Below are 68,944 nucleotides of genomic sequence, written 5' to 3'. Positions count from 1 at the left end.
CTTCTGAGCTGACCTTGACCACCTCCCAGGCAGTGTGGGAGGTTCTAAGATTGCTTCAGGGAGCAGAGGGCAGCAAAGGGAGAGTCTCAGCAGATGCCATGGAGGACACCAGTTCCCCCATAACCTGGCTCACTTTCCCACTGGCAGAGCTCTTCCCACAAACCATGCTGAAATTCCACAGACCTCCTCTCCATGGATGATAGTAATGCTAACCCTGTGGAGGAGCCCCAGTGCTGCTGCTGTGCCTTTGCAGAATCTTCAGCCTGGATCAAAGTTTGCTCCAAAGCCTAGGATGTTTTTGAGTCTAACACATTGAAGCCCATTTTACCTTGCTGTATCTGAAGCTCCCAGAGGGTTTTTTCTTCTGAAGTTGAATCCTTGTTGGGATCAAAGATAAGAAAATCTGTCTCAGTGCCACCAAACCTCAGGAAACCTGGGGACAGGGCCGTTGCCAGGGCACGCAGTTTGGAATTGCTGAGGAAGGAATGTCAAGAAACAGAAAGCCACTATATTTATGCAGACTATAACTTCAGTGTAGAGGGTAAACATGGCAAGCACTTTGAGGAATGCACCACAGTAGGTGACCTGGGACTGCCCTGTAGCCTCAGGGCACAGCTGATGCCTTGCTGGATCTGAATCCCTGCCCTCTGCACTGTGCAAGAGGGACACTGATGGACAAGTGAGCCAGGAGAATGTCTAATAGGCAACAAGGGGAGGACATGCCTGAGAGAACATGGTCATGGGCAGGGAGTCAAATCCTTGGGGGCAAAGTAAGGCAAAACTTCAAAACAGGTTTGGGATTTTTTGTCCCAAACATCATTCTCCCCTCGATTTTTTGGTTTTGTTTGTGCAACACCAACATTAAAGTCCTGTGAGAAGGTGAACACAAAACTGACTTTATATCATCAGTCCCATCTCTCACCCCCAGCAGCCAAAGTGAATCGCCTATGTACCCAAGGGAGATTAAGAGTCCTTGCTGGGAGAGGTGTTGACTTGGTCAAAGCAATAGAACTCATCTCTGCCTCTGTGACTTGCTCACACCCTGGATGTGTGGCACCGACACCCAGCCTTCCCTGGCAGAAAACACGAGGCATCGGAGGAAGCCAGGTGTGTTAGGCACTATCTGCTCCTGGTGACAAACAGCAGATTAGAAGCCACCAAGTACTTCCCGCTCCTCATGGTGGCAGGGCTGGCCTCGGGCTGAACCCCAAGGTGTGTGGTTGGAGCTGAAGGTTGAGGACCTGAGCACTTCCCAGTAAAACTGTTGATACCTTTCTCACCACCTCAGTGAGGAGGAAAACATGCAAGCGGTGGGAAGAGGAAAACCGGGAGTGGAGGATCCATATGTTTTTGAACACTTTCAGGGATGGTGATCCCACCACTTCCCTGGGCAGCCTGTTCCAGTGCGTGACCACCCTCTCAGTGAAGAAATTTTTCTTAATACCCAAACTAAACCCACTCAGTGCAACTTGAGGCCATTTCCTCTTATCCAGTCACTTGTTACCTGGAAGAGACCAACCCACGCTTCTCTACAACCTCCTTTGCGGTGGCTGCAGAGAGCGATAAGGACATCCCGAAGCCTCTATTTCTCGAGGCCAAACTACCGCAATTCCCTCAGTTTCCTTCTTTTTTTTTTTTTTTTTTTTTTTTTTTTTTTCGCAAAGCAGCTCCTCTCCCAGACTTATCCCCGAACTGACCCTTCCCTGCATCCACCCAGCCCAGCCGCTCCTTCCCCGAGTACAAACGGGCCGGCTCGGCTGGCACCTGCGGAAGGTACCGCCCGCTACCCTGGCCGGATGGAATTCGTGAATCCCGAGCCACAGGGGATCCAGCAGTCCCTCCCCGACCCCAGTTCCAGTGCTGGAGAGCTCCCCATTCCTCCCAGCTCGCCCCGCAGTGCCCTTGCAGGTTCCCCGGCGGAATGGCCCGCCTCCCCAAGACCCTTTTTCCTTTGCCCAAAGGGACGAGAGGCGGCTCACCTGAGCAAGGCGACATAGCGCGGGTCCCGAGCGAGGCTGGCGTCTAGGGTGAGGGAGAGGAAAGCCGGGCTCACCTCGCCTCGGGGGCTGCCCCGGAGCCCCAGCCGCAGCACGGCCGCCCGCTGCCCCTCTGCCAGCGCCGGCAGCAGCAGCAGGAGCGGCAGCAGGAGCGGCAGCAGGAGCGGCAGAAGCAGCGGCAGCATCCTCCGCTCCCGGCCCGCCGCTCTGCCGCCGCCGGCACCACCCCCACGGAGGGCGGGCCCGGGGCTGTAGCGCTCGGCTCCCCGCCGGGAAGAATCGGGCTGGCTTGAGCAGGACCCTCCTCACCCTTTGGAGGAGCACCAACAGCATTTTCGAGCCTCAGATCAGCACCAAACCAGCACCCGAAACTCGGGGTTACCCAAACGCTTCAACTATTGCAAAATGAACCTGTGTTTCCAGCTTGTTTCTTTCCTGCTCACACATTTGCAGCCTTGCAGCCGCCTCCTCCAGCATCCCGCCCTGCCCGAGCGGCCCTGGGCATTTCCGTGTACAGCCAGCGGGCTGGAAAATAGCTACAGGCTGAATGCTGCTGCTCCAGGGCTGAGATGTCAGCTTTGCATCCCGGCTACGGACTTCACTGCGGGAAACCGAGTCACAGCAGCGCACAGCCCGTCAGGCTGAAACCCATCTCCCCTGCTACACTGTTGGAACAGAGGTATTGCTTAATTCCAGGGCCATGACATTTGGAAATACTGTTACAAAAAATGTTCAGGCAGGCTCTGGGTCTGCCCCCCAGGGGCTCCCGACAGAGTCCAGCCTGTGAGTGCCAGAGTGCCTAAACTCCTTCTTTGGCAACGGCTGTCCTTGCCAGGAAGGCCTCTCAGGAAAGAGCCAACAGCAGCCACGGAGCAGGAATGGCTTAGTATCACAAAAGGGCTTGGGTTGTTCCAAACCCCCACCAAGAGCATGGATGCCTCCCACTAGACCAGGTTGCTCAAAGCCCCATCCAGCCTGGCCTTTGACACTTCCAGGAATGAGGTGTCCACAGCTTCTGTGGGCAATCTGTTCCAGTGCCTCACCACCCTCACAGTAAATAATTTATTCCTAACATAGAGTCTAAACCAACCCTCCTTCAGCCTAAGGCCATACCCCTCTTGTCCTATCACTCCATGCCCTTGTAAAAAGTCCCTCTCCAGCTCTCTTGTCATCCCTTCAGGTACTGGAAGGTGCTCCAAGGTCACCCTGGAGCCTTCTCTTCTCCACACTGAACAATCCCAGCTCTCTCCGCCTCTCTTAAAAGTAGAGTTGCTCCAGCCCTCTGATCACCTTTGTGGCCTCCTCTGAACTCATTCTAACAGGTTCACATCCTTTTTATTTTGGGGGGCTTAGAGCTGGACACAGTGCCACAGATGGAGTCTGGAGTAGAGGGGGACAGTTGCCTCCCTTGACCTACCGCCCACTCTCCGTTGATGTAGCCCAGAACACAGTTTGCTTTCCAGACTGCAAGAATGTTTCTATGTTTCTATACACACTACTGAAACATTTGCAGAGTTTTTAAACAATTACACTTAACATTGTCATTACATTTCCCACCTGCATCAGTTCATCCTGAAGCACCCATGTTTGTTACTAAGTTTGTTTTCAAAATAATTGTATTCTGGAACAGGCTGCAAATCTGTTACTTTATTTGGGTGCAGCTCTTCCCACTCACACCGAAGTTGGGGCATTAATCAGTGGGGCTCAAGTGCTTGCCTGCCTGGCCCTTCCTGTTCCTGCTTGCTCTACATTTTTGTACTGTTAAGTAACTCTCCACCGGAACTAGAAGAACTAGACCAAGTTAGCTCTGTTTTTGATAAACACATCCAGGACTCTGCCGAAAAGGAAACATCAGTGACACTTGTGACTGTCTCAGTATCTTAGTCAGGATAATGCTTCCCGTTTTGGAGGTGCAGCACCAATTATATGTCTACGCCCCAGGAAGGGCTGGGGTGACTGTCCTGCCAGAGGAGTAACTCATCTATCAGCAGGTGACTGGAGCGCTGAGCAAACTACCTAGCCCCATGGGTAAACTAAGGATCCGAGAATGTAGTTCAGTGTGTGAGAAATCATTGCTGCACGCCTAGCTAAGGTTGTTACTACAGCCACAGGAAAGATCAAGAACTGTCAGGCAAGATGCAGCCTGTGCACAATTATTTTCTGTTGAAATTCCATGTTACTGCCTTAATTTCATCCATGTTCTTCTTTGAGAAGAGGCACTGAGTCACTTGCCACTGTGCTGTGTTCCTCACAGCAAAGGCACAAGGTGCGTGTTTCAAATGGTCAAGGGCATGGCTTGGATTCAGTTGCTGTGTACAGCTGTGTGTATGCAAAGTCTAGTACATGTTGTGCTTTTAGCAGTCTGCAAAACCTTGGAGCTGGAAAACAATACCTCCAGCATTAGCTTAAGAGCTTGAGTTACTAAATGAGAAGTGGCAGCTTTTGGCTGAGTGTTTTTCACATGGTTTTATACCTATTTTTAAATATTGCAGAGTAGGGGAGATCAGTACAGATGTATTTGGGCTCTCATGGAAATTAGGGCAGAATTTGAGTAATACCCTGTGAGCTACAAGGGGAGCACTTAAGAGCTGGGACTAGGCTTAAGCCCATTGAGTGTTACTTGAAGCCAACTCCTAACAAGCATCCCATCCCACTTCCTCACTCCACAAAAAGCCTGTCTCCTGCCTTGTGACATTCAAATGCTTTGGTCTCGCAGTTCCTATCAGGCAGTTCTTCCTCTCCCATGCCAGTGATGCCATTAGACACACTGTGATGACTAGGTTTTTGTAACTAGAAAGGGCTAAAAATAAAACCATCCAGGAATTTCAACTGGCTAACAGCAGTGGTACCATGCTATTGCTAACAGTGGCCCACTGCTGTTCCTGGGCAAGCACCAAGAACTGAAAGATTTATATCTATATATATCTCTATATATATCTCAGTGCTTGACCTTGTGCGTATTAAGGGAATCCAGAAGGGAAGAGCTGCCTCTACAAAAGGCAAACAATTCTTGTAACACAGATGTTTGGGCAGATGAGTAGAGGTAACCTGTGTCAGAGTATTGCTGTTTCTATATAGGAAGCCTCAGAAAAATGAAACACTAAGGCTAAGGTGATGCCAAGAAAGCATGGAAACTGTAAAAACAGAGATGCCTATCATGGTGGCTTTGTAACCTACCCTTACTCCCTGTTCCCAAACCTCAGCTAGGCCCTGTCCTCACACAGCACACAGCTTTGAGCACTCCTAGCTGGTTTTGTTCTGAACCCAGCTGGTTATGAGATGGTGCACACTGTTTATTCAGAGATGGAAATGACACCTTGGGTCTAGATTTTAGCAGTTCTCTGTGAAATGCACACAGAGATGAATTGAAGCTTTAAAAGGAAGGACAAAATGAGAGCTAGGCAGGACTAACTCATGTGGAAACAGCTTTCCAGAGCACAGGAACACAATAGGCCTCATTCACACAATGAAAATTAACAGCTAAACGTTAACCTAAGCCTGACCCTCTTGCCTGTCCTTCTACAGAGACAATTTTCACTAAGTTACGTACAGGGGTTCCCAAAAGCACAGAATGATGACTCAGGGGAAGGAAGGGAATCACACAAACACAAGAACTGGTCTATGTGGGCAAGTTGGAAAATGGAGAGAATAGAAATAAAATCTAAGAAATATGCTCCGAGGTTTTGGGTCAGAACACTACTCTGCACCTGAACACGCTTGCACACACAATAGCTCTAATCCAATTTACAGTTGGTTATGAAGACATTGGCAGGGACATCCCACAGAGGGTATTTTTATTACCTACCTTAGCTTTGAAGTATCTACCTTTACTTCACATGGAAATAAGAAACATTCATCAGTGTTGCTTCTTTCCCCTTAACATAAGTCTTAGGATACAAACATATCTTTGAAGCAAGTGAGAAATGTTTACTTTTCAAAATATCTTGAACTCATCCTTAGCATAAGCACATCCATAGCACATCCACCCATAACAGACATTTACCAAACCAATGTGTACCTGTTAGAACACTTGCATATTATATATGTATATTTTATGAGCCCAGCACTGTACTTGAAACTGAAGTACCTCAGCATCATCTGGCAGCACAAAAATACCATAAGCAGCATCTGTTGTATTCCCTTTTTTCCCCCCTGCCATCTCCACCCAGGGAAAAGTGCAGGTAAGAAAGCTTTTTATAAAAAGCATTTAATGACACATTAATACATACTGCAGAAAGAAAATGCAGTATGGAATGCATGTACAGCCTTGCCTGATAAGCTTGATTTCAGGAAAATAAGACAAGCTACATATAGCAAAGTTTCAGTGCAAATTAGTGCAGCTTCATTTCACTTCTGATGTTCTCAAAGGTCACAGAGAAAGCCTTGGGGGAGTTGTACTAATCCATCTGGCAGAGCACAGCCTGTGTAAACAGAACAGAAGAGACAACAAATGCCAACCTCTTTTTCTTTCCAGACTAGCTTCATGCAGATCTAAAACCACTCTCTTGTTTTAGACCAGCTTTTCCTACCATTTTCACCCGAGCTCTGGCATTTGTAGGGAATACTTGACTTTATTCCTAAATGTGTATGTCATCAAAACTGATCTTGCAACCATGCTGGGTGTTACAGTCGTGTACAGTGTCAGGGTACATTTAGCAACTGTCAGGAATTATATGTTCCTGATGTTCCCCTCTGCTATATAAAAAGAAATATATAAAAATGTACACTTTAATTAGCATGTAACTACAAATATAATACAAAGTATTGTGACAGAGGTTACTGACTCATTAACTTCTCTGTTGTAAATGTAGCAATTAATGGATTTTTTCTATAACATCTGTTACTGCAATAACTCAGTACTCAGAGTGAATAATTTTATGGTAACTTGCTCTTTTGTGATTTTTCCCCCCAAAATCCAAGCAAGACAGTATCAAACTTCGGAAAAGCACCATTAAGCACCAATAAAGTTTTAGGGCAACTGAGATTTCTTACATGGGTACTACATCAACTGCTTAGATACATATTCACAGTTATGCTGGAGTAACCTTCATCTGCCTTTTGAATGTAACACAAATAAACCAATATAGAATTTAATATTAAATATACTTTGGTCAAAAAATATATTTTAATTAAAGGGGCAAGGCACTAAGAGATAGACTTACATATAGCCTCAAGTCATGGCAAATACTGCTTCTGCCCTTGACGGCCAACTATTGTTAGAGCAAACATAACATTTTTTCACATTTCCAAATCCAATTGTGCCTTAGGCACTTAAATATCAGTAACAGGACACCCCTGTGGGCACTCAATGCACCAGTGGAAATGAATCACACTTCTTCTAAAAAGTGCTGGTTTAAAATTCCTGACCTAGTTTAATACTGAATGCACTCAAATATTGCACTTATCCAAACTGTGTAAGCCACTATGAAGTATCACAAGTATGGACTTAGAGGCATGTTTCTGCTAAATAAAGGCTTATGAAGAATTCAATCAATTGCTACCTATGATTGCTCTGATGCAACAACAAATTGAGCAGTAGAACACCAGCATTTTCATTGGCTTTTCACCATAACCCCTTTCAGTCAAGCATTTAACATCTAACATCCTCACTGGTTTTAAAAATATTCGTTTACTTCTAGAACCCCAACATAATTAACCTGAGTATCAAGCCCACAGTTTTACTAAGGTTTACCTTACTTTTCCTTTACTGAGATGACTCACCCAATTTTACACAGTTGTAAAGGTCTGCCATGTTTAGGTCTGCCAGTACACTGACTACCATAATTTCTACTTCAATTTCTACTTTCTACTACCATAATGAACTACTTTCGTGCCCAAGACCCCACCTGGAATATTGCATCCAGGTCTGGGGTTCTCAGTACAAGAAAGCCATGGACCTTGTTGGAACAGGTTCAGAAGAGGCCACCAAGATGCTCAGAGGGCTGGAGCACCTCTCCTACAAACACAGGCTGAGAGCTGAGGTTGTTCAGCATCGAGAAGAGAAGGCTCCAGGGTTTATAACAGATGAGGGAGATTTTTAGATGGGCAGACAGTGATAGTACAAGAGGGAATGGCTTTAAACTAAGAGAAGAGATTTAGATTGGATGTTAGGAAGAAATTCTTTACAGTGAGGGTGGTGAGGCACTGGCACAGGCTGCCCAAGGAAGTTGTGGCTGCCCCATCTCTGGAAGTGTTCAAGGCCAAGTTAGGTGGGGCTCTGACCAACCTGGTCTAGTGAATGGTGCCCCTGCCCATGGCAGAACTATCAGAACTTGAAAGGGTATTAAAAAAAAAAGTAAACTTTCTGTTTGGAAGACTGTTTCAGAAGTATCCTGGGGAATTGCCAGAGGCTGAATATGAATTTGATATTTGTATGTTTTAAAAAGGCTTAAATTAGGCATCATTTACAACTTCCTACTCAACTGTGGGACAACCTCTTTATTATGAATTGCAGCTCTATTTCTCTCCTTCCATTAGCTACACCTGGAGTACAGAGAATCCCACAAGTAGGAATTTTGGAATAGCTCATTCAAGTGCTTGTGTCTTAAAGGGAATATCCAAAGAGATTATTTAAGTCAGCTGTGAACATAAGCTCCCAGCAGATGCACACACCAGGCAGTCAGTCCAATCCCCAAAGCACTCCTAGGGCCATGTCTAAAACCAGGAATGAATTAAGATGATTCTGCTCTATTGCTGAAGAAGTTCATAATCCAAACCTTCAAATGAAGTCAACTTTCCCAGGAAACATTCAGAACTCAGAACTCAGTCAAAATTGTGGTATACAAAAGACATTAAATATTTATTAAATTACAGCAGCTTTAAACAGGAGAGTTAAAAACTTTAAAAATATCCAAATTTTGGATTCATGATTTTTCTTCATGTCAGTCAGTGGGTCCCTGGGATATCTGTTGGCACCTTTAAGAGTTCTTCAACTTCTTCCTGTAAAGCCTCAGCTTTTTCACTCAGCAGCATCTACAATAAGAAAAAACAAAGAAATAAAAATTAGAAAACAAATACAAGCATCAGCTATAACTGTTGGACAGATTAAAACACCGTTTCTTTCCAAACTTGTACCTGGGTCTGTAAAATATTTCTGCTGCTGCTCCCAGGACCACAGTATCTTTGCCTCAAAGGACTAAATTTTCACCAACATTTATTTACTGATTAGTACACACCCATATAAAAAGCAGGCACACAAAAATTCATACAGCATACATCTGGTTTTCTGGATTTTGCCATCACTTAATATGCCAAATTTACTGTTAAAGAACATTTTAAACTGTAGACATTTATTTTCCATGTTGGAATAAACATTTTTAAGTTGTGCCTGCCAAGTTGCCAACTTCTTCCTTTATTTGAAATGTCTTACTACAGCATTTTACACCAGACATACAGAACTCCTGATACTAGCAATTGTTTAATCCATTGCCCTGCACTGTTTGTTGCTAGCAGCTGGAGAAGAACAGGACCCCATGCAAGCACTCTTCTAACTTCCCAGTTAGAGAAAACTCCATGAATTTAGTATCTGAGCATGAGACTAGGCTAGATTGCTAGATTTGACATTGAGGTAGAGAAGGAATATGCATCTATCCCTTTCTTTTGGCTCCCACTGCAGCAAATTTTTAAAAAACCGGCAACAGGCCTACAGCAACATTAAATGAACATGACCTTTTAAGTGCATAACCCCCAAAATTAGTATGTTAACTTCATGAGAATGCACAAACTGACTTTCCATTTGTACAAGTCAGACTTTCTGACTGCCTCATTTTTACACCAACCAGCCATCCATTTATTCTGCACATTTTTTCACTTCATCAGCTTGCTCTTTCAGCAGCATCAAACATGAAGCCAATACCATTGCAACAACAGATGACAAACGGAGATAGAGGAGAGAGAATACCACCACTTGGTAAAGTACTTCCTGTATTTTTTTTTAGACACAACTCAGTGTTTGTTACAGAACCTGCATATTCAAAAGGGAAAAGAAAGAATAACAGGGCATGACAAAGGCAACATAAAAAGGTGAGGTTAACCCTATACCTTGTTGGTTTCTATTTCTACAACCCTGAAAATCCTATTATTTTGTCAAAACTACCACTTGAACTTCTGCGAGGCAAGTCCTGAAATATTAGGAGAATTGAGACTCAGCACAAAAACCAATGTAGTCATTTAATTCCCACATTTCATCAGATAAGCTGTCAAGCATTTTTGCCCTTTGCTTCCCCTCTGAAAAGTAGCACCACTTGGCACTATCCTGTATACAACAGATTGTTCTTAGTACAGAGCAGTATTTGGATCACAAATGTCCACTAATACCTTTACTAGTAAACTGAATCCTTCCCTTTTAATGTCATTTAAACATCCACTTTTGACATAGTAGAATTCTGAAGAGGGTTTTTACAGCTTTGTTTCTAACTCACCTTTGCAGATGAAACAATTTGTTTGGCTTGACGTCGTGACAAGTGCTCAATCGTCTTGACCAGAGTTTCTGGATTTGCATTAGCCAAGTGTGCTAAAGTTTTGTATCCTGCACTGTAAAGCTGTTTTGCTCGTGCCTGAAAGTACAAAATTCTGTTAGATTACTAGAACAGTAAGAAGAATGACTGCTAAGTGCTAATCTCTGTACCAACCTCAGACATATCCTTCTGCATATCAATCAAATTGTCTTTTTTCTCTTTCTAACATGAATACTCACTGAGAATCTTTACTTCCCAGAAGCACAGCTATACCACTAAGATTTACCTCCCCAAGCAATCCTACCCAGCTCTTAGGAGCCCATTTTCTTTATTTCATACCAACTCTGTCTCCTCTTGGTACCATGTTTTCTGCATTCACTGTCACTGACAGGAATAAATTTACAAAGAATACAGATTCTTTGCAGGTTTCTGTCTTGTTTAGCTTCTCAGATTAAAACCTTACTGTCACTAAATTTAATGGCCTTCTACATTGACACAGTGATTCTATAATAAACTGGATAGGCAAGTAAAATCATTTTGCAAAGAGTAGAACTTTGGACTGAAGCCCCAGAAGAGCTTTTATTTTAATAGGAGTCTTTGATTCAGGGACTGGTAAAATTTCTTATTTAAAATACATGCAGCTCTTCAAGTGATTGCAAAAGCTGAAGTTCCCAACAGGACTTCATATATTCCTGTAAGAATCTTCTAATTTAAATATGTAAATTCTTATTCCTCTTTACTCCCATGAACTGAAGAATCCTGACCACAAAGAAAACCTGGACTGTTTTCCAGCTGAGTATACAGCTAAATTATTGTCCAAATACAGTATTTTCATAGTTGCTGTGGCAGCAGCCAGAAGAAAAACATTGGCTCCAGCTCCCATTTCCTCAACAGACCACTTTTCCCCCAACCTCCAGACTATTGTGGCATATTTGCATTATGCTGAATTCCCAATAACAAATTAGCTTGGTCTTCCAGATACACTTGAAAGGCACAGTAACATTTAGCACACAAGTTTATATTAAAAAGTTTCATCAAGCCAGGTTTACTGACCTCTAGAACCCCTGCTACCTCCATCAGAGGGATGAGTTCTGTCTTAACACAGTATGTCAGCTGCTTGGTAAGTTGTGTCAGCAAGGCTTTATAAACCCAGAATTCTTCCAATTCCTGCAGAGACAAATATGGCTAAAAATCAGATCCAAAGTTCTGTATTTGGAGAATACGAGTGACAAAAGCTCTGCTATGGCAACAAGCATATATTTGGCTTTTAGATGGGGGAAGCACTATTATTTCTAGTTATCCTTTCAGACTGTTGCAGAGGGGTATTCAGCACCTTCAGCTGAACATCCCAAAGCTGGGGCAGTTCTGAAGGATAAGCAATGCATTATTTCATTTATTTCACCAACACCACTGACACTGATCAATGCCCTGTACAAATTGTATATTTTCCCATTTTCAGTGCATAAAGCTTACTTTTATTATTAGAAATGTCACTGTATGAGCATGCTTTTCTCAATAGGAAAAATCATTTTGAACAGGAAAGGCAAAGAAACATCTTTGCACAGGAAAGGTGAAATACAACACTGGTATTCAGTTCTAAAATAAGAGAACAAAACTTCAGATTTTGCAAAACCAAATCACAAAGAATTTATTTAAATTCTTTTAACACAGTACCTCACAGAAATGTAGAAGACAGGATGCAAAGGAAGCAGCAGAACTGAGGAGATTTTGCACATATCCTCGGGACATGTTAAATTTCTCTGAAACACTCCATACATTGGTCTCTTTCAGTAGGGTATAAAGGACAAATGTCAGGTACAGCCTGTTCACCACAGCATTGTCCACATTCTAGGAATAAAACAAGCTAGAATTCAGAGCCAGTATCACACTGCAGCTTTTTGTTAGTACTGCAAGGCAATTCTTTTCATCTCTACATACATCACAGCTCTGAAACATTTCTATGTTATACACAAAGACGTTAAAACATTAAGAAAACCAACCAATGAGGTTAAAAGAACTTTAATAATCAGAACAGTAATAAAGAACACTAGAAGAAAAATAATCTAGAATTTGTAAATAATAAAATGAAGTTACTAAATTGTGATCTCAAGTATGAGAAATGTCCAACTTACCTTTCTGATGGCTTGTCCAGAAGCCTTTTTCGTAATAAAGCTTTCAGGTACTCCCACAATATCTGCTACTTTTTGCTCTGCTGCACTTAGCTGGTTGAACTAAAATAAGATTTTATAAAGGACTTTCAGATATTTAGTTTTCTTAATATTATAGAAAACACAGGGGTATTATTTACAGTGAAACGATGTTTTTCAGTATCTCTGTAGAATCAGTAGAGTAGTACTATAGCCACTAGTCACAGATCTGCAGCTTCTTTGTCTACTTGTCTGAATTATCAGTAACTGTCATTCTCTGAATGCCTCATTTTAACAAAATTAAATAGATTTTAGTGCTTTCCCAGTAAAACATTAGCGTATTTTCCATCAAATTGTTACCCACTACATGTCCTCTGTGTACAACCCCCCTGCAAATTTAACACACAGGATTACTGTATGCCCCAATGCATGCTTGCTAGCAAATTCTCACCTGTCTCAAGTATATCATCCAATCTGGGCTACAGGTAGAAGTCATGTCATAGGGAGTTGCCAGATATAGGAGGTGAAGATTGCTCTCAAGAATCAGCCCCTCCAAACCCTTCTTCAAATCTCTGTACAGAACATTGCAGTATGCCAAGTCTATAGAGCCTGGAATAACCACACACGGTACAAATAAGCATAATTATAAACAGGCACACAGACTTAAATGTAGTACATTTTAACATAGAATCAATATTGTCTTTACCTTCCACAAAAGCTTGTTATGCCACCTGCACTGAATAGAAATATCTGTAAGCTGAGTAACTATTCTAGCCTAACATGAGCAGTGATGCAAAACTGAGGAGAGGCAGTCACCTATTTCCATGTATGTTCATTCTGTGTGGTTTTGGAGTGCTTGTGAAATGCCTTGGCTTTAATGAAATCCTGCAATAATGTTGTGGATTGAAGGAATCCTTCAGATTTATCCTATTTCAATTGCATCCCATACTCCAATATCTTTATGCTATGACAGGAAAACAGAATTCCTGATATATTATTGTTTTATTACAATTGGTCTACATGTCATATGCTCTTTTTCCCTTTTAAGTTTAGCAAGAAATCCTTCTGTTTACAAGAAATGGTTCATAACAATTTTAAAAGAAAGTCTTGAGCCACTCTGATTACAACCACTAGATCAAGTCTTTAAATAATTTTCAGGGGTACAGTTCTCATTTTGTTCCCACTGGGATCAATATTATTATGCTTCATCCCCATTACATTCAGTCATGTCCTACTTCATTCCTATTTTCAGTCCAGTACATCATTTAGTAAAACTGTTTCTCTACAACTTATTTTTCATTGCAGTTTCATCAGAAGAATAAAAAATAATAAGAATAAAAAAAGCCTTACCCTTATATGTAGCTTTACCCAGGGGTGTGATTGTCAGTGTACATTTGGAATCGTGGTCCTTCTCAGCTATTCTTCCTTTTAGGAGTCCTCTTTCTATTAGATTTTCTAGCCCATCTTTAACTATCTCCGAGAGGCTCTTCTCTTTAGACAGCAGCTGCTGCTGAACACCCAGCAATGTACAGCACATAAAATTGTCCACTTCCTCATAGGTAACTGCTATCTGCATCAGTGTGGGAAGTGATTAGTGTATTTAAACTTACCATTTCACACATTTAATAAGATATAGGAAAAAAACTACCGAATAAAGGAGGAGTTTGTGTTTCTATCGAACACAACAAATAGAATGATAGATACACTGTGGTGGATCTGATGGAACTGCTCTCCATTTGTTCTATTATTCTAGCTACTGCATTATGTTAATTTGTTTCCACTGTTTCCATCTGTATTTTGAATCAAGTATCAGAAATAGAAATATTAATACCGTATTGGATAATATGACAGATATAGTATTTGCTTTTACACATAAGGTAATTGTTGTGTTACATGATTACTTAATAAGTGGGTTAAATGAAAAGATTAATCTAATTTTTGCTCTTATTTGTTTAGAAGCTGTTTTGAACTTGCAGTCCCAAGTATTTAAGCAGTCTGTCTTTTTCTACAGAATCAACAGGTAACTTTTTTTGGCATTTCCAAGCACTTAAGTTACTCACAGAGAAGAGTTAACTGATACCTTCAGTCCAACCAAAGATAACAACAGACTCTGCATTCCCTTGGTCAACTCCACCAGAAGATTGCTGTAGCAATTCTCCAAAGGACTGTGAACTAAATCCTGAACCTATAAAAAGCAAAAAATATATTAGTCCAGAGGAATATTCATACATTAACATTACACTTAAAACCCCAAGATATGCATGATGCATTTTATAAAGAAAACAAGTAAATATCTCAAGTTTACAGTTTACATCTGAAAATAAGCCACATGCAGGAAGTTTAAAGGTATTATTATGTAAGTCAAATACTTATAACTTTATGAGGTGAACAAAAATTAAGCTAGGCAGCTCAGCTCCTCCTGTTTATTCCACCCTCTTAACCCAGCAATTTAAATTACCAACAGCTTTGTAAAAGTTACCAAGTGTTTGTCTTTTTCTTGCACTATGAGAATACTTTCTCCAGCACTGTCAATGCCAGCTCGACCAGCTCTGCCAATCATTTGTTTGTACCGGTTCTTCCTCAGGAAGTCGTTGGCAACATAAGGAGCTCTGAGAATAACCCTGTAAAGCAGTCTTTAAAAAGTTATGCTTTATATTCTAATTACTAAAGCAGCAATAAAATGCTACAAATTCATTCTTTATACATGCCTCTTACCTAGTAACTAATAAAAATCAAATGCTCATCTTTGAACAGATGTGTAAATCAGTTGTGAAGCATTAAACTATTTAAGGTTTACTAAATGTGCACACAGAAGTGGATTCTTAGCAAACAATCTTTGTTCATGCAGAGTACAGCAGCCCTATCATCAGAATTTATAAGTGAAAAAATAACACATTTTTGTATTAAAACATATTCCAACTGTAACTCCTTAGAAAATATTTCTTTTACAATTTAAACTCTGTTCTTAGGAGAGTGTCTAAAGAAACCACTACTCTCCTAATACTAAAAATATTGAAGTATTTCTTCAATTTATTAAAATTTCCTTAATCCATTTGGATAAGTGCTCCTCAGTTATGCACTCTGAGGCATTTCCTACTGATTCACATTTTCTACATAAAAACTTCACAGTCTCATGTCCCAACTTGAACACAAAATCCCTTATACTTCCAATTTGCCGGCAAAAGCAGAAATACACTTTAAATAGCACTGAGATTTCCAATTTATTAAAACAGTTTTTTAAAACAAAGCAAAAAAAATCAATGCAAAAATTAATTGTTTTGATTACTAACCTTCTAGCTGGCAGGTTGACTCCAGCAGCTAGAGTGGCTGTACAAGCAAGCAGACACAGGACACCTGAAGAATAAGCTTCTTCTATGGTTTTCCTTTCATCATTTGTAAGGCCACTATGGTGATAGGCAATACCAAAAGGGATTGTTTGCTTCAAAACTGGACAGACAGTTCCATTTCCAATACTCTTCAGGTTCTCAATGAGATCTTGCTTCTCTTTCTCCCTGTGAGCTCTAAATTCTCTTGGAAGAGGAAAAGCATTTCTTTAGACTTTGACCAATCATTAACTAAAAAGAAAATAAAAACCAAGAGACATGCTTACTGTCTACTGTTCATCATCCATTCCTCTAACACCCAGGTTGGAGAAATAGTTACTTCCAGGAACTAAAAACCAGCAATACACAGGAGACTGATTTAGGTGCAATAGAACTCATATTGTTTGGAAGCACAAGAACAAATACTGGCTGGGTGTGGATATTGAGTGCACCAGAGAAAGGAAATAGGGTCAGTAGAGAAGATTATAGGTGCATCTAAAAATGGTTTCAATTTTGACAGGAAGGGGAGGGGTTGTTTGTTTTAATATAGTTTCTTTCTACATAAAATTTAACTTTGCTAGATCATTATTAGATGATTGAATCACATTTAAATTAATCTAATCTTATGTCTTACTTTCTTTTCTGTATTAATGAAGCCTGGTTTAGGTTTTACAACTTGGATTTCCAAAGTGGGTATGGAACAGAGATACTCAATTGACTAGTAAAATACATGACCAAACACCAGCCTATAGAGAAAAATATTTTTTTCTAAGCCTGCAGAAACCAGTGCCAAAGGGACACAAAGTTTAGTATGCTTTTAGTATTAGTTTAGTATGCTTTTCTTTTTTTTCCTTCAGTATTTGTCCTCTGACAATCATTTTTGCAACTATTTTAGTATAAAAGAAAGAATATTTAAAAACTTTTGTTTAATAAGCCTTCCACAGTTTGCTATCGCTTATGCAGTTAGCAACTTCATATGATTCCATGTTCAAAGTATTTACTTCTAATCACCAGAGACACTTGCAAACTAGATGACAATAAATCCTAAATTGTAAGCAATCATTTCACATATAATTAAAAAAAAAAAAAAAAAGACAGAGACTTACTTCTTCAGGAACTTGCATACCATTGAAGCCACATTTTCACAGTTCTTTTTTGTGGGACAAAAGATAAGACAGGAATATTTAGGAATAACTTCAGTCACCAGTGCAATGATGTGGTCAGGATCTGCTTTCTCCAGATTACTAGAATACTGTAACAAACACAGGTTGACAAATACTTAAACTTAGAAATTAAGTCATAACCTAAATATTCAACGCTTGTTCTCAACCATTGCTAGAATACTCCCATTGGATTTAACGTGACATAATTCTAAGAAATTGTAGGATAAACTTTTCTCACTTGAAAGGCATCTAACTCGAGCGATACATGGATATACAAATCAAATTCTTTGTTTTTCCCCTAAATACTTCATTTTCTTTTAGCAACACCACAGTGATATCCTTGTGATACTGGCAGTCCACCAAAAGACACATTTTTCTTTGTAAAGGTTAAAATGAATCCCTACAAGGCAGTAGTAAGCTGGCAAAACCCCCCAAAATATATTTTCTTCCAGTTTTGTCTAAGAGTGATCAACTATTGAGAAAATATATCCCAAAATATAAAGCATTAAGTATGTGGAATACTCAAACACATTACTCTTCACATGTCAAAGTACAGAACAAACCTCTACCTTGAAGGGTAAAAAAAGTGAAAATCAAGGTAAGCACTCAGTATTTGAAGGTCTTTCTCCTTCACAAAGCCTATCTTTTCTTTCTCATAGGTACTACAAAGGAATTATCATGTTCAAGTAATTTCTCTAGTAAAGGGTATGTAAACAAATCAGTGTAAAATAACACATTTTGTGTCAACAGCTCAAAGAAACCATAAGCACTTTTTTTTTACCTTGAAATTAAGGACACGTGAAAAAACAAAGCCATTTTCTGTTTTGCTGTCCACTGCATAAATGGTGTCTCGTATCTTTATGTATTCCTTTAATTCTACCTAGCAAAGGGAAAGCCACAAAGAGAAACTTTAGTTAAATTACTCAGTTTTCTCTAAAACCATTGCTGATGCACAGCTAAAGCTGTTTTCCAAGCATCACGTGCAAGTGTGTTTAACACTTGCACACAAGCACACATTTAAGAATTTTTAAAGTAAGTTAATTGTTTTAACTATTTGCCTTGATAAAGCATGGAATCATAATGCAGAATACCAAATATTTTATCCCATGAACTATTGATAAACCACTGTTCTGACAGCATGCAAGTACCAGCAGTACAGATTCTAGTAACATCAAAAGGACTCCAATGATTCATTACAGTAGCTGAAATTTAGGAATTGCTTTAGTTAAAATGAAACAAATGCTTTAGCACAGCAGTAAAAAGGTTATTGCCTTTGTGTATTTAGAAGTGCATAGTGCTGTTGATTGTATTGTTAACAATTGCAAGCAATAGCAGGCCTTATATTATATTATATTGCACAATTAAGCACAAAAGCTGTGATAGAATCCTAAAGAAATTTACTCTAATTTCAAAGGCAAATATGTTCTTTATTAGCTCCTGGTATCTTGCATACAGACCGGTCTAAAACTGTTGGTGTAGTACTCTGCTTGCAAGAACTTCTGCAGGTCTCCAACATTATTTAATGTTGCACTCATGCCAATGATTTGTGTGTTTTCTGTAAAAGAGAAGTTGAGATGAATTTATTGTCACTTTACCAATTTTTAACACTTCTTCTCAGAATTTAAAGTCATTAGGCTCCTTCATCTTTACTGTTTGAAAATGCCAAAGTAGCACCTTTGAAGGGAAAGGCTGCTACTAAAGAAATACTAACTAACTAAGAAATAATACTAAGTTACAAACTACTACTTAAGAATTAAATGTAAACTTAAACTTAAAAAGACTTAAATGTAAAAGAGCATTTAATCGGAATGGCTAAAGGAAAGAAATGGAAGACATTTGACAATACTCAGGATTTCCCAAAGGAGTATCAAAAGAGCTTCGGAAACACCCAGCCCATCATTAAGAGGTCAATTAACAGTTAAATGAGTAAACACTGTCACCTCATGGAGTCATGCTATGCTTTTGAAAAGCAACCAGAACACCATAAATCCAGAAAGTGAAAGTGTGACCTCTCTAGAGGCCATAACTACAAGATGTTAATGACATTAACTGCAGCCATGACTTACTACTGGTGTAAAGAATTTTTGCCAAAGTAATTTCCAGTATCGCTCCACGACTTCCCTCACCGAGCATATGCAGCTGCAGAGAAGAGAAAAAGAAAATGCAAGAATGTTACTGAGTTGAGAGTATTTCTAAAAAAACCTCTAAAATATATAGACCTAAACAAATACTACAGAACTGTCTTTGCTGGACCTCCTTATGATATCCCTCTTGTAAATTTGGATTGCTAAGTTCAGATGTATAACCTCACTTAAAAAGCATTTAAGAACCACAAAAAAACAGATTCAAGGGCAAATGTAGACAACAAGATTTATCTTCCATTTAACTAGACCACAACTGACACAGTTAACTCCTGACAGTAAACAGTCAGTGTAGAGATCTTTGTGTTCATCAGTCTAAGGCAATTTTAAACAAAATGTGTTTTAAGCAACACTCAGAGTAAAAACATTTCCAGCAGCCAGCTTCCAGAAAAACTAGAAATTAACGCTTCAGCTGCCCTCTGTTTAGAAGCTACAGTGCTAAAGTATGGTCAGTCAGCCGGAAGAATTCCATAAATTAAAATACCTGTTAGATGCTATACATGTTATTCAACCTCACAATCAAGCCTTGGTAGCATAACTCAGCCACACCACTGAAAAGCACAATAATGGGCAATTCTCACAGCCAAGTGTTTCTTGGTATTTTTTCTTTTTTGTCAATATTTCACTGGGTCATCATTAAGACCAGACACAAAGTTGCATGATTTCACAACTAAGAGTCAAGTTCTGGGCTTCATAAAATACATTCCATGCAATTAAAATTATTTATGCTTTTCTGTAATCCGTTAAGAGACCTCTAACTGCCAAGTAGTTATGCAGGAATTCACCATCAACCACTAACACAGCAGATCCCTTAATACAGAATCTATCACTCTGATGTAACAATAAATGCTTCATTTAAAGAAAAGTAACTTTCAGTGTTACAGAACGATGTGTCTATTTGGAACATAAAAAAGCAGTAGTAATTTCATGACGAACACTCAAGGCAAAACCAAGCAGGCAAAGAACTGCCCCTTCTTAAACAATTGCTTACTAGAAATCTAAAAAAACCTTGCATCTGATAAATTTGAGTACATCTTGTGGCCTACCTCATCTACCACAACCAGGCCGAGGTCATCGATTCTTTCTGTTTCAATTAACGAGTTCACCAGAGCATGTCCTTTTTCTATAGTAGCAATATAAAGAGATTTTTTTACTCTCCTTTTGATTGGTGGAAATCTTCCTTTACTTCCTGCATACTCTTCAATCAGGAAATCCAATTCTATCCCAAAACTCGATAAACCCCTAACCTATAAAAGAAAATCAATTAGAGAACAAATTCATGCTCATTTTGGATTTCGGAGCTCCTCAAGAACTCAATGTACATAAAACCAACCCACACCACAATCAGCTGCTTGAATTAATGAAGATGTATTAGCTAAGAATATCTACCCAAGCTACAAAATTGAAGTGTCTACACATATTATCAAGTTGGGTTTCATTTGTTCTCTAAAATTAAATTTCCCTTTCTATCTTTTATTTCAAGACCACTTCTTTAGCAAGTTGGGCAGCCCGGCTCTTAGGGTGCAGAGCTATACAAAACATCACAAACAGCCATATTAAAATTCAGCACCATTTATTTCATAACCCAACATCTTCACCTCATAATTCATGTCTGTTCCATTACCAAATTACTGACCCTCAGTAATTTAAGAGAGGTCACTCACTTCCCACCGTATATTCATAAAAATCATGGGAGCTTGCCAAGTGAGCAAGTAAAAAAGCATGTCAGAAAATATACACATCCAACAAAGCAGTACCAGAAATACTCTATCCAGACCTTTTCTTGGACAATGGCAACATATGGCAGGATCATCAGAACATCCTTCTGTCTGCAGAGCAATTCTTGGAGAATTATTATTTCAGCTACCAGAGTTTTCCCACCACTGGTTGGCAATGAGTATATCAAGTTCTTTCTTTGCTGTAGGGATTCTAACATTAAGCAATCATGCTGCCACTCTGCAAAATGAAAAAGGAACTATCAGGGGCATGTTAGTTGATACCAAAATGCTTATGTTTCATTCAGAGTACTCTGAGCCCAGTGTTTGAGAGCTTTTCCCCCATAAAGCACTAAAACTCTTCAGTGATGGTGACTTCCAAAGTATTCGATAATCCAGACAGATACCAATCACCCATTCCACCCACCTAAAACAGCAAAACAGCCACTTACTAAAACAGAACAACTACTTTCCAACATGGTTTGCATTAAGCATTACCTTAAATATTTTTACAGTATAATGGGTGAAACAGACAATACTCTACTAGCAACTCTTTTTTTCCCAACAGCCCATTAGTTACACTACCATAAAGTGTTTCAATCCCTCGAAGTTGTCTGAATAAATCTTTAACCTTGCTAGGTAATCCATAAAAAGGACCTATATCAACCGAAGAAGATTCAATAGCTTTCCTGGCCACAAAAATCTCTTTGGATAAAACAGCTTCTTTAAGCTGCTTGGTCTTAGAGACCTGCAGAGTCTGGGCTTTGGCATTTCCAGTCATAGCACTTTTCAGGTGATCTTTGAGACTCTCAGTTTTAGATAAAACACACTTGGAGTGTGAGGAAGAGTCAGCAGGTCTGTTCCTGTGTTCAGCACCAGCACAAAAAGATGATGAGCCCCTGATTTTATCCGAGGAAGAATTCACACATTCATCTCTCCCTTTTGAGACTGGAGATGTTCTAGAAGCAGAAGAAAGTTCATTCATTTTTTCAAAATACAAAAGTTGTGACGATGGCAAGTCATCTAAAATAGACTCAGTTAGTTCTTGATTGCCATCAGCTGAGTCACTGTCATGCATTTGGCAAGCACCTTCTTTGTCACTTTTAAGGACAACCACATTTTCTGAAGCAGAAAAGTTATCTTGCTCTTTCTGGTAAACTCCTGACTGAAGGTTCCCAAGTACTATCTCTCCAGCTGCTTTCACATCCATATGTTTATCCTGGAGGTATTTGTGTTCAATATCATCCACTTGAGCCAGCAGTGAATCATTTCCATAAAAGCTGTCATAGTCACCAAACATATCCTCTTCGCTATCATTACCGCACTGCAAAAAACAAATGAGGAGTTATTAATACCCCGAAGCAACACCACAGAAAGAGGAATAACTTGCACAGCACACACATCAGAGGCAAGTCACTTAAGACTCCCCAGTTTAACAATAAAGCATTTTCTCCGATGTCGTCTGTGAGGAAAACACAGCTTGGGTTCTAAAGGAACGCCTCGACTCAGTGAAACCGAACCCACAAGCAGGCAGGACACGGGCGCAGAGGGCTGACAGAGATGAGTTTTTCTTAAGGTAAAGCCAAACGCCATCATCGCCTCTCATACAAAGCACGGTCCTTGGCGACACATGGCACCGTCCCAGATGGAGCTCTCCCGCCTCGCCACCAGCTCCCGGATCCCGTCACCCCGTACCAGGGCCTCCGCCGGGGGCCCCGAGCCCCCAGAGCTCGGTCTCTTGCTGGCCACCGGCGAGCTGGCGGCGATGGGCTGCGCCGGGGCGCGGCTCCGCTTGCGCTCAGAGCTGGAGCGGCTCTTCCTCCGCACTACGAGGCTGGGCTCCGCCATGGCCGGGGCTGCGCGGCGCGGCGCGGGGCCGTCATGGCCGCGGCGGGACACGAGGAGAGGCCGCTGTGCCGCCACAGGGAGGTGCGGCCGCCATGGCGGGAGCGGGCACTTCCGGCAACAACCCGCCGGGACAGCACGTGGTCAGGTTCTGGCCACTCGCCTGCTCCGACTCTGGAAGGCCGCGCTGCTATTGGCCAGCGGGCGGCCGGCGGCAGTGACGCGCGGCGGAAGCGGCGGTGCGGGTGTGATGGCGGCGCGGGCCGTGGTGTGGCGGAGGCAGTGGCAGCGCCTGGTTCCCGGTGCGTCCCTCCCGCTTCCCCTTCCCCCTCTGGCCCGAGCGCCGTGCCCGGGAACGAGGGGTGTTCGCGTGCCCCAGCTGTCCTGCCGCTCCGCCGCTAACCCTGTCCCTCTCTCTCTCGCAGCGGCGCTGTGGGCGCGGCCCCGCCGCCTGCAACATGAGGCGCAGCCCGAGCGCTCGGACCAGGTGAGGCTCCCCCGACCTGCCCCGCTGCCGTCCTGCTGCTCCCCTTTGCAGAGCACCAGGGATGTCTGCAAACGCTTCGCTCGGGTCGCTGTGTAGCTCGGGCTCCTCAAAACCCGAGCCCATAGTGGGGAGCGCAGCGCAGAGGGAGTCACCGGGCGCTGGGAAGTTAAGGCGCTGTGGAGCTGTGTTTTAGTATCTTAGCTATAATCTGTTTAACGTGCTGTCCCAGTAACTCGGATGTGGAGCCAGCGACAGGATAAGGACCAATGGCCATAAACTAAAGAGAACCAAGAAGTTTCACCTCACCATGGGGAAGAACTTCTTTACACTGAGGGTGGCAGAGCCCTGGGACAGGCTGACCAGGGACGTCATGGAGTGTCCTTCTCTGGAGACATTCCAAACCCACCTGGACAAGTTTCTGTGTCACCTGCTCCAGTTGTCCCTGCTGTGCCAGGGGGGTTGGACTGGACAACGTCCAGAGGTCCCTTCCAACCCTAATTGTTCTGTGACTGTGAAAAGTGAAATGTCATCTTTCACATCTTGCAAGAATTTGGTGCTGGGTGTATTTTGAAGTTTGAGAAGGCTCCCAGTCCCTGGAGATATTTGTGAATCTCTTTCTTTAGAAAGTGTATGAGCACACAGGAGCTCCCTCAGGCCATTTGCTTTGAAAGTATTTTTTTAAAAAAGACTATTGTGACTTATCAGGCAGCACTACCTTACTACCAGCTTCTGTAGATATTGACTTCTAAGTAAAAGGTTCAAGCACTATCTTACTGAACTCTTTAATACACTTGTTAGTGGCTTATTACTAAACTATAAAAGGCAGTTTGTCTTGAGAAGTCTTTTCGATTGCAAGGTACCAACCGCTGTGTTAGAGAAATACAGTTATTGAAAAACTTGAGTGGTGCACTAAATATCTTTTTTGGTTTCAAGGCAAATATTGATCAATGGATTAAAAGTAAAAAATGTTCTCTATTTTCTTGTGAAACTTACACCTGTTAATAATTCTCTAATTTCAGCCCATCGAAATGGAGAACCCCTATAAAGACCCTCCAAAGAGATGTGTCTTATGTGGAATAAATGTGGACTATAAGAATGTGCAGGTGAGTGTGAAAATTGCTGTCCTTGGATGAAGGTAACTGGTTTACTGTTTTTAAATGTCTGTGTAGGAAGTCCACAGGGATTAAAAAAATAAAAAAAGAAAATCCATTCATATGTGTGCGGGTTTAAAATTTGAAGAGTAAGAATATGTGCAGATAAAGGGCCAGCTAATGTAGTTGTCATAAGATGCTTAATCTGCTGTTTAAGTGTGAGTGTGACAACTTTGTTGTTTAACAAATAGAGTCCTTGGCTACAATTCAGCTGTCACAAAGCGCTGAAGTTATTCTGTAGAAAATACTGTCTGGTTCCAAGCTGTACTTTTTCTTCAGGTAGAACTGAGTTTTGTAAAAACAGATGAAAAAAATGAAAAATAGAGTGCAATTAGTAACATAAAGCTCCAAAAAAAAAAGTCTTAAATTAACTTTGAATTTCTTTATTTTAAGTAGCTTCTTTCCCAGTTTGTTTCTCCGTATACTGGCTCCATTTATGGCAGACATATTACAGGTATGTGAAGTATTCAATTAAATAATTTACTGGTTAATAATAATGTTTTTGAGTCTACTTAACTGTGCATCAGCAGTCTTTCTGAAAGTAACTGCTCACAACTCTATAGGTTTTGTAATAGTATTCTCCTGACTTAGTAGCCTGCATCGAGGAAATAAAATATCCCTTAATTATATACATTCTATATTTAACAGTAAAAGCACACATGCATTTTTGTAGAAAGACTTAATCAAAGCTAGAGGGAATTGTCAGTAATATCCCTTTCACCCTCTAATGACTTGCTTACTGTTGAAAATAATTCATCTCTTTAGGCTTGTGCAACAAGAAGCAGAAGGAAATTACAAAAGCCATTAAAAGAGCTCATGTATTTGGTAAGTTTTATTTTGCTTTTGAGTTTTCTAACTCAAGGCTACTTTTCTATTAAGAACACCTCCATCTTTTTTTTTTTTTTACAGGGTTCATGCCAGTTATGTATAAGAACCCACAATTTCTCACAGACCCCAAGCTATGTAATATCAAGTATCCAGAGTAATCTGCTGTAAAGCAATAAACAATAAATCTGTGTTTCATGTTTATATACTTGTTTACTGGAAATGTGATTTGCTAGCATAATGTGTGGTTGACTGAGGGGTGGATGTCAGTCATTTTTTTTTTTAATGAAGTCTCTAAAATTTGTTTTGTGAATGAAGTATGAAAGATTAAAGCAATAATAGCAACTGGCAGCTATATGGACCCCTTTCTCTGCTCACAGGTCTTGCTACAGCTCAGGTGGCTGTTTTTTCCCTTGCTGGGTTGTAAAATGGAGGGAAGTAAACAAGTATGGGTTTCCTGAGGATAAATTACTGTATTTAAATTGTGGCAGTTCATGTACACAGGTAATTCTGTTACATTTTGTGTTCATTTGATGCTCCCTGCGTCAGGAGGGTAGCACTGCTTCTTCAACAGCACGTTGAGGTTGTGTCACTTAGAGGCAGTATGTGACATACTTATCTGACTGATAGCATCCTGCAATATAGTCTTTGAGTCTTGTAAGAGAGAATACAGATGGAACTCTGGAAGGCAAAATGAGGGAATGTCATCTTGGACTTGTCTTTGTGCCAAACAGGATTTGTGCACTGGGGAAAAAAACCCAGCGTGCAAAAATGCCCTGTTATATACATCCCTGCAATGCTATAGATTGATACATCACTATAAAACACTGGCAGTAGCTTTTGGTGTGAAGTCGTCTGACAGATCAAAAAGTAGGAGATTGTGGGTATTCATTTGCATCTCTGTTTTTTTCAAACACATCCTCATCTGTTTCAGTGCCACTCAGTGTAAGCTTCCTTTCCTGGTCACTGTCCTCTTGGTCTTGAAGTGATTCTTGGTGAAGCTGCAACGGTCTGGATTTCTTGAATGACTTTGAAGCTGTTGTGGTCTCTCTGCCTTTACGCTTGTTTAGATGCCTTGTTTCAGGTTCAATGAAGTCTCTTTCCTCTACCATGAGAGTCAGTTTGTCTGTGACGTTAATATGATGGTCTGTGTTACAGCAGTTCTTGGATATCTGTTGGCCTTTGAAGGAAACAATACATGTCTGAAGTCCAGAATTAGGGAAAAATGTTTGCAGTGCCTGACAAAGGAGAACATTCTCTTCTGGCTCTCCTGGGTGGTCTCTGTCTTCTCCTGGGGAAAAAAGCAAGGAGTTGTAGAATCTCTTGCACCACTACTGTTTTGACTGTCTCAAGTTCAAAGGTATTTTCTTCTTCTGCCACTTGAGTCAACTGTGGAAGAGCAAGACTCGCACTGTATTTGGTTAACTCACCTGAACAATTTTGTTGCTTTTTCCTCTTTATTTCTTCTTTTAATTGGCTCACCTCTGCTAAGAGTTTCTCTACAGATCGTTCACTCACTTCTACTGTAAAGCATATTTTCTGCCAGAAGAAGAGGAGAGTGTGATCAGATTAACAGTATTTACAGAAGCTGACTTTAAAATTGTTTCAAAAGCCTTAAAGGTACTCACTATTAAGTTGGACACAAAGTAGTAGAAAGCTTAAGTAATGAAATTGAGGTGGAGTTTACAGATAACTTAAACCTTCTGTTGAATGAGGTGTGAGATGTTTTATTTGTTCCCATCTAGGCAAAGGAGATCTAACAAAAAAATAATACTCCTTCAAAAGAATCCTCTTGTGAGAATTTATTAGTGGAAGATTTATTATTGAAGCGGAGAATTTATTATTGAAGATTTCGCAGTGTACTTTCATCAAATGGGAACTTAAGTCTTCAACTTTAAGAACAGTGTGCAGCTACGGATAGTAAATGAAACTTCCTGATTTTTCAGCATGCTCTTCCAAGACATGGCTTTGTTTTTCATGCAGTGCAAGATGTTATAGCCCTTGGTTGCCTTGGTTTTGTAGTACTGCTGAAGGTGAGGCAGGTGTGCCCAGCTTACCTTCAGTTCCTCCTGCAAGGTGGCATACATCTCATTTATCTTATGAACCTCTTGTAAGGACCCATCTTCATGAAAGAATTCTGACCTGTGGACAGAATTGCATAATTGCAAGTTAGTTATCCCAGCACTTACTTAGTAGGAGCTTTAATGAGTAAAGAAGCATTTTGAGCTTCAATGCCAGGTGCCTGTGTTGAGACAGACAGCTCCTGGCAAAGTATGGGACTGAATTAATTTCCAAGTATGATGGAATGGTAAATAATTGCAGAAGACAGGTCAACAAGTGAGTAAGGTATGGCTATAGCATTTGCAAAAGCACTTAAATGGTTTTACAGAACGGTAAGTATAGTTATGGTAACTGGAAATTGCAGCTATCCCTAAATATGGCATATATTGTACCTGTGTTGTCTCACTGCTCTCACAAAACCAGAGGATACGCAGGAACCAGACACTGTTCTGTAACCTTGTTGTTCTGCCATGCCCAAGTTGGTAACCACCAAAGGGACTTTCTGGAAAAGACTTAAAGAACAGAAGTGTCAAAACATCTATTAACATCTAAAGGTCTGTCTTTGATAGTCAAGGGTTCTTGACCATTCAGGATCCCAGAGTGAGGTTTACAGTACAGTTAGCCTTTGCTAAACATATTACATCACATATAGATGAGCTAAAGGCAAACTCCAAGAGCAACCAGATGCTGAGCAATGCCCATAGTTTTTCCCCCTTTCTGAGTACACCACACACTAATGCAACACTTGCTTGATAAGCCTAGCTTGTGGGCAGGATGTCTCTGAAGATAAAGTTAACATCAATTTAAATATTTTAATGAACACCATGTATGGATGAAGTCCTATACACAAAACAGTTTGATCAAGAGCAGTTTACATGTGTAAATAAACTGGCAGTGTCTGCCTGGTGATGCTGGTGCTACAGTTACAAAGAATACAATAGAATTCCGGGGTAAGCCTTCAACTGGCCTCTGGCAACATAAGGTGTAATCTTATTTAAAGTTTAAGTTTCAAGTGTAAAATAAACAGTGTTACTGATTCACTTGCAACAAAGTAGAGAAACTTTCAAGTTTTAGCACATGCTGTAGAAAACAAACCAATTACCCTTCCTGTGGGCGATGTAGGGCATGTTCCAGTCTGTAAGTAGAACAACTTTCTGTCATCACACTAGAGGTTAAAAGGAGGAATACAAGACCCTGATTTGACAGGTGTGACTGCAAGTTCTTATGAAGAAGTCTTTCCCGGAATGTCATTGTCTGGTCTGTGTTACGTCTGAATTTGTACCATCCTATTACACTCTGCAGGCAGAAGAAAATTCACAGTTACTGTTGAATCATGGTGTCACTGTGTGTCACACTGAAGCAAGTTTGATTCATTGCAAAGTCATGTCTGAATTGTTTGGTAATAGGTACACATTCAAGCAGTTAGTTAACCTGAAACCCTTAAAACTTCTAAGCCTAATTCCAGTGCAGCATCTTTCCTTCAAAACCATGAGTTGAATTGGCCTGTTTGTGATCTTGTCTTCAAGGTGAAACTGCAAACTTTCTTGTATTTTGTTGTTTTGTTTCTTTTCAGCTTCTACTTTCCCCCAGTGAATCTTTGTTCTGTGGAAAAGACTAAGTTTTTTTTATCAAGTGGTCCTTAACTGCTTGTGAGTTGACCTCAACAGATCTTAAGGTGGAAACTGGTGGAATTCCTTTGGGGTACTTGAAGTGTTCACTTGAGAAATTAATAATTAAAAATAATTGTGACACATATGTAGGCAAACCCTAGTCAAAGATAATCTAAACTGTTTTTTTTAAGGAGGAAGAAGAATGTAGCTGCTTTGACCAGCAGCATAAGGGACTATAAAAGGTTTAAAATGAGAAAAGAAAAAACTATGATGCAAGAGGTATCCAGAACAGCCTTCAAAATTTGCGTGAGCTCATCAGTATGGTTTAGATTTAAAAATAAAATACCTTCTTACAGCCTGATAGTATTTTCTTCAGGGCAAGTTCATTCAGTTCTCCTGCAGAATTATAAAAGCTAGAAGAAAATTAGGATAATTAGAGGGAAATAAATTGTACTGTAAAAATAACTCTAGCATGCTGGGAATCATCTCACTTCTGTTTTTTTAAGTTTTTAATTAATACTACTGAAGGTGAAGGGTTAGAATGTATGGAATGCTTTTTTGAAATGTGTTGACATTGTCTGTAGTTTATATGGTATCATAGCTCACCAGAAGGTGCAGTATGCCTTATCTCTATTTCTATATGCACACACACACACGCACACACACGAAGAACTAAAATAGGAATAATAAAAGGCATTTTGCATCTGTAATTCCAAAAGGTAGATATGGCTACTACACTTAAGTGATTTTCTCAAGCAATATAAGTTAAACTCTTGAGAGTTCAAGTTAGGGTTAATTTTAACTTTTTCATATCTATTTAATTAAGATCCTTACCTGAACAATTGGTAGCATGGAATATGCTTCTGTATATCTGGAAAGAGAAAGTCATATTACTCTGGGTTCATCAGCTCAAGATGTATATTCTTCTGCGTGCTATGATCAGCATTGAACTCACAGAAGGTCTAAGAAATAATTCTATATAATTTCCTAAAATCAACATCTAATTAAGATCTAATTAAGTAAGGTAAAGAAATGAAATATTTTTAGAATAGATTCTAATTAATTGTTTTCAAATGCAAAAGGGAATCACATAAACTGGCATCTACTTAATGGAATTAATAAACACTTTGCAGCCTTCACACAGAGTATTATATAAGCTCCAAAATAGGTAATAGATTTTAATACATTGTAGTTCACGTCACTGAAAGAGACCAAGTTTTTCCAGGGCAGCTGCAGTCCAGGATAGTTTGTGATGTAGCCAATACAAGGAGTCTAAATCCTAAATTATGTTTAATGTAACAAGATACTTGGCAAAGAGTAGCTATTCAAGGAACTAGGAACTATTAATTATTTTAAATTACTGTGTTTGCTGCAGTAAAATTGTATTTTTTAAGCAGTTAAAATGTTACAAACTAAGCCTTCCAAGTGGTTTTGTTTTGTTTGGTTTTTTTTTAACATCAGTGTGGAGTGTAGCATCTTGTTGTAGGGTTTTGACTGCTGTCCCTCAAAAGTGAAAGCTGTCATTTATTGCCTGAAACCAAGCAGGGTATGAAAAATGTGGACACACTAACCGATTGTATAAACAACTTCAACATCATCCATTTGTGAGTCAGTAATGCTGTTCTTGGCTTCACCTTTCACATCTCCAAGGAGAAACCCTTCCTTTAGAGGGGAAGAGGCAAAAAAAAAAAATCACATTAGCAGTAGCATTGAACAGACACTCCTGATCTGCTCGGTGCTGGTGCAGCCTCACCCCCAGTCCTGTGTGCAGTTTTGGGTGTTACAATGTAAGAAAAATACAAAGCTATTAGAAAGTGTCCAAAGGAAATCTGCAAAGGTGATGAAGGGTCTAGAGGGGAAGCCGTAGCAGGAATGGCTGAGGTTACTTGGTCTGTTCAGCCTGGAGGAGACTGAGGGAAGACCTCATTGCAGTCTACATCTGCCTCAAGAGAAGTGGAGTGACAGGCACTGATCTGCTGACCAGTGACAGGACCTGAGGGAACGGCATGAGGCTGAGCTGGGGGAGATTTAGGTTGGATATCAGAAGAAGGCTTTTCACCCAGAGGGTGTTTGGGCACTGGAACAGCTCCTCAGGGAAATGGTCACAGCACCAAGCCTGACAGAGTTCAAGAAGCGTTTGGCCAGCACTCTCACAGGCACATGGTGGCATTCTTGGGATGTGCTGTGTGTGGCCAGAAGTTGGACTCTGTATTCCTTGTGAGTCTCTTCCAACTGAGCACATTCTACGATTTCGTCTCTAATGTTAAGTGTGAATGCTGTCTTCAGGAGAGGAAAAATGCTGTCAAAATGAACTTTTTCTGTTAATTTTCTTTTTTTGACAGAGCAGGTCCTCGCTCATCGCTCATTTTCCAACACTAGCCCGCAGTTGGGAGGCAATCCGCAGCCCAGCCGTGCTGTGTGCTGGTCAGTTTCCCGCGGCTCAGTGCTCAGCGAGCAGCCTGGCCGTGCGGGTTCTCCCGCCGAGGCTGCGGCCAGGCGGCCCGGCCCGCCCAGCGCCGCGCTCGGGGCCGGGCGGACAGGGCTCTGCCGCCGCCGCTCGCCTCGTCTGAACGCGGAACACCCGCGCTTTGCCGCCGCTCGCACACAAAGCGACGCCGCAGCGAGACAGCCCCGAGCCCGGGCTCTCTCCCGGCGGGGCCGGGCGGGGGGAGGCCCGGCGGCGGCGCGGCCGCGGCGGGGGCGGCCCCTCCTTCCCTCCGCTCCCCCCGGCACTCCCGGCCCTCCCGCGGCACCCACCGTGTCCGAGTCCGTGCTGAGGTGCTGGAAGGCGAGGGCGCCGAACACGAAGCCCGAGAGCAGGGCCGAGGTGCTCTCGCCCTCCATGCCCGGCAATGGCGGGACGGGCGGCGGGCGGGCGGGAGCCCCCAGCGGCCGCCGGCGGCAGCGCCCCGGCCCGGCCCGCCGCTTCCCGGCCCTCAGCGAGCGCGGCCCGCCGGCGGGGCCCGGCATCCTCCTCAGCTGCTAAATGCGGAATTTGGAAACATTTGGAAACATTTTGTCAAGAAAGGACGCGCTCTGATGTTTGATCTTTGTCTGCTTTCAAGCCTAATCCGCAAGAAGGGAGATCTAATCCGTGAAACAGGTCACAGAATCGATTAGGTTGGAAAAGACCTCTGAGTTCATCAAGCCCAACTCGAGACTGAGCACCACGATGTCACCGAGTGCCACGACCACAAACACCTTCAGGGACAGTGACTCCACCACTTCCCTGGGCATCCCATGCCAGTGCCTAATAACCATTTCTGTGAAGGAATACTTCCTAATATTCAGCCAAAACCTCCTGGTGCAGCTTGAGACCATATGATAGCAGCTAACAAGCAAACTCTAAGTGATGGGGTTAGGAAGTCAAATTACTTGTTGGTAGAATTGCCTTGTTAATGTGTAAGGCTGGACATGCTTCAATGGTCTCACTTAGGGGGAGGCTTAACAAAGCTCGGGAGGAAGGATGTACCACTGATAGTGGTAAATTCTGATAGAATGCAGAATTCAGCAGCAGCTCCAGGCTTTGTCCTGAGGACAAATCCAGCTGTCGTGTCCTCAGCCACTGCTCCCAGTCCCCTGCCTGCAAGCTCTGGGCCAAAAGGCAGGATCTATGCTCATGGAAGTGCCTCGCTGAGCTGTGCTACAAGCTTTAGTTTGATGCTTTAATTAAAATATCAGCATTTAAACCAAACTGCCTGGCCCACATAATCCCACTGGGAGTGTGGGTGGAGCGAGCTGTGCTCCCATCTCCAGAGTGGGAGGATTGTGTCATGCCAGCATGCAATATGCAAAGGCATGGCACTGGCTGAGCTCCTGTCCCTAACAAAGCTGTGCCTTTTGAAACAGGACACGAGGCTGTGAGTATGTCTGGAGGTGCACTGTGGTGTTTAAGATCGTAGGGAGAATCTTCTAAGTTAATAACCTAATAAACTGTTAATAATCTAATAAAAATGATAATGATCATGCTAAACAATGATCTGACAGCAGTAAATTGTACCACATTTTCCTCAGATATAGACTGAGTTTGTGGAATGTATGTTTTGAATTTTTGAGTTGTCATATTTTACATCTTTTTAATACTTGTAGCATGTTTTTTTTTCTGTTCCAGTAGGTGTTCCTGACATATCAGTCAGAAGAAAGCTCTAGAAAACAATTTCAGGAAGGGAGACTTGAAAGAGACGACATTCTTTGAAATTTGATCAGTGATCTGATCTAAAGGCCGCACAAGTTTTACTCCTTTATTTCAGGAGAGCAAATGTTTGATTTCATCCCTCATCAGGACCATAGGTAAGCCCATTCTTAGCCTTAGACTTGAATATCCTGAGTCTTGAAATAGGACATATGGACCTGTTGTCTTTCAAGAGGTGTTTCCATGCTTTTTAGGTCTCACATATGTTTTTTGAGGTTGCATGTAAAATTAATATTTTCAGTGCAGTTTCTTTTATCTTAAATTTTTTTTGCAAGATTTAGAAGGAGAATGGTTAATTCTGGCATATTTACATTTAAATAAAATTATTTAAATATTATTTTAAATATAGATGAATGATGCCAGTATTTAGAAGGGAAGATTGTTGTGATTCTTAACTGTTGTTACGATGGAGAGAGGGACAAGCTAAGACTTTTATTCCTCAACACACTCATAAATTATCTAGATTGCTGAGTTAGGTATCTCTGAAGATAAAGTTAACACAAGTCTCTGGATGGTACAGAATGATGGACAAGGTTTATGAGAAAGAGCTAGGATGCATTCCTTGCAATGCAGACCATGTGATATTAAACAAACAGGTAGTAAGTATGACACTTCTAAAGGGTTATATTGCAACAAGTGATTCTGTTATGGACCACATTGCTGTGGTAGAGGCAACAAGAACAGATGGACATGACTAGCTTCCATAACTGTTTGTGGAGGAAATCTTGAAAGTGGACACAAGTACTGATATCTTTCAGGAATTGCCCCAAAGGACCCTGTGCTATGCTTGAAGTCACTCCTAAGCCAGAGCTGGGAGAAAATTGTATGCATTTAATCAATGCAGTAAATGTTGGACATTGACAGATTAATTTATTGCATTCGGTGTCAATAATACACAAAATGCATACAAGATTTATATGGACAATGTATGAGATATGTATTGACAGCCATGTAATGCCAATGCATCTGTGGTTATTTATACATTGCTGAGGCAAACAAATGTAATCAGAACAAGTGTTGGATTTCCCTCCTTTGAGACACAAAGACTCAAGCCTACTTTAAGCACAGGGCACAATAAATAACTTTCTGTAATTGTTAAATTTGTCTTTTGTGGAAACAATAATGCTTCTGTGGTCAGAGCTAAATGTGTTGCAGTCATCCTAATAAGTGATGCAGTAGTTAAAGATACTTCTTCAGTGTTTTCATAATTCATCTGTTGATGGCCAAAGATAAAGCGTAACTAGCACAATCTTACTGTGGTCAGATATAAACACACACATGTATAGAGGCGTAGATGGGATCTGTAGAGACCTAAAGAGCAGCAGACATAACTCAGTTAGAGTGAGAATGCAGAGGAGCACATATTTGCACTTCAGTGCATGAAGACAGTGTGGTTTCCATAAATAAATATTGCACTTGACACTGCTTGCCATGCAGTAGGTGACCTCGGAGGTTATTGTGGCCTTTTGGATGATTTTCTACAAGTAAAGCATGAACCTCGGTCTTGATAAATATCAAAACAAAATGATCAGAGATTATTTCACCCTTGAGAAGCAATCAGGTAAGGAATTTGCTGAATGTGAGGTTGAAACACTGAGAGAACATAAGCAAAACTAAAAAAGGCTTTTTGCTGTTGATGTCATAGCTGGTAAAAGTTTAATTGAAAAAGAGATGTTCTTAGTAGTTTTCATTCTGGGTACACACATCAGAATTACCGGAGTGCAGAATGCTGTGATCAGTCCTGTTTGAAGAATTTCTTGTTCTGCAAAACCTAATCCTGGTACCCATGTATGTTAAGTGATACTGAGAAATCAGCCCAGGCTTTCTGTCTGACTCTATGTCATTGACTTAAAAGGCTTTTCTAAATAGACCAGTCTGCTTTGTAGCATGGCAAAACTTACAGAGGAATACCAAGGAGCCCTACAACTGGAGTTAGAAGAAAAATTTTAGCAACAGTAACACGTCCATGTGCCTAGTGGCAGGGCTAAGGTGTACTTCTGGACTTCTAGATGTAAGCAGCTTTTGATCACATTGCAACTCCAAACAGGTGAACAACATCCCCTGTATATTTACTGTAATAAGGATCAAGTGGTAGAAGGTTGACCTTGATTGACAGTCATGGTCATTGTCATTTGCCTCAGGTAGAAATATCTCTTTGTTAAGCCTTAGGGAATGTATTACTTCAACATCTGAAGCACCATCTGGCTGAAGCTGATGTGTCAGTGCTACTTTGGAGCAGTATCTGCTGGGGACATGCAATGTTCTGGTTGTCTGATAAGAAAGGCATTACAGGAAAGGCAGGCTGCAAACTCTCCCCTGACATCCCCTCAGAGTCACTGGAATGGTTACCATTGGATAGGTAGGAAGCATACCAGGGAAGACTGGTTCCCAAAATTTCTATGACTGTGTGGTTCCTTCTTTTTGAAGACCATGTCAAGTGTTATTTCCAGGCTGTGTTCCTTCTGTGTATCAGAGGGAAGGCAAAACCATAGTGGCATTTCTTGAAAGCTGTCACATCCCAGTTTTTTATCTGTTCACAATGTATAAGAACCTGCTTGAAAGCTGACTGCTGGATAACCACTGCTGTGTAGGAAAGGCTGTTTATACCTGATTTAACCATTCCATGTGAGGCACTACAGACAGACACAGGCCAGTGCTGTGTTTGCTTCTCCTTGCACTGAAAAAATAAATGGGTCGTAATTCCGGTTCCCTCCGACAATTGGCACTTAGGCATTAGGCAATGTTTTGCAATATGAAATTAGTAGAATGACCTCAAGGGATCTAGAGCTTAGAGTAGGCAGCTGACACCCATTCCAGCTCCTTTTCATTTCCCTAGGAGACCAGGAACTGTTTCAAGTAAATTTCTTATGCTTGTGGCTGTCAATTTGAGATTCATTAAATTAAAGGGAGATTTGCCCTTGGATTCTTCTTGTGTAACCAGCATCCCTTTCTTCTAAGTTGGATTTCATTCTTCCAAATGAACAGAGATTTTTGCACATTGTCTGCTGGCTTTTCCTGACATGTAGGGTACTTCATCATAAGGAAGTGCTTGTGGTAATTTGGTATAAATTCATCAGCTGTCATTTACTGGACCTTACAAATGAGCGCTAAATTCTGTTGCTGCATGTTTATTTGAATTATTTGCAATATCTTCACACTTCTGGATAAAGTCTCTCTCTCTCACAGCTTCAAAACAGACATGATTGCAGCGGGCTGGCTGTTGGTAAGAGGGACAAAAAGAGCAGAAGAATGACGTGCAGAAGCTCTGTTTAGTTAGTGGATGGCAGAACTAATTCTGACAGACATGATTGTGCTGAGGAAATTTATGTAGCCACATCATAAACTGCAGTTATTCAGCTTAGTGTTGGATGCATATCTATTCACATTGGAATTTGACGAACATATACATTTCAAGGTTCTTTTGAAATAATGGTAATAAATAAAAATCAGTTATTGTGATGGGGGTGCCAAAAGCTGTGCCAAATTTCTGACCAAAAAATAGCAAGCTGTGGTATGAATTACAAGTTCATTACCTTCATTCAGGGCAGAGATAAAATTCAAATCTGTGTTTACTTCTAGAGCAGTCGCAGTGCTTTGGAGTTAAGACGTAGACATGCTTAGACCACCATGTGTCAGTTGTTTTTATGATCATGATCTCAATAGCAGAAAGATGCATGAGAAGTCTGGCAGTCATTTTTGGCAGAAATTTAACTAAGATTGGGCTTCTTGGTCATCATTGGAAAAGTTCCAGTACTCAAGTTCATTCCTTAGTGGGTTTTGGGGCAATTTTCCATTGAATTAGAATTTTTATTCCATACTGTTAATAGGTAGATGTACGGAATCTCTTTGATATCTGTGTCATTCCCAGATTGGGTGGTTTAGGCTGTGTTTTGTATGTTTGGCTGTTTGCTTTTCTCCCCAAACAATGTGACATTGAAGGTAACAGAATTGTAAGAACACTGAAATGTTTTTCATTATTTCAGGAGGTACAAAGTAGATAAAGCAAAGAGCAAATGTAAGAAGAACCTTGGCCATATGGATCTTGTAGTACCTTTTGGCTGGATAGTTTGACCACCTCAATAGAGAGGCTACTAGAAACTTTTCAATTCTTTCTTTGTTTGGTTTCACAAGGATGAGAAACAATTCTCCCTCATCCAGGAGAGGAAACATCTTCTTCTTCCCACCCAGCCTAGGGAAGTCTGTTTTTCCTTTTACCCTTTTAAGAAATGCTCCGGCTTTTGTGTGCCTAAACTTACTGCTGAGGCATCCCACCAAGCAAGTCACCACATCTTCCTGTTCCTTGCAATACTTCATTTTGCCCACCTTTCTTGCCTCAAATCAGATCCCAGAAATTACCTCCACCCTCCCGCCCACGAGGTTTTTAGCGCCCAGACGACATGCATACCGATCCCCTGTGCCGAGGCTGATGGCAGCTATTAAGAGGTGCTGCAGGGCGGATCAACGCCCTCTCCTCCAGCTCTCCACCACAGGCCACACTAGGGAATGTGTGTTAGCTGGGCAAGCCACTTGAGGAAGACACCAGAAATGAGAATAAGGAATGGTAGCTAAAGAGAATTGGGTGAACAAAGCTGTTTTACTATGGAGTATTGTTCCTAGGGAAACGTTTTGGTGGGATAGGTGAGAAACAGTGGTTTATGGCGTACCTGGCAGCAACAATGTGATGAGAGTGAGGGGCTTGAGGTTGCCATTGAGGAAAAGAGCATTGGGAAGGTAGAAACAACTAAAGAACAAACCAGTGAAGTTTTGTAGAAGATACAGAAGGCTTGAAGAAGGCCAGCAAGGAGAGAGAAGGTACAGAAACTAAGTAATGAAAAGATGCAAAAGAAAAGTTATATTGGTGGAAAAGATTGCACTGTAATTTGAAAGACCTGAGGGATGTCATGCAGCAGCAAATCTGAAGGTACAGAAGCTACTGGACTCACTACGTGGCACAAGAAGCATGCCATGGATTCATGTGGGCTTGTAACACGTCAGGAGTCTGCGTGCTGGTGCCTGGTGCAAGGTGTAAATTAGAGGTGGTGCAGCCCCCTCTGATAGCTGTGCTTCTCTTACTGCCTGGACAGTGTTTGGTGCACATTTTACAGAGGATCCTTGGGGTTGCATCCATTTCTAAGGAATTCAGCTGCTCCACAACACAAACCAAGCAATGGTACTTGGGGATGGCAGTATTTTAGACGGACAGTCCCGGCTTCAGAGAAACACTCATGTAAGTACTGGCAAAAGGAAGATCTTTTGTGGACTAACATATTCCTGTCTTGGAAGTTGTACCCTAAATGCTTATGCCATCAAGGCTGGTTAATTTGTTCTGTGGGAAGGTTGTAAACAAGCAGCTGGTGGGCTCCCCTGAGGTTCTAGAGTCACTCACCTCTGTGTTTTCTGTGATGCAAACAAAAAGGCAGGAAAGGAGTAATTGTAAGGGGCTGAATTGGGCCTTTCCTGAAAAATATTGCACTAAGTTATTGACATTTGATAGGCTAGAAGAAGAAACAGGATTATCTATTGCATTTCAATTCTCTAGTTGAATAGGTGCAAAGATAGATGGCTTGTTACTTCACCACAGTGTATTTTGTAACCCTGTAACACAGGCTTTTTGGCTAATTTCTGATAGAGCAGTGGAGGGAGCAGGTTTGTTGTCTTGTCAATCCTTGCCTGCCAAAACTTGCATCTTCATTTTGCATGTGTTATTAAAAAATAGAATAAAATAGAAAAATCCTGACTCGCACCTCAATCTTCAGTTTAATTCCTTTGGTCAAATACCAAACTAGGCAGTTATCTTGCCATGAAATAGAAAATCTGACTGAATAAGTCACAAATTTGTGCAAATGTCAGTTGGCGAAATGCTTCATGTGTATGAGTAAGATTTAGAGGAGAAGATTTTAGGCAGTCTGAAAAACACACCCACCTAGTTCTGTATTGTAATTTATTGGCAGGACACTTTGTGAAAACCAGCTGTCACATTGACAAGGTTCCTTATTGGCAGCATCTAATTATCTGTCATATATTATTACTTATCATGTTTTTTCTTTCTTCTCTCGTGGTGAGTAAATGCTTATCAATTACAAGGAAGTGGGTGGAGTTAGGGTGGGACAAAGGGTAGAAATTACCGTATCATTGAGAGTATCAGTAGTGTCAGTGTTCAGTGAGCAACAGCCTTCTCCTAGAGACAGCTTTGGCTCTTAGAATGTGTAATTTTTATTTGCTTCAGTCTCTTGCAGCTTGCTAGATTCTCCACTACAGATGAACATATATTTTCAGGAAGGCAGCTGGCTGGCATTTTGGGGGAGCAAACATGGAAGAAAATAGAGAGGGCCGTGACCTTGCAGAAGGCAAGATTTTGTCTATCTGGATGATTTTGTTTGTGGCATTAATTTTGTTGCCTTCGGTGTTTCGAGTGTCACTGGGGATTTCTCATTTTTATGTGAAAGTTGTAATAAAAATGTTAAAGGTAAGTTGAGAATTTGGTTCAAAAGGTATGTGTTTACTACAGGACATGTTTAATAAAAAAAATTAAAATCTGTACATTTGATAGTAATGCCATAAAAGCTGTCAGAAAAACGTCTGTTAACTTGTATGTGTTGTTTGCAGCTTTATGTGATAATCCTTTGAGAGGTGTCTTTAATGATATCTAGTTATGTACTGGCTTATAATCTGCTGGTTTGAGGTTTTGGGGGTTAAAGTAGAGATTCCATCTGGTGGTTTGAGGTTTCTTGGGGTTAAAGAAGAGATTCCATGATATTTGCTTCTAGGTCATGCTGGTTAGAATGCTTCATGCAAGTAGAATACTCATGACCATTCAAGTATAAAGAAAAAGATCTATTAGTTTATGGGAGCTGGTAAGTAACAAAAACATGTGTTTTAGATGAATATATGTTTCAGTGGGTTTATTTGGATTGTTTTAACCATATGGGATTAATATTCTAGGCAAGTATCCAGACTCTGTGTGTTTGCTTCACCCAGTTATAAATCTAGGGGATCCAGCAGTTACAAATTCTGCTGTACAAGACTTGAGAAATCTGTGCAACCTTCTGAAAGTGTAATTTTTCTAGAAATAAACAGATCATGGCTAAGATCCTGATTGTGCTTTTATCAGTAAAAGGTTTCTGGGGCTTTTAATAAGCCAGAATTCCTTTTTCAAGTTTCATTTTTGATATCCATCATTAGCCAGAAGTATGTGCTGCAAATTCATCATATTGAATAGTTTCCATTTTCCAGTAGAATAACTTAGTGCTTCTGGTATAGACCTGGTTTCTGTGAATATACTCTCTATTTGTGGCAGAAAACATGTTACTATTGTTGTTGCTATTATTAGTAAGCTGTTGGGGTTATCTGTGTTGCAGTAGAACATATCTGTAACAGTGTGATACAGTTAACAGCATTACCATCCCACCTGGCCAATTCTGTCTTTTATTCTTGTAATTCCCTTTTGTTATTGTTTGGGGGTTTTTGTTTGTTTGTTTGTTTGTGGGTTTGGGGGGGTTGCTTGTTTGTTTTGTTTGTTTTAATACTGATTAAGATCTCTTGGGCAGTATCTGTCTTCAACTGAAAGAACATCATTTAGCATAGAGCACATGATAGCAAAATTTAGGGCTTTCTTATTTTTCCAGATGCTGATGTCAGTGGGCAGTGACAGCCTACGGTGGCTGTATGTAATATTGGCCTTTATATGTGAAACTTTTTTTTAACCAGCCAGTGGTATGCTAATTAATTGGTAATCTTATTGGTACCCTAATTAAGAGCTACTCTCATATCAAACCTGTCTCTGGATGGCTTTGCTGCTGCAGTTGGTGGGCATTAAGATAATTTCTGTATTTTTTCTTCCCTTTGCATTTCCCAACTTCAATAGACATTTGACCCACTCAGTGTGTGTTTTATGTAGGAAGACATTTCTCTTTTTTAAAGTACATGAAGTATTTTTCATTCCACAGTTTTTGTAACAGGTTATGCACATGATAATTCTGTGTTCACAGTGCGGCGGATCAATGTATTGAAAAATAGATAAGTTAGTTGTTATGTGATCAGCTATAGCCTTTTGTGTCTAGTTCCCTGTTGCCAGAGCAGCTAATAACAGGAACAGCTCAGTTCTATGCACTGCTGTTCAGGCTGGCTCCTTTTGCTCTCTAATTGTCATGTGGGCAAAAAAGGAGTTTCCTCTATTTCATTTTACAATTAATTCGAACGGTTTCCTTTGAAGTATTGTCAAATGCCTCTCATTGTGCCCCAAGAGTAACTAAGAGCTATCTTGGTGGGAAATGGGAAGGAGAGAGTATGGAGAGAATGTTAGGTCCCCTTTGCATGTGTTGTGGCCCACTGGGCTCTTTGGAAGAAAGGGTAGGACTGAGACCTGCTGGGTTAAAGCTTGTGCATGGAAGTGCTGGGCCTGTTCTCAGAGTCCTGGGGCTCATCCATCGCAACATGGCCAGAATGGCATTGTGGAATACAGTCAGCTTTACAGCAGGCTTGGTTGAGATATGAGCAACTTGATATTGAAAGCCTAGAGAAGTGTTGACTGGTATCTAGCCGTGGTGTTGTCTTCCTGAGATATTGCTAATGGGATAATGCACAGAGACCATCCGTGGTTCCTGTTGTCATCCAGAATGGTGAAACCAGATGCCTTCCCGGATAGCTAAGCTGGAAATACTGTGAGCAGATGCTTAGTCATACATCAGCACACTACTGACTATGTTGCAGGAATACCACTGCTCTAGGAAGCACCAAGTGGTTGATGTTTCAGCAAAAATCCAGCCTTGACCACTATGACAGGTCTCTCCATTGTGTTGCCTTTGATTTAGTCTGTTATGCAGATCAGCAAAATTAATAGAAATCTTCTCACTTGAGAACAATTTATATCTGTTTCTTACAGCTGAGCAGAGGGAAAACATGTTTTATTTTCCTCCGTGTTTGTCAACTTGAGAAAAATAGAAGAGTGGCGACTAAAATCAAGCATCAAAGCATCAAAAATATTTTGTAAAATTGTGTTTTCAAAGAAAGCGTATCTGTAGACCTTTCTGAATTTGTTGGGAGCAAAAAAGGTGTTTTAGAATGAAACTCAGATTTTCAGGTTATTACTAAGCACTGAGTAATGTTGCCATATAATGGCACATTTGATTCTTGACTTTGATCTAGTCACCTTGATTTCTTGACTTCACTGAAGTGTTTTAGCATTGTGGATGGTGATGGGAACAAGTGCAAAAGATGTAATCATGTATGGAAATAATTTTTACCCTCTGCTGCTTTTCTGTCAAGGAACCTAGATACTTGTTATGTTAGAAAGAAAATAAGTCTTGATAAAAAAGTAAGATTCAAGAATTGAAAATTTGGGGGTTACTGTTTGTGTTTGCAGGTGTTTTTTGTGGTATTTTGTGGTTGTTTGTTTGGGGTTTTTTTTTGAGGACATATGGATAACATAATAGCAAAAGATCTTCAATACAGTAATTTCTCAATTGCATATCTGTTAGTCCATAATTGTTATTATTACCCTTAATTTAACCTTCAAATATTTCTGGGAATGGTAAAGGTGAATGTGGCTTGGGTTTTGTTAGAGTTATTCTTTCACACATGCTTGTAAACTTTTATTTGTAAACAATGTCTTTTCTTTGAGCTTTGTCTGTACTGGGGTTTTTTGATGATGTGAATAATAGTAAAGGTGTGCCAGGGATGTTATTCCAGCTGTTGCAAAAGAAAATGCATTTGCTAGGATGAAATCCATACCATGCTCTCACAGCCCTGTGAAGAGTCAAAGAAACATATTAAACAGCTGCAGGTCTATTTGTTAAGAGATATTCTGGAATTTTATGAGATCTGAACTTCTGGATGAAATTGGAGCATTGGTGCTTCTTGAGAAGAAGAAATTACCCAGCTAAAAATTATGAGTAGCTTTTGAACTGAGAGCTCGCTTGTACCCAGAGGTAGCTCATATGCTGTAAACTCCTACTGGGGGTATGGCAAATGTTGCGGTTACTTCACCTGGGGAAAAAGTGCACTGCTGTGCTTTGAAATACATGGCTATCCAAAACTAGCCTCTGCATCAAAAGCCAAACAAATTATACCTGTGCTTTTATCCCAGACAAACCCTTCTCAATCCATTTCATCAACGCCCACAGAGCAACCATGAGATTTGTGACTCCTTTCCACAGTCTGAGGGTGGACAGTCACATCCTCTCAGATACTGAGTGTAACACTCAGATCATTTGATCTGGGTTCATGTTTGTGATGGGCAAGGGGAAATGAGGCCAGGCAGAAAGGACTGTTGGATGAAGGGGTCACAAGTGCTTTATCTTAGATGGTGATTTTAGTTTGTGCTGAAAACATACCAACCTTCTCTTTGCCATTGTAGTGGAAGACTTTACATAGGGGAATTGCCCCAAAGCCTTTGTCACATGTGAGGAAAAGATTGAGAAAAGTTCATTGAATGAATTATTAGAAAAACCTTTTGTGAGAGCATGGGAGATGAGGTAGTAAAATATGGGAAAGGAGGCAAAACTGAATTACTACATAATATGGAAAAATGGACTACCAAGCTCTACTTGAAAGGGACAAAAGAGGAAAAAAACTGCAAAAAATGAGATTTCAGGAAATGAACATTCCACATTGTATTTCATGTCATGTCCTATGAAGACAGTAATGAATATAATGAAGTATTAGGCACCCTTATTTTGTTTAGAACGTAATTACAGGAAACTCAAACTAATGCGCTGTTGGAGTTAAGCTGTCAAGTCTTCAGTATTCCAGCTGGGATCAACTGTTGGATGTTTAGACTCCCTATGTCCTCATCACTTCAGGAATGGGAGGGAGGAAAGCACAACACCTCAGTTCTCATTCAGTCAGCAAACGTAGGAATGAAGTTGCTACATTTAATACTTAAATTCTGTGTTAGTTGCAACATCTATGTTTTTTTGTAAGGTATTTAAAACATCCTTTCATTACTGTTTTGCAACAAAGACCAGCGTGACAGCTCTGTCTCAATACTGTGCAATACGGAGGTGATCACAAAGTCTTATTTCGTTTTTAAAAACAAATTATACATACACATGCTACTGAATGCAGACCAACAAAGTAGCTCCTCCAGGGTTAATTAGTCCAGAGTTTGACCCAGACAGATGGCTTTGACAGGCATCAATTCAATGGCTTGACTGAAAGCCAAATACCTGGGTGGCTGCACTGCTGTATTCCCTCCTCACTCCTTGTGCTTCATCCTCCCATGCCGACCCATGAGTTAGGAGAATTTAGTGTCACAGGATGGTTTATGGAAATAGATTTCCTTTTCCTTGTTCATACACGCTGCCCAAAGGTGTCCCATGGTAAACCTCAGTTCTTGTAATAGAAGAGAAAATGGATAACTGTTCCTTAAGTACCTGCTCTGTGCCAGTCCAGACTTTGTAGATGTCTGTCTTAACCCATCTCAGCCAGCCCTTTTCCAGTCTAACAAGCCCTGTGTATCTGTTCCTTATCTTTCTTGTAGCCTTTGTAGCCTTGACTATTTAGTTACAGTCTGCCACTTCTGCCTCACTCTTTCTCCATGCTAGGAGGAAATATTTTATAATTTACTAGTAAGCTTTATACTTTTTTTGGTTTTGCCTTGTCTTGCTCATTTAGATTAGTTAATGTGTATTTGTAGAGTCAGTTTGGTGAGTGATTATCACCCTTTTTCTATCTGGGAATCAAAAGCCAGCCTCCTGGAGGTACTCCAAATCCTTCAGGACAGCATGAGCAAGCTCATTTCTGGCAGTGCTAGCCAGCCGACAGGTGCTTTTTTATGTAGGAGGACAATGACAGGCAAGATAAAGGTGTTAGACATGAGACAGAAAAGCAGAGACTAAGGCAAAAGGCTTTATTTGCCAATCTCAGTGATTTTTGTTATGTGATATGTTTTTTCCTCCCTTGTGCCATGCAACTATCCTAAAGGATACTGGGGAAGGGATGAGGAGCAGCTGTATTTTTAAAGAGGTTAAATTTGCCACATCTGCCTTTACTCTCTTTTGCAACGTTCCTGTACCTGTTCTGTATGTTCTTTCATTTCTCAGTGTGTGGGCTGCTGTTTTCATGACATCCCCTGGCTCCACAGTTATGAATGACTCTCCATGTGTTGCAAAAGATTGAGAGAGATGATGTACCTGTTGACCTTTGCAGGAGAATAATTGGGAAGTATAGACAAAATGAAGGTCTGTGGTGTGGGGTTTTTAACATCTTGTTTTTGGGGGTTGTTTGCTTTATGGTGTGATAAAAGATGGTTTGCATGGAGTTTAAAATACTACATCAAAGCCTACTCTGCTTTCACTTTTATATTTTATGATGGCTGGTAAAAAAAAAGGTCAGCTAAGGGTAGCTTATATGTCCTTATGTCATGGCAAAGTGTCCATTTTGTTACTGACTTAACTTTAATAGCTACAGAAAGAGCTGGTAGAGAGCATGTGAAAATTAAGGGTGGCAAAAAGCTGGTTGATATTTGCACATGAGACATGTTGTAATGTACTGAAGACTACTGGAGATCAGCTTTGTGATTACTTAAATAGCTGCACATGTCAGTAAGAGGGGAATACACTGTTTAGCAAGAGTTTATGTGAAGCAGATGGATTATCCTTATCTGTTGTAGATGGAAAGCCTTAATAGCAGATGAAGGTATAAACTGCTATTGAGCCTTTAATAATGAGCAGAGCCTACGCTGTCTTTGTTAGGGCATGTACCTTGACATAAATACAGGCAGAATTTGTACTTATGAGAGCTACTCTTTATATGTCTATGTATGTATGATGAAAACATTCAAAACTAGGAAAACTTCAAAAATTAGGCATATTGGTATATTTGGTTTTGCTAACAGAGAGTTTTATGATGCTCTGCACAAGGAGGAGAAACTTAGTTTAGCTCAAAAAGGTGAAGACAGGAAAGGGTGAAAGCTCATTACCAAAGCTTCTCCTTCTGTAATACTATTGATACAAAATGTTGCTGCCTCTGTTTTCTGTCAACAGAGACCACTTGAATGCCCTTAAAACGAGGTAATCTCTTTTATTATTTAATATAAGTCTTTTAGATCTATTTTTCTGGCATCTCTGTAATGTCAGTGATATTATTTTGCATAATCCTATTGCCTGAAGCTAACTGGAGAAGAGAGAGTTTTGGACACATTGGATTTCATAGAGTCTCATAGGTAGTTCAGCAATTTGTTGGACCTCCAGAAAAAAACAACTGCATGTGTCCTAAAAAGAAGTTTGAGCCAAACGATTTTTCCTGGAAATGGCAAAAGGGAGTTGGTGTAACAAATAAAACACAAGGTGTTCAGGGCAGCCTTCAGGCTGAATTTGCAAAATGAACATTTTAGATTGGGCAGGTGTAAAAGCAGCTCAGGCCATTCACCTGAGGTAATTACAGAATGTCTGGAAATGATGAAATGAAAACCATCAACATCTGCTTTTCTTGTTTTGGGAACAGTGGGCCACCCTGCAGATTGAGGAGGGAGTGAAAAAGCAGAAGGCACTGGCACTCGAAAATTTAATCTCCACTGGTAAGATCTCTGGATGAAGGGGATATGACACTATTTAGCTTGTAAAAAGACAACTATTTAATACAGTCTTACTTAGAATGGCATTTGATGGGCAAATATCTTTTGAAGTTACAAACCTACAAAAGCATGTTATACACAAAGTAATCTCTGAATGTCTGAGTCTTGTGAATAAAAGAAGTTTGAGACGAGTGTGGGTACAAAAAGACATTGCTGATAAGCATTTGGGAAGCTGTCCCTGTTTTCATAAGTCTTCTCCCTGTTTTCATAAGTATTCTGTGCTTTCTGGCTTCCTCAGCTGTCTCCTTAGAGGACTGGGAGGATTTCTTTGTTCTTTGTGCTTGACATGCCTCTGCATGGTTCTTTTACTTCTTGTAACTCCTAGCATGCAAAAAATCCAGAGTGTCTCAAGTAAGAGTTACAGCATCCTATGGATCAGTAAAAATTTGCCCTCTTCTCTAGGCATGAGGATAAAATCAAAATATTTTTTCCCCCCAACTATTTTTTCTTTCTTCTTCGACCAAAGGGGAGTGGGTTAAGTTCTCATAGTAATCCTTTTACTTGTAGTGCCATTTTTAGTCCTTAGTCACATAGGCTGCTTGGTTTGTCAGCTAATGATTTCCTGGGTGTTGAAGGTTTGACTAAAATGCAGCTGGAGGAAAGTTTTGTGATTCTGATCAGGGGGCAGTATGTTGATCGAGATAAATTAAGTGTATTTTTATAATGCATATTTAATGTCATCCAATACACACCCCCCCAAAAAAAAAAATCAAAAGAATTTTAGTCACTGTAATCAGCCAGATAACAATCTGGTCTCAGAGTGACCTCAACAAACTTGACTGAGACTTGCTGTTTGACTGCCCTGTGGAGTGTAATTTTACAAATAGCAGAGCAAGAATATGTTGTCATTCTTCCTGCACAACATGTCTGTGTAATGCTGTGTATGGCTGGGAGGGGGGGAATCTAGACACTTCAAAGTTTCTTGGTAGAGAAGTAAGTCTTAAAGAAGAAAGGATGGTGGAAGATAGAAGGTTCCAAGGAAAAAAAATGCCAGAGGAAGGTGGTTTTTGCAGTTGGGAAACAAAAAACTAATCAACAGCAGCAAGAATAACAATCATACAAACTCTGCCTGAGTTTGAGTCAGGGCACCAGGAGGGATCTGCCATCTTGGCAGTGTATTGGTGACATTTCTAGGTGTGAGTACCTATGTTGTTTGGTAAATGACAATGAAATAGGTGTTGTGCTCAATGTTTTATTTGCAGCTTGATCTGAATCCTTTTCTCCTTTCTCAACATTTTAGGGGGGTTATATGCCATAGGATTGGAGAAGTAATTTGTAGAATGAACTGTCAGTAAATGGGGCATTAAAATGCCATTATGGTGCTTGAGTAGGAGGAGAGCTATTTCTAAAAAGCACATGTATTTTACTCTCCTTGGAATCCATATTATTCATTTCACTGTGTGGAAGGAAGGCTCATTTCCTCGTGCAGGGATCATCCAGAGAGATGAGACCCCCATGGAAGAGGAGATTGCTGGCTGGTGCCAAGGATGCTTCAGCCTTGCTGATGTCATGTACTTCTCCAAGAAGGGCTGCGAGGCAATTGCAGAAGATGAAGTCACTCGACGGTTCTCCTCCGAGGAGCTGTTGTCCTGGAATCTCCTCAGCAGAAACAATGCCAACCTGCACCATGTCAGCTGGAAATTGGCTGCTGTTTGGGTCACTGGCATCCTAATTCGGTATTGCCTCCTGCTGCCTTTCCGGTGAGCCAGATGGAGTTTGTTGGGATCATTGTTCATGGTACTTTCTACAGAAATTGTGAAATAATATCCTATTGGCTAGTGCAGGAAGGAGAACTTTGCATGACTGTTTCAAGAAGCCATCTAAACTCAATTATTTCCATTTAAAAAAAAAGTAAATTTCTCATGTTCCATATGTTTTATTAGTAATTAATTTGTTTTTAAAATCCAGAAGATTGGATTAAGTGGTTTGCATACTAGTTAGCTAGTGGTATGTTGTTAGTTAGATACCATTAATGCTGGAAGGAAGCATTGTGAAGTGGATCAAAGGCCCAAATAAAAATACTTTCTTACTTAGTCCTCCACTTTTGCTTCTTGGCATTTAATAAGGATTATTTTACTTTGTAGCGTCTGCTTGTCTGTTTTCAGCATCCTGTTGCTGGTGTTGGCCACTACAGTAGTAGCACAGTTTCCAAATGGCAGGTAAGCATTAGCTGAGGGCTCTTTCAACTTCTTTATTTCTTTGAGGATTTGAACTACTACTGGGAACACTCTGCTTGAATCCAGAAGATTGATGTGGACTATCATGAGGTGACTTTTTCTCTCCTGTAAACTTATAGAGTGATGTGAGGGAGAGTTATGGCAATGGCATCTGAAAGCAGACATGCAGTGTAAGCCTTGATATGGTCTTTGTAGTAACAGCAACTGGGGATAATTCAGAGAGTTTACATTGCACTGTCCTATGTGTGACTCCATAGAACTGGAAATGGATCTATGGCTTCATTTCTTTTAGAGTTAAAGGCTGGCTGAGCAACCAGATCCAGATGATATGTGCCACCTTAGGTGTCCGATGTCTGAGTGGCCTTGTTCATTTCCACAACAGGTGAGTGATGCCATCCTGCTCTTGTTACTCTGGAATTGATTTCTTACAGTATTCAACATCTCAAGTTTTGGACCAGGATTCTTATTCCATTACTGCATGGATACTGTGATGGCACAATTTGATCCAAAAAGCTCTTTGGATCACCTAGACTCTGCCAGGACATTTGCATGCTCTGCTATGTTTTCTGTTGTGTGTTGTTAGGGTGTGTAGGTGGTGCAGTACTGCCTTCTTGGTTAAATAGACACTTAGATATTTTTCAGTGTTTGCCACCTGATGGGCCCTGTTGTCTGGATAATAAAATCTAACTAATTACTTTCGTGGTTTTCATTGCAGGGAAAACAAACCACAGAAAGGAGGCATCTGTGTAGCCAACCACACGTCTCCATTGGATGTCCTAATCCTGACCAGTGATCGATGCTATTCCTTGGTATGAACAAGACAGTTGGTAAATATCAGAAATGTTGAGATGCCTGTAGATATAGTGTTGGGTAAGAGGATAAACTTCCTGGTAGAAAGGCTGGGATTCAACAGCATTCAAACTCACATTCTGGACTGCAAAAAACCAGATGCAGGCAGGTGTGTGCACTGACCAAGAGGATTGGCATAATTTGTCAGTAAGTTTAGAAATGGCTGCATCTGTGTTTAGAATTTTATCGTTTAAGTGTGTGTGTTGTGTGTGTTTGCTTTGTAACAAGTTTCTTTTGGGCTTACAGGTTGGCCAGGTACATGGAGGGCTTATGGGACTTATTCAAAAATGCTGCATGCAAACATCTCAGCATGTCTTGTTTGAACGCTCAGAAATGAAAGACCGTCACCTGGTGAGGAAAAAGTAAGGTAGTGAGATGTTTGCTTCATTGTCTGGTCAGGTGTGGTAATATGTCATCAGTGCTGTCATTTTTTGTCATCAGTTGTCTTCTTTCTTTTCTTTTTGCCTGGGGGGAATCTGATGTTTTGATTTTGTTCTTTATGAGACTGGAGAGGAGCTACATGCTCTTGAGTAATTGGAAAGACAGTTGGAAAATGGATAGATTTTGGTGTCAGTAATATGCTTAGTGATGATACTCGTGGTTTTAAGTGGTGCAGCAAATGTAGTAAGATAGTGGCCTGTCACTTAACTAGATGTGGAGAATCATTAGATACACATAAAACTGATGAAAACCAGGAATTTGGAATATATTTCAGTCTAAAGAAAAGTTTGACTGCATGCATAGCTGGAGTCTGGGAAGTTATTTTCACATCCTTCAAGTACCACTATACTCTGCTTAAAATGGTAAAATGAAACTTCATAGAGTTTTTTAGAAAATCTACTTATTTAATTAGCAAGAGATACTGAAATAAAAGCCTGAAACCAGCACATATCCCAACTGAGGCTACTGACCTGCAAAAGGCAATTGGGCAAGGGCTTTTCTTGTCCTGTGTGAGAGGTAACAGAGGTTTAGATGTTTGGACAAATATAAAGATGAAGTATACACTGAAATTTTATTTTCTTTCCACAGAATTAGAGAACACATTGCAGATAAGGCCAAGTTACCCATTTTAATCTTTCCAGAAGGTAGGAAACAACTATATTGATTTTATTGCTCTTTGCACTTCTTGCCATTGAGTGCAGTTTATTATATCCAGTGTCTACAAGTGAGGTGTTTGTTTTTAGTTTGGAGAATTAATTAGCTCTTCTGAGATATTAAAAGTCAGGTTCTAGTATTTTATGACAGTTTTATGGCAGTTTATTTGCTCAGCATATAATACAATAAAGTCATACAAGGCTCTAGGATTATGTTCCAGAACTAAAGCTTACTTTCTACTTTAGTAACTAAGTCTCCTTAAGACAGTTTAGGATTCATTTCCTGATACTTTTTTCAGAGTGGATTAAGCCCTTCATCTGTTTTAATTCTGACCAGGTACCTGTATTAACAACACATCAGTAATGATGTTTAAGAAGGGAAGCTTTGAGGTAGGAGGGACCATCCATCCAGTAGCAATCAAGGTACTGTAACAAGTTTTCCAAACATGGAAGGATTGTTTGCAAAAGCTTGTCATGTCAGAGAAGCTGTTCATGTGTAAACCTTGAAAAGGGGTATGTTTGGTGTGAATAAAGTACTGAATAGGCCCTGAGAAACTTTTTGTGGTTTTAAGCAGTATGGGAAATGCTTCATTTCTGTGCTAGGGCTGCTGGCTCTTGTGTGCTCTGAGGATAAAGGCAGTTTTCTTGGCACTTCCAAGTCTTTCCGAGTAGCTTTAGCCAAGTCACCCTAGATCCAGATACATTAGTTACTTTTTCTGTTGCCTGATCCTATGGAACTTGTTAAAACAGGTGTGAGCATTTTCAAGGAAGCCTTTGGAGCTGTCATATCTGTAGATGACGAGTTTTTACATTTTGAGTCAATCTTTTGCAATAGTAGTATTTCAACAGGTCTGTCACAGTTTGGGTTCATGCATTGCATGTAAAGGTTAATGGTTAGAAACTTGTAATAAATGTTGGAGCTTTACTCTGAATTTACTGATGCTTTTAGGAGGTGTGATTAGATTTGCCCCTTATTGTAGAAGTCAAATTGTGACTTTGTGGCCAGAAAAAGCAGCTTATGTGATTTAAACTAAGGTAGGTTATTCTTCTTGTCTTCCAGTATGACCCCCGCTTTGGAGATGCCTTCTGGAACAGCACAAAGCATTCCATCATGACCTATGCTTTTAATGTGTTGACCAGCTGGGCTATTGTCTGCAATGTGTGGTACCTGCCACCAATGGTCAAAGAGGTTCTTACGCTTTTGTATGTTTTGAAAATGCTTGTGAAATGTTGTCTGGAAGGATGTCTGTATTACTACACAAGGTGCTTGTGGATCTCTGTTGATAACTTAATGGAAAAAGGCCAGGAAGCACGGCTATAGTCTTAAAATTAAGAGAGTGTGGATTTATGTGGGATGCATCTCCTGCTCTGGCCAGGCCTGGGACCTCAGGCTGTGTGTTTTTTGAGATTTCCCCAGAAACCAGAAAGCCTCCCATTTAGTTCTCTTTGGCACCAAACATGACAAACCAGCATCAGCTGAAACTGCCCTGCAGGTCACATTTGGCTTGTGCATCTGGAATAAACCCCAGTGCCTTCTGTCTGACAAAACCTATCTCTTTAGGTGAGGCACAGAGAATATGTCTATGTTGTAAAGCAATTATTTAATTTTTTTTTTTCCAGGAAGAAGAAGATGCTGTTCAATTTGCTGACAGAGTCAAGGCTGTCATTGCTGCTCAGGCAGGAATGTCTATGCTTCCTTGGTAAGAAGCAACACCTCTGGAATTGGGTTTAAAGCATATTTAGGTGTTCTGTATTCTGAAACATTAGCATGGAATCCTTTTAAACTTGCTTTGTTTGCACTTTAATGCACCACCCTTAGTGACTCCGAGTCAAAAAATATTACTTTATTACTTGAACAATTCCATTAGAATAATTAGAATAATATAGTATATAGAGAGAAACAGAGCTGACAGGTGGATCTAGACAGCAGTCAGTATTGGTGAAGATTAATTACTTGTCTGTTAAATGCTGGGTTAAAAGAAGGACATTGTTGTGTGGAAAGTCTTAGCAGTATAAATCACTTAGCATTGTCTTACAAAAGTCAACATTAAGAGTGGAAACTGCTTTGACTACATAGTCTAAATATAGTAGTGTTTTTCTGCCTTCACCCTGAAGTGAGTTTAAGGCTGTTTCTTTTCTGTATCTTTTAGGGATGGGGGACTGAAAAGGAAAAAGGTCAAGGAGTCTTTCAAGGAAGAGCAACAGAAAAAGTATTGCCAGATAGTAATAGAAAATGGATCTGTGGTAAACAGAAATGTTTGTTAAATGCTATTTATTTTATCTCATTTTTCCATGACTTACCTCTACCAGAAAATAGACTGATTTTATATTAAACCCAACATGTTTTCCTTCTGTCCCTGTAAGATATTTTGCATGTGACACAGCAGGGAAACCATCAAGTGATAACCTTATTAATGCAAAGTACTATAATTTTATAAATAAGAAAACATATAATATGGTAGTCAAATTCTCCCCGATGCTGAGAAGAATCTACAATAAAATTAATTACGTTCATTAAAATACAATTTAAAAATATTTGCAATACCTTGAGGACATAAATGGTTACTTACAACAAAACACCTCTGTACTCTTAGACTTTCTCAGTGACTAGGACTAGAAGTATTCCTGTGAGCCACAATAACCATGCTGCTCTAGAGACAGGTCTGCTGATGTCAGAAGACATGAAGCAGTTCACCAAAATATGTTTTCTGAATTGCATGTTGGACAGGAAGTGTTGGACGTCAGAGGAAAAAAAGCAGGTGCTGACTTTCCCCTCTGTGTCACAAGACCAGGGATGGCATGGTAGGAAGTTTTATGCTCTTTGTCAGAGCAGAACAGTGTCCAGGGCAGCGTGTCCCTGATGCCTGGGCGTGTCAAGCTGAGATAAATTAGTCACAGCCAAGGACAGTGTCATAAAAAATATACAGTGTTTTTAAATTATGCCTTGTGGTTTTGTTATATCCCTTTCTGTGTCTGTTTGTTTGCATTACACAAATTAAAGAAAACCTGTGATGTGACATCCACTGTCCTCTGTTGCTGTTATTTCTGGATCGCTACCTGCTTGTGTTACCACTGGATGTGAAGGCTGAGGATCTGTCCTCTGACAAGCCCACCATCCAGGAATAGAGCAAGTGTACTTAAGAAGTATGCAATGGGAATATTTCCGTCTCCTGTAGTATTTATTGGTATAAAATATTTTTTCTCCTGGTAAGTAGCTGCCATATGGAAGGATCTGGCTTCTTTAGCGATCTGAATGTCCCTAATGAAACACACACAAATAGGTGCTGTTTTGGTCAAGGTGCTCTTAAGACAGACATTGCTAAGAACAGTTAATAATGTTTACATGACAGCAGCCTGTTGGCTGAAGTCTCAGGAGAGACAGAGGACCAGTCTTGGTGAGCACAAATACACCCTGCAGAGGGACAAATGCACAGATACAACTCTGCCCAGCCCTGGAGAGTTTAGAAAACCAATATCTGGGTGAGGGGCAAACAGAGCAGATAACTGTCCTGAGGCTGCATGGCACAGAGGTAGCATGGAACTGAGCTCTCTTCTTCTGTGGCCAGGTCTGGCACTGCTACAGTTATGTGAATTCCTTTAGTGGATCAGTCAGTCCAAGTGTTGGTGTCATGGGTAAGAAGAAGGAGAATCTACCCCTTTACACTGCTTTTCAGCCACCCAGGCAAGGAAAGTGCCAACAGTAAGGGAAATTGCCTCAGGTTCTCCTGCTGTGGAACAGGTCTACTTGCTCCCAGCTGCAGTAAGATGTGCTTCCACAGCTCTTTCAGCTGTTGATTTATTTTCTAGGTATAATAATTGTGATTAACAATCCTGATAACTCTCAAATCTCTTCAGTGTGCCAGAGTTTAAAACTGGAGATTTTCCTTCTGTGTGACTGATTTCTGAGAGTTGCTAACGGAGACTGCAATAAGACAAGGGCTGGGAGCATCCTTCCCACACTACTCAGTGGTTTCTTCCTGCTCAGAGGTAAAATGGGAGACTGAATAGGCAAAAAGAGGGGCCAGACACATGAGCTGTTGGAAGAGAAATGTTCTGCTTCTGTAAGAAGTTAGGAGATGATGTGCCCTTTTTTCCTGTCCTGCAACACTTCTTCAGCTCATCAGGAGGAGCCTTGTAATGTGTGATCCTCACTATGGTTATGATCCCAAGTTGTGTAAAAGCAAACTCAGACCTCTGTGTGAGTATTACATAGCACCTGTGAGGGAATGGTGGAACTGTCAGTTTTTCTCTGCCATTTTTTGGCTGTCTTGACAAAAGAAGCTGAAAACTCTGAGAAGTGGGTACTTATATAGAGAGTGGGGAAATGTAAAGCAAGTGATGAACCCCAGAACTTGTCAATGAGTGAAGTGTGCTTTGTTAGCTGCTGGTAAAAATGCCAGCCTGACTTGAAACAGAGACTACTTGTCTTGCCCTGCTTTAAAGAAGTGTTTCTGAATTTTGGTGTTATTTTCTCTGCCTACCTTCTACCTCCTCCTTTCTTTTCTGTTGAAATGCAAATGAAGTACAGAATGCATCAGCAGTGCCCTTGGCAATTGCTTTTACCTGAAATTGTATACTGCCCTTAGAGTGCCAAGGTTATGGAGGAATTTATTATCCAGAAGGGCTCCACAGATAAGTGTCTCTTCTTCCTCCAGCAACAGGCCATGGTAACAGTAAAAAGAACGTGTTCTCATGACAACATAGGAGTGGGAAGCTGACAAACATTGTAGGTAGCCTTGCTTTGTAATTTGGTGTTGCTGGCTGGTACTTATGTATGAAGCATGTAAGTGATGCTAGCAGTTGCAGTGGCACTAATGCACCAGGAAACTGAAACAAACCACAGCAGTCCTAGGTGCATTCATCCCGAACTTGAGCTGCCTAGGGAAATGAGCCACAAGTAGAAAATAAATGTAGGTTGGAATGAATGAGTAAAATAACTCCCTCTCGCTATGTGGGTGAGGCAGAGAACAAAAATAGCTGCTGTTTCTAAGTCTTGAAGACATCACTGTTGGAACAGCTGTGTGGTTGGAAAACCAGATACATTAAAAAAACTCTTCCTTTAGGTCCTTAATGAAACTCAGGCAGTGTGCTCATTTTTATAATAGTCTTTCACTCTAGCATACCTGCATGTTAAGACTGATTGATGTAGCTCAAATGCTTTATTCCCTTGGCTCGAAATGTCTTTTTCTACTGTTGTGTCTTACATTTGGGAACGTTTGAAATGCTCATCTCCGATTTTTCCCAGCTAGCTCTCGGTTCAAGGCGCGTTCCTGACTGCACCTCCGAGCATTAGAAGAGATGTGCAACGGGGGCCATCTGGTGGCATCCAGTCATTGGCAACAAACTGCCTTGCACAGCCCGCCCTCTGAAAACTTGGAAATAACGTTGCATACCCCAAACACTAGATTTTTGAATACTGGTTGTGGCTTACCACCAGCAAAACTTGTGCTTGCTTGATGTTTCAGCAGCCTGTGCTGTGTGGGGTTTCTGCAGGCCATCTCTTCCTTGTGGAAAGCCAAAATCAGAACTGCTTCTGTCCTGTAGTTAATTCAAAATCAAGTAGGGGTCTAACCCATGAGCTTTTATTTGTATTTTAAATTCGGTAGAGGCAACAAACCTGGGATGATCCTGGAGGCAGTACAACATTTGGATTTGCTGTGATGAGTTTCTTCTTAGTGCTGTTTGCTCTTGGTCTGGGGCTGGGGATACTTTCAGAAGAAAACAAGTTTTCAGGATAATAAGGCAGATGTTCTGAACTTGTTTTCTACCAGCATGCATTTCCCTGAACTGTAGTGAGAACAGCAGTTAGTGCCAAATTTAACAACGCAGAGTTTCACTCAAATGCTTCCATGAGCAGCTTGCCCTGAACAAAACCAAGAAAAGCAGCCTGGGAAGCTCCTCACCTGGTGTTTGATTTTAGCCTCAAGGCACTCTGAGAAATGTATTTTGGTTCCATGTCCAGTCTGAGGCCTGATTTCAAGCAGACCAATGGAGATTGGCCACATGTGTCACAGACCAGACCTCTGGGGTTTCTGGCCTCTTTGTGGCATTTGCTTTTGGAAATGTCTCTGCTGAGGTGCTGTTCAGGCTCTTTTGAGTTGGTTTCCCAGCTGTGGCACAGATTGTGGAGATGACCTGTGAGGAGTTCACAGGTTCCTTTGTTGTTGGAAAAGGAGGCTTGGAAATTAGTGGACATCCAGCACATACAGAGGCCTTCCTGGCTTTTTGGTTTATTGTTTTGTTGCATACACAGGAAGGACCTTAGCTTTGTAGCCTTTTCTCCTTCTCCTCCTCCTCTATTTATTATTCTATTTAAGGATGGCTCCTCAATTAGTGTACCAGACTCCTCTGTGAGCAGAGTTCATCGTGATCAATTGTCATCAAGGCTCACGTTTAGTACATCCAATCAATGCTATTCTATATAATGGCTGTGGTATTGACTGATTTCTAATTTTACAGTATGTTGAGCCCTGTTGAACTCTTTTAATATGATAATTGCTTTACTAATCAGTAGTCATGATTTGTGTGCAGTTGTGGATTATTGACATCAGTTGATATCCCTTGGTATTTCCATTTGACTGTGTGAAAGATGCATGTGGTGAATGATGTGTAATATCTAAACTGTGGATATTAATCAGAGTAATATTGGGAAAAGTACTACATCCTTGCATTTCAAACTTTTAAGAAGTAGGTTATTAAATAATTTGGAAAGGCTTATTTCTTTTCACAAGGGATAGTTATTAATAACTATAAGTTTATACAGACAACTGTTAAACAGCCTGTTTTGTAAGCATTCATTAGTTCATATATTAAATATTGTGTTTTTCAATTATATAATAGATTTTTTTTTAAATGGTCATCATGTGTGCCTATGTGCAGTCTCCTTTTCTCATATAATTTATAACTTAAAATAAGATATATGTACAAGCATTCACTGAAATAAGTGAAATATGTTATAGTTCAAAAAACAACTCTGTCTTGTGTTTTATTAATATAATTTTCTGGAATCCACTTACAAGGGATTAGAAGGAGAGATATCAACATAAAAATTACATTCCTGTTAGATTTGAGCTGAGGCTGATTTCTATCCAGATGTTGTCTTAAGACATTTGGGCTTTTAAGTTATTCTTTTCATGTTGCAGTGTCCATGTGACAAGGGGATCTGAGTGCATGGCGCTCATGGATTACACTGCATGGCAGGACCAGGAGATGGCACCCCTGTATGTGTGTCTAAGCTGCCATGAGGACTAGAACCTTATTAATGCTCTTTTGGGAAGTGCAAGCTTTAATATCACTCAAGGGAAAAAAAAAAACCAACCCCAAAACCAAAAAAACCCCAAGATGCAGAGGTAAATTAATTTACTGGCTATCAGCGTGTTTTGTCCTTCCTTAAAATCCCAGCATGAATGGAATTGTTACCCTGGAAGTTGCAGTCATTAAAGACATCACCGAGTTCTGGAATAATACTTGCATGTTTTTCTCCTTCTCTATGTCTTCTCTCCAAATGCACCAGAAATCCAGGCTGCCAGGTCATGGTTGACAGCCAAAGGAGGTGCCGTCCTTGTGGCCTGCTCCTTGTGTTGATGTCACAAATTCTAGCATGTCTGCTGTGTCAGTTGGTTTTAATAGTAGCTGGATTTCTGAATTCCTAGAAACCTAAATTTCCAAATGACAAAATTAAATTGCTTGAGGTGGAGCATGCCTGGGTGCTGTATTGATGAAGTGCACAGGGCCTATAAGCCCTTGTTCTTGCTGGAGAAAACACAAAAGGCTGCAGCTCTGTCAGTGCACACTGCCAGGCTCAAAGGCTGTATGGAAGCCAAACCATCCATATTTATTTTCAGTGTTATAAGAACTGGAAGTCCATGATAGCAGACAGTAAAATTCCATTTAGGATACAAAGTGAAGCTGAAAACATCTGACTACTTGCATAAAAGGTATCAATTTTTACAGTGAGTTACAGCAAATACAGTGGTAGAGAGAAAGCATGACCTGCCTGCAGCCAGAAGACAGACGAGAGAGTGCAGAATTCCCCCGAGTGGTTTGTTGGCTACCTGCCATTCCTCAACAGCAGAAGATAAAAGGGAGCACTAGGATAACCACCCTGACCCTATTTATTTCCAATAAAACACAGATATTTTCATGAGATGAAACGGTTTGATATTCTGAAGCTGCCTGGCTCCAGTGACAGGAGACAAATGAAATGCTACTTTTTATTAGATCTGACCTACCAGAAGCCAATAAGACATGCAATAACTTAGCAAAGGGAGACTGGGACTGCCACGTGAGGTCCATGCTGGTTTAACAAGATATCCCCCTTCCTGGAAACCAAGTTTGCAGCCATGTCCCATATCACCAAAACTTGAGAGGTACTAATCATTAGGGGGGATAAAATAATTATGGCAAAACAAACAAACAAAAAACCCCCCAAAAAAAACTTTTAGAAAAGCATTGTGGTAAGACAGAGGAAAAGGATAAGTCTTTTCAATCCAACCCCCTTTAAAATCATGTGTTATATCACACAGCCACATATATTTAGACAATAAATATATTCTTGCTACAGACATAAAAATACATTATTGTGAGTGTTAATCGGACAAAAATTAAGAACCTTGGTAATTTCTCACAAAGTTAAAAAAAACCCCAACTTTTTGTATCCATTTGGAGCACCTGGTTTTGGCAAACTTGAAACATATCACTTCAAACAAAGCTTTTTTTTTGTATGCCCTGTACTTCGTGAAATAAATTGAAAAATATAGATATATAAAAATTTTTTCTTCCAAGTATAGCAATTCTGGTATATTCTCATGGGATGTTTCTTTCTAGAAAAAAATACTCCATTAGCAAACATGACTAAATGTAGCCTTTCTTCACAAAATAGGCCTTGAGAAAATGAAAGCATGGAAAATTGTTAAAACTGGCACTCTTTCTGTGCCTTCATTTGAATCATGCTATCTTACCCATAGTAAGGATGAAAGTATGGCCTTAGTGCTTGAACAAAAAAAAGTACTCCTCTCTTAGGAAAATAGGCTCACTGGTAAAAGCGAGGCAGAGAAATTTTATGTCCTCACAGATTACAGTGCAAACAAATAGAATGCAATGATGTCATTAATTTGAAATGAAATTATCAGTAGATAGGTGATCAGTGGTTTATAACAGCTTTATCTTTAAAAGGCAAAGGCCACTTGCTAAAGAGAGAAAGTTGGTTTGTTGGTTTTTTAAATAAGTCAACAGTTTTTGCAGTTAACAGTCAGCTATTCTTAGATGGGAGTGCAAGATCTGGGCAAAGGCTGAACTTCAGCACAATCATGACAGGTATTTGCCAACAGCTCTGTCATCAGGAGGCTGTTGGATGAGCAGGTATTTTTTCTCCCTGCTGTCCCAGGCAGAGATGGTATTTTTTTCAAGCAACTCAATAACAGAATTTTTTTTTCCAATTTAACATTAATGGCTTTGTGAATTATTCACACAAGCATGGATGGCAAGCCTGGATGCAATAAAGTAAGAGTTTGTGTTTATGTGCAAATCTTGCCTCTGTCCTGGTCCTGTTCAGCTCACAGAGGATGGCTGCCTATGCCTAAAACTGCCTCCTGTCATATTACATTTTCACCAGTGTTTTTTCCCCACTGGTGTGTAATGAGAGCAGGGGTCAAGCCAGCCACCTTCCCCAGCTCTTAAAACACAAAGGTTGGTAGAGTCTGCTCCCTTCCTACTCTTTGTTTATGGAGCCTGCTGACAGTGCCAGCAGGTTCAATGGCCAGGGTATTGCAGCAAAAAAAGCAATGCCTTAATTCCATGTGATGAATGTTACAAGTAGAGGTCTCCAGAACCTTCTTTTGTTGCTCCAGGTACACGGATGGATTTCAGCCCTCTGAGACTCAGGAATTTGCCACATGCCATCAAATTTTACATACACTGCCATTTCACTAAAGCAGAGGTTAACAAGCACATAGACTAAGCTAAATTATTTTCAATTTTCAGGGTTTATTTTCTCAACAAACACACAAGGCAACACTTTGCCTTGCACAGGATTATCTGTATTGCAATTCTTGCTTCAGATGGCAATTTTAAATGTTGCTATCTAAATGAAGGTAGTGAAATGTCAGAGAGAAGCAAAGCTGTGTGACCCATTATTGTGATCACTGTACTGTTTTCCTCAGGATCTATACAGCATCCACTGTTGCTACTTGGGCTACATCTGTTCTTTGGATAAATTGAATGAATACTTCTGCTCCTTAATGTCAGATGAAAACAAACCAACCAAAGCTCTGACGTCTACCATTTGCACCCCAATTCACAAGCAAGTACTACAAAACCTGTATCACTTTCTGCTTGGGAAGCAGCAGACAAAATAAAAATTTGAAATAAGTTACCAACAAGTGTGTTATAAATATCAGCCAGTTTGAAAAGTAATGTTCTTTTGATTTGTTTCTGTTCTGGGCTTTGGGCACCTTTAATTGACTTGGATCCACACACCCTTGTAATATTTAAAACCCACTTTTAGTGCAGAGAGTAAGGACTCTTTATTTCCATGTGTATAGCACTGGCAGGTTATTGCTTTCATCCTAACTAGGCCTTTTGGGCATGATCATAACTAAACACTCAGAAGAATGAAGACACTGAAGTGCTGTTTGGCAATGTCAGATCTAGCTGGACAATTGTGGTTGTGTCTGCCGCAGAGAAATTATTTAACCAGATGAGGCAAAGAATGGGGGGAGAGACACCAGAGCCAAAAACAGGAGCCAGAAAGCAACGCCCTCGTCCACATGACTCTCCTGGAAATAGATCTTCAGGCCTTGGGCTCCAATTCAGGCTTTTCCTTGGATCCTGAGCAGTTGGGTCTCAGATTTGTTTCTGATTTCTCCAACGTGGAGAGGCAAACCAAACATCCCATTTCTATGAAACAGTTATGAAGGATGCATACAGAAAATATGCTGACTGCTTTTTTTCTCGGAAGAGGATGTTATTCCCTTTCCCGGGGATGCTTGGTCAAGGCTGCCATCCCTCTCCAGCCCCTTTCTGCTAACGCGGCTTTCCTGGTATGGATCGTGTCATGCCGAGTGCTGCAGGGCTGCGGGGCACAGGCCCGGGCAGGCACAGCCTCCTCCAGCCACTGTCCACCCCATTCCGTTTCTCTTAGAGCGGCCTGATGCCGGGCTGGGGCTGGAGCCTCGGCGAATCCTCTTCCCAGCCCAAGCCACGCGACAGCACAGCCGGACCAGCGCAGACCTTGCCCCTTTTCCCTCCTTTCGCTGTCCTTGTTCTCTTTCATATTCACACACCCGGGGGCTTCCCCCGGTTTTCCTTTTCGCGTTTTCTCCCCGAGCTGCTCTTTTCGGGCTTCCTACAGCTTTCCAGCCCACGCTCCTGCGGCGAGGCGTTCTGCTGGCCGTGGCGGTGCCGCTGCCGGTTGGAGCCGTTTGGTCCTCACACAGGAGCTTTCCGTGCCGCCCGCTAAGCCCGGGTTCAGCTGCTTCCCGCCCCGCCAGCGTCCTCTCCGAGCCACACCAGCTTCCAGAGGAGCTCCGAGCCACCCCTCACAGGAAGGCAGCGGCCGCAGGCTCCCCCGAGGCGGGGCGGAGCGGGGCGGGGCGGGCCGGCCGCGGGCCTTTAGGGCCGGCGAGAGGCGGTGCCGCCCGGTGCTGCTGCCGGCGCTGGCGTCGCGCGGCCCTGCCCGCCATGGAGGTCGTGTGGGCGGCGGGCCAGGTGGGCGCCCTGTGGGTGGCCATGGTGCTCGGCCTCATCGTGCTGCCCTCGGTGCTGGGCATCTCGCTGGGCATCTCCGAGGCCTATATGTGGGTGCTGGTGAAGACGCTGGAGGTAGGCGGGGGCTCCGGGAAGGTGGAGGGGTGTCCCCGGCGCGGTGTCCCCCGGGGGCTGGGCCTCGCTCGCTTCCCCCGGGCCGAGCGGGGCTGGCGGGCTCCGGCCGGGGGAGTGCGGGGTGGGTATGCCCGGGAAGAGCCCGGGTATGCTCGCTCCGCTGCCATCTGTCTCATCCTGTAGAGGAGAGCGGGTGGGTCACGTCCTGCCTGGCGTCAGCTGTGCCCGGCTGTAGCTTCGGGCTTGAAGCCCTCGGGCGCAGCTGGGGTGCTGTGTTAATGTTGTGGTTCTGTAGGTCTGGAGTGCCCTCCGTCAATCCGCGGGAGAGCGGAATAAACCTTGTTACCTAAGGCTGTACCATGGCCTGGGCGAGGCTGTCGCTGCTCGCTGGCAGCTGTGCCCCACCTGGGGGAATGATGCCGGGTTGTGCTCTCGGAGGCTGTAAAGGTTTGGCACCCGGCCTGGCGCCTGCCATGGGAAGTGCCAGCAGTGCCGATTCTCCGGGGGTGGACTGCTATCCACGCTGAGCATGTCCAGCACCTCAGTTACCATCTGCCCCTAAATTCTCCGGGGTAGCCAGTTTCCTACAGAGGAAGTGCTTTCCGCATGGGGCATATTTAATATGTGTGTGGAAACTCTCCCTCTGAAGCTCGTGGTAGTGGTGAGGTAGAGTGTTTTTAAATTGCTGCTGGACATGATGAGGTTTAAATATTTACTATGCTTTTTCCAAGAAGGAGGGCCACCCAAACCAAGGAAACAGCTGTGAGGAGGAAAAGTGAAATGACTCACAGCAGAGTCAGTGGCCATGTAATATACATCAGTGTGTGACTATGGAAAGTAGATTTTGTCTAATTTCATCTTGTTCTTCAAGGTTTTCAGGCAAGCCATCTCACGTACTTTGGTGCCTGGCTAAAAAAAACCCCACCTATTAAATCAGCAGCTGTTAAATGCATCGTAATTTAAAAGGTTTTAAGGCTTTTGGGTGAGAATGAATCCACTGGAAGTACTCTTTGTGACCGTGAATGGTATCAGAATAACTGTTAAGGGGAGAAGATGCAGTTGTTACTAGAAAAAGGATTTTAAATAGCAGAAGCTGAGGAGGTGAAGGTCACCCTGGCCTGAGGGAGCAATCCAGATGGCCTAGTGAGATAGTCTTGTTTGGATGACTTGCCTTCGCCTGTGAATAACCACAATTTGCATTCTTTATTCCTAGATCATTAATCATTATTTTTTAGTGTCATCAAATGTTTCGACAAGAGATAACTCAAAATGTTTTGGGCAAAATTATGGAGAAGTATCTGATGGCATATCTACGATGGTTAATTGCGAGAGCTCTCCTGTTGCCTAAGGGAGGAAATAATGACTTATCTTGAGAGCTGCCATTACTTTAGTACAAAATACTTTCTGGAATTGCATGCTGCTCAATATACTCAAAATAATGTTAATATTAATACATAATTACATTGAACATAGGTATGATATAAAACATTGTATATATCAAAGAAAAGGCATTGAAAAATTGGAAGGTGTTCTGATAAGGAGAGTCAGCTAAGTTGGACTTAGTGTGGGAGAGCGAAGAAGCTCAATCCACTCAGGTATTGTGCTTATCTCAACTTGGCCTTGCTTTGCCTGTGAATTCTCTGTCCTCAGAATACTTGCATGGGGATAATCCCTGAAGGGAGTTTGTTTGTGGGATGTCTCTTTTTCCTTGGCTCACAGGTCCCTCTTGGTTAGAAGCCTGACAGAGGCCGACTGTCTGCCTGCCAGGTCCAAGCAGAGCCTGCAAGAGCACCTGAAGATATGTGATGTTGCCAAAATCATGTTCACAGTTGCTGGTTGTCTGAGACTTCCTGCGATGTTGAACTGAGAGAGCACGTTTTCTCCTGAGAAGAGTTTTCTGTCTGTGAAGTCACAGGATGCTGTAGTCTCTGATGGTGGAGACCTTTTCCAGCACAGTGTTAACTTCATAGCTTCCTTAAGTTTCCTCTTCCCCTCCCAGCCCTGCATCACCCCAGGCCTTTTCCCATGTTTCCCAGGAGGAGGGTGGGCTCTTGGACCTGCTGAGTGTTCAGTCAGGATACTGCTGTTTTTGTTGTCTCTTTAAAGGGCCAGATTGCAGGAACTGTCTGCAAAGTGGTGGCTGTTTGTGCATCCCAGCTGATACCGAGTTGCTCCCTGTCTTTTCCTGTCTATGTCCTGTGTGTTGGCAGAGTGAGAGGACACAGTGACTGTGGTTTGTTTCCTACATGGTCTATGTTAGGTAACAATATGTGCTTTATTAAAGTTAATCTATTTTGAGGGTCCAAGTCTGTCCCTAGTTCAGGGACAGTTTTACAGTTTGCTGTGATACCTCTTCAGGTCATGTCAGATAAAACAAGACATCCAAGAATGAGTCTGTGGTGTTCAGTTGTTGTGTAGGCTGTGGGATGGAGCAAGTTGAAGATAACAGGGTGCTTGTGCTTGAATTTTTTCCTGCCAATTAAAAAAAAAAACTTTTTCTGTTTGTTTCAGGAGGGCAGAAGCTTCTTCCCGGTGCTGCAAGCATGATCCTAGGGAAGGGAGGGGAAAGCTCCTTTTAGGAACAAAGTGTTTTTGTACTTTGACCATCTGACATTTCTGACAAGGGACATCAGTTGGTGCACAATAGCTTTTTCTCTCTGCTGAAGTGCCTCAGTAAGCACATGCTGTGAAGCAAAATGCGGTATATACAGATGAGGATGTGCTTCTGTTGGGTTGCATTTGACCCTTAAGTACTGCACTAGGGATTACCAGCTTTATATGGAGTATATGTCTCTATTTTTTCCTATGGGATTGTATTTTTTTTCCATGTGATGAGGGGAAAAAAATGTAGAAAGTTGTGCTAGAGAAAAGAAGTACAGCAGGCAGACCATTTAGGCCAGCAGGCTATTAGAAAGCCTGCTTCCCTCATCATGTGGGTATTCCTGAAAGTACACTGACTTGCTTCTGAATTACCTTACCAAACTCAGCAAACTTTTAGGATATTGCTCATTTCTGCCTGTGTCTTTCCTTTCAGTGTTAATAGAAGGATTTCTGGCACCATGTTAGTATATATATATTTTTTTAATGTGGGAGTACTGCTGCAAAAACATCTCCAGCACCTGTTCCTCCCTATTAGGAGCCAGTCTGGCCTAGTCACCTGCCATCCTGATGCTTGTGAAATCACTTGCCACAGAAATATTCCCTACTACTGAAATGCTGGGGACTGCCTCATGCAGTCATCACAGCATGCTACATTTCTCCCTGTTTGTTTTTCAACATAAGCAGATAGCTTCCAGCTTTATATTTAGTGCATCTCTACCTCTTGGTCTCATTTTTGCTGTCTTAATCCATTGCCTCTTATGAACTTTTAATATGATTTGAGGCTGTTGAGGCCCCTGTAAACATGCCATTGGAGCTGTCTTGCCAATCACTGGAGAAACCCAGCCTTTCACAAAGTCCTTTGTCTTTCACTGTGGCCCTAGTGCAGCCACTGTCACAGGTGATCAGTTTCTCTACTTCCATCAGATTGTAGAAGATCTGGAGGACTGGTTTGGACTGTGTCTATATATTTGGCAATAGCAATGAACCCCCTGAATGATGATCTATGCCTGGTGGATTGCAGCTCACCTTGTTAAATACTTTTTGGGTTTTTTTCCAGTCTGCTGAGTTATTTTTTGGGGTGTGCCTTGCTGCCTGAGACAGTAGAGTTGTCAGCAACACTTTGTACAGACTGCCCTGCTTGCCCTTTCTAATGGGAAACGTTTCTTGTGTTTTTTAAACTAGGTGGTGCATAATACTTGTGAAATATACTGGGTGAAGTGAGGTCTTCAGGTCACGTTTGTGTCAGGAAACAAGCAACCTGGCTATTAACTAACATACATTATTGTCTATTTCTGGGCTAATGGTTTGTTGATGACTGCAAGCACTTTGAATGGACTCCCCTCCCCAGTCTCTCGAGGCTCTTGGTGGGAGCTTGCAGTGAGCAGAGAGGGCACTTCTTGTGTGGTTAGTTTTGCTGGCTGTAATGCACAGCAGATGCTGCACTTGTAGGTGTTTTTCTCGTCCTGTAACTGATCCCTTGGGGTTTAATAGCGGCCCCATGTTACAGATGCAATTTCTGATAATTTATTATGCTGCCTGCAGGGAATGTAGTTTTGCTAGACGAGGGTGTAACATTATTCTGTAGCTGGAGGTTAAGCCCAAGTTCCTTGTGTTGCAGATGACCTTGGCGGTATGAATGGGCTTAGATGTGAGAAATAAGATATATATACCTGTGGGGGAAAAAGGACCTCTCAGTGCCTCTAGTTAAACTGGAGATCATGGCTGTGCAGGGCAGATGGGATGGATTGTTACTCCTGTCCTTAGGTATGCCAGGCTGCAGCTTCTTCTCACGAGTCACCATCAGGATTGTGTGTGGTGCCAGGTATGAGGGTGGGGAAGGGAAAAGCTGATAAATAGATGAATCATTGTGGGCTTTGACTGCTGCTTCTGTAACTCACTGGCCTCGGCAGCAAGCTTTGCTGACTAATGTCATTGCACAGAGTCAATGAAGGCCTCTGTCTGTGTAATTGGAATCCTTCAAGGACTGCTGGGCAGAGGAGAATCCAAGAGCTCTGAAAGCTGCCTGCTCAGATGGTAATGAGAAGCATGTCTTGGAGACATGCCTGATGTGAATGATGCATTCTTGTTTACAGGGCTCAGTCTGACTTTAGGAATAGTGTTTTAGCAAATTTTATGCAGAATCTTGAAGCAAATCCTTGGCCCGTATTAACCTAGACGCCAGTCCTTTGAAGGCCTTTATGTATGTTTACCACAGATTTAAAAATCAAGGGTCTTTGCACATCAGTAAGTTTGGCAGAGCTAGGAGTTGCCCTCTGCTGTGGTCACATCAGTAATTAATGCACCATATTCCAGGTCAACAGCTCTTGTCTGAAACTGCTCTCAATTTTACAGCATGTGCACACTGTTAATAAGCAAATGCTGTTAAAAAGGTAACAACAGCTGTATTCAGACCTTGCCTTGAAGTAGGAATTTGTGAAGCTGCTGCAAAAGAAGCTTCTTGGCATTCTTTTTGTTGATGCCATTGGTGTTATCCTGTAAAGCTGGAATTTTTTTGGTCTTGGGATACCTGTCCACCAGGAAGGACTTGCTATGCAACTCCTGCATGCAGAAGAATTTGGGAAGGTCCTTGGAGGCAGTGCCAAGGGTGTCCCATCAAAATGAGAAGTGCATGGGAGATGAGAGGACCTTTTGCCCTCACTTGGAAATGATTGGTCCCCTTGGTGGTGGTGTTCTTGCCTCACACAAAACAGCCCAATAACTGGCATGCAGATTTTGCTGTGTTAAACAAGGTGGCGTTGTGTGGGAGGTGCTTTGCAATCTTTCTGTTGTTATTGAGGTTTGGAGAGATTCCAAGGAGAAGTGTGAACCTTAACTAGCATATGAACTTCTGGCTCTGATCCGGCAGCGCCTTTAAAAGAGGAACACCAATCGTCTGTCTCCATATGACTGCAGATTTCAGTCATTTCTCCCTTCTGAAAAATTATCAAACATTGCTGTTAAGTCAGAGATGAGGGAAAGGTGGTAAAGGAGGTGAAAGGTTAAGCCTCATTTCTTAGGGGAGCGGGGCAACACTCTGAAGTGTTCCTTATAACTTGACTTTTGATCCCAGCAAAGAATGTTTAGTGCTTTCATGAAACATGCCAAGCTTGGCTCTGGAGATAGTTAGACCTCAGAGGCAGAAATCACACATTATTTACAAGAGATATCAAAAGCCCTTCCTAACTCCAGAGAAGATAGTTGCCAAATAATTTATCTCTCTCAAGTGCTGCATAGGTCCTGTATGTGTGGCAATTGCTTAGTGATGCATAAGTGAAATTGATCTTTTGGCCATTTTGGATGTTTTTTAAGGTGCAGATAAATTAGATGGCTTTTCTAGGAAGATGAGGAAGGAGGGAGACCTTTTCAGGGGAAGTTGATGTTTTCCTTGCCTAGTAAAGTGTGGTATCTTCAAATTCTACATTGTGTGATTAAACATCCAAGCTACTTTCTTGTCAGTCATTAGAATGCTAAAGTTTCAAAATCAGGCTTGTGCTGCTGTTTGTAGTTCTGGGATCATGCAGTTTAACTTTATTTTTTTGGTCCAGTGGATAGCCCCAACTGCAAAACTATTTTTAATCTGTTCAGGAGCCTGGTGTTTCATTTTTATTCCCTAAAGCTGCTTCAAGAATCCCTGCTAAAAATGTAGGCCTGCACCAATGTCCTTGGGACAGCCAGCTCAGCACCAGCTGGGAGAAGCCACTTAGATTTCTGTCACTG

The 68,944-nt window shown here is 41.4% G+C and overlaps 6 protein-coding genes across 22 annotated transcripts in view; 3 read left to right on the top strand and 3 right to left on the bottom strand.

Moving 5' to 3' along the window:
• The window catches only part of HPSE (heparanase), a 12,077-nt gene extending 9,761 nt beyond the window's left edge, over positions 1-2,316 (bottom strand). The window contains exons 1-2 of the mRNA XM_085058262.1: positions 1,980-2,316; positions 329-474 (exon numbers count right to left, since the gene is read on the bottom strand). Of these exons, the coding sequence (XP_084914388.1) occupies positions 329-474; positions 1,980-2,182 (349 nt within the window). The 5' untranslated portion in view covers positions 2,183-2,316. The remainder of the gene's footprint in view (positions 1-328; positions 475-1,979) is intronic.
• Positions 2,317-8,769: 6,453 nt separating this feature from the next.
• Positions 8,770-22,907, bottom strand: HELQ (helicase, POLQ like). 5 transcript variants are annotated; one of them, XM_085058260.1, is made up of 18 exons: positions 22,638-22,907; positions 21,528-22,266; positions 21,005-21,183; positions 20,274-20,474; positions 19,153-19,225; positions 18,544-18,641; positions 17,868-17,966; positions 17,030-17,175; positions 15,891-16,130; positions 15,080-15,233; positions 14,681-14,785; positions 13,951-14,170; positions 13,052-13,209; positions 12,586-12,684; positions 12,128-12,301; positions 11,507-11,620; positions 10,418-10,552; positions 8,770-9,960 (listed from the first exon to the last, which is right to left on the bottom strand). In XM_085058260.1, the coding sequence occupies exons 1-18, from the start codon at positions 22,788-22,790 to the stop codon at positions 9,952-9,954; spliced, it is 3,096 nt and encodes a 1,031-aa protein (XP_084914386.1). In that variant the 5' UTR covers positions 22,791-22,907; the 3' UTR covers positions 8,770-9,951. The 5 variants fall into 5 exon arrangements, 4 of the variants coding, with proteins under 4 accessions (XP_084914386.1, XP_084914383.1, XP_084914384.1 ...); XM_085058257.1 differs by having other exon boundaries at positions 8,770-8,969; XM_085058258.1 differs by having other exon boundaries at positions 8,770-8,969; positions 15,080-15,221.
• Positions 22,908-23,006: 99 nt separating this feature from the next.
• Positions 23,007-25,454, top strand: MRPS18C (mitochondrial ribosomal protein S18C). The gene is made up of 6 exons (XM_085058279.1): positions 23,007-23,089; positions 23,213-23,274; positions 24,294-24,377; positions 24,822-24,879; positions 25,191-25,250; positions 25,335-25,454. The coding sequence occupies exons 1-6, from the start codon at positions 23,038-23,040 to the stop codon at positions 25,409-25,411; spliced, it is 393 nt and encodes a 130-aa protein (XP_084914405.1). The 5' UTR covers positions 23,007-23,037; the 3' UTR covers positions 25,412-25,454.
• On the bottom strand, positions 24,793-31,794 carry ABRAXAS1 (abraxas 1, BRCA1 A complex subunit). 2 transcript variants are annotated; one of them, XM_085058276.1, is made up of 9 exons: positions 31,679-31,794; positions 30,493-30,583; positions 29,756-29,792; positions 29,268-29,334; positions 28,414-28,607; positions 27,704-27,823; positions 27,308-27,392; positions 26,681-26,789; positions 24,793-26,541 (listed from the first exon to the last, which is right to left on the bottom strand). In XM_085058276.1, the coding sequence occupies exons 1-9, from the start codon at positions 31,763-31,765 to the stop codon at positions 26,114-26,116; spliced, it is 1,218 nt and encodes a 405-aa protein (XP_084914402.1). In that variant the 5' UTR covers positions 31,766-31,794; the 3' UTR covers positions 24,793-26,113. The 2 variants fall into 2 exon arrangements, with proteins under 2 accessions (XP_084914402.1, XP_084914403.1); XM_085058277.1 differs by having other exon boundaries at positions 24,793-26,538.
• A 95-nt stretch (positions 31,795-31,889) lies between these two features.
• LOC146438029 (glycerol-3-phosphate acyltransferase 3-like) lies at positions 31,890-53,808 on the top strand. Of its 12 annotated transcripts, none has more exons than XM_085058268.1 (13): positions 31,890-33,211; positions 46,557-46,629; positions 48,116-48,386; positions 48,771-48,845; positions 49,156-49,245; positions 49,579-49,672; positions 49,959-50,074; positions 50,742-50,797; positions 51,144-51,229; positions 51,867-51,995; positions 52,427-52,506; positions 52,957-53,050; positions 53,401-53,808. In XM_085058268.1, exons 3-13 carry the CDS (start codon positions 48,142-48,144, stop codon positions 53,665-53,667), a joined length of 1,332 nt encoding a protein of 443 aa, XP_084914394.1. In that variant the 5' UTR covers positions 31,890-33,211; positions 46,557-46,629; positions 48,116-48,141; the 3' UTR covers positions 53,668-53,808. The 12 variants fall into 12 exon arrangements, with proteins under 12 accessions (XP_084914394.1, XP_084914396.1, XP_084914395.1 ...); XM_085058270.1 differs by having other exon boundaries at positions 48,098-48,386; XM_085058269.1 differs by having other exon boundaries at positions 48,094-48,386.
• An 8,609-nt stretch (positions 53,809-62,417) lies between these two features.
• The window catches only part of LOC146438028 (glycerol-3-phosphate acyltransferase 3), a 22,380-nt gene continuing 15,853 nt past the window's right edge, over positions 62,418-68,944 (top strand). Inside the window, exon 1 of the mRNA XM_085058256.1 lies at positions 62,418-62,626. Coding sequence (XP_084914382.1) covers positions 62,486-62,626 — 141 coding nt within the window. The 5' untranslated portion in view covers positions 62,418-62,485. The remainder of the gene's footprint in view (positions 62,627-68,944) is intronic.

Source organism: Lichenostomus cassidix, chromosome 4 (genome assembly GCF_008360975.1).
Source record: "Lichenostomus cassidix isolate B80296 chromosome 4, HeHo_3.0, whole genome shotgun sequence".
NCBI lineage: Eukaryota > Metazoa > Chordata > Aves > Passeriformes > Meliphagidae > Lichenostomus > Lichenostomus cassidix.
The sequence above is the reverse complement of the archived record's forward strand: the minus strand, read 5'-3'. Positions and strand labels throughout refer to the sequence as shown.

What these genes read in the sequence shown, in the direction of transcription:
- LOC146438029 (XM_085058264.1), top strand. Translation starts at nt 47,995, where the DNA reads ATGCCATTATGGTGCTTGAGTAGGAGGAGAGCTATTTCTAAAAAGCAC. An exon ending in CATTTTAATCTTTCCAGAAG is followed by an intron (nt 50,798 to 51,143) that starts GTAGGAAACAAC and finishes AATTCTGACCAG; the next exon opens with GTACCTGTATTAACAACACA. An exon ending in TGCCACCAATGGTCAAAGAG is followed by an intron (nt 51,996 to 52,426) that starts GTTCTTACGCTT and finishes TTTTTTTTCCAG; the next exon opens with GAAGAAGAAGATGCTGTTCA.
- MRPS18C (XM_085058279.1), top strand. Translation starts at nt 23,038, where the DNA reads ATGGCGGCGCGGGCCGTGGTGTGGCGGAGGCAGTGGCAGCGCCTGGTT. An exon ending in GTGGCAGCGCCTGGTTCCCG is followed by an intron (nt 23,090 to 23,212) that starts GTGCGTCCCTCC and finishes TCTCTCTCGCAG; the next exon opens with CGGCGCTGTGGGCGCGGCCC. An exon ending in TGGACTATAAGAATGTGCAG is followed by an intron (nt 24,378 to 24,821) that starts GTGAGTGTGAAA and finishes TATTTTAAGTAG; the next exon opens with CTTCTTTCCCAGTTTGTTTC.
- ABRAXAS1 (XM_085058276.1), bottom strand. Translation starts at nt 31,765, where the DNA reads ATGGAGGGCGAGAGCACCTCGGCCCTGCTCTCGGGCTTCGTGTTCGGC. An exon ending in TGAAGTTGTTTATACAATCG is followed by an intron (nt 29,793 to 30,492) that starts GTTAGTGTGTCC and finishes TTCTCTTTCCAG; the next exon opens with ATATACAGAAGCATATTCCA. An exon ending in CCATGCTACCAATTGTTCAG is followed by an intron (nt 29,335 to 29,755) that starts GTAAGGATCTTA and finishes ATTTTCTTCTAG; the next exon opens with CTTTTATAATTCTGCAGGAG.
- HELQ (XM_085058257.1), bottom strand. Translation starts at nt 22,790, where the DNA reads ATGGCGGAGCCCAGCCTCGTAGTGCGGAGGAAGAGCCGCTCCAGCTCT. An exon ending in TTGCCATTGTCCAAGAAAAG is followed by an intron (nt 20,475 to 21,004) that starts GTCTGGATAGAG and finishes TTTCTTTTATAG; the next exon opens with GTTAGGGGTTTATCGAGTTT. An exon ending in GTCAACCTGCCAGCTAGAAG is followed by an intron (nt 15,234 to 15,890) that starts GTTAGTAATCAA and finishes AACTTTTTAAAG; the next exon opens with ACTGCTTTACAGGGTTATTC.